At 48.1% G+C, this 71,038-nt stretch overlaps 3 protein-coding genes and 2 pseudogenes across 4 annotated transcripts; 3 read left to right on the top strand and 2 right to left on the bottom strand.

Moving 5' to 3' along the window:
• The first annotated feature begins 14,589 nt into the window (after window positions 1-14,589).
• Window positions 14,590-15,684, top strand: LOC127347764 (pentatricopeptide repeat-containing protein At5g56310-like; annotated as a pseudogene).
• A 5,137-nt stretch (window positions 15,685-20,821) lies between these two features.
• On the top strand, window positions 20,822-21,624 carry LOC127349005 (uncharacterized). Its single transcript, XM_051374838.2, has 2 exons — window positions 20,822-21,002; window positions 21,206-21,624. The coding sequence occupies exons 1-2, from the start codon at window positions 20,961-20,963 to the stop codon at window positions 21,410-21,412; spliced, it is 249 nt and encodes an 82-aa protein (XP_051230798.1). The 5' UTR covers window positions 20,822-20,960; the 3' UTR covers window positions 21,413-21,624.
• Window positions 21,625-36,302: 14,678 nt separating this feature from the next.
• LOC127347762 (serine/threonine-protein phosphatase 7 long form homolog) lies at window positions 36,303-37,969 on the bottom strand. Its single transcript, XM_071818202.1, has 4 exons — window positions 37,602-37,969; window positions 37,185-37,524; window positions 36,680-37,104; window positions 36,303-36,612 (listed from the first exon to the last, which is right to left on the bottom strand). Exons 1-4 carry the CDS (start codon window positions 37,742-37,744, stop codon window positions 36,303-36,305), a joined length of 1,218 nt encoding a protein of 405 aa, XP_071674303.1. The 5' UTR covers window positions 37,745-37,969.
• Window positions 37,970-43,104: 5,135 nt separating this feature from the next.
• LOC127295931 (G-type lectin S-receptor-like serine/threonine-protein kinase SD2-5) lies at window positions 43,105-45,657 on the bottom strand (annotated as a pseudogene).
• A 4,496-nt stretch (window positions 45,658-50,153) lies between these two features.
• On the top strand, window positions 50,154-55,566 carry LOC127295930 (uncharacterized). 2 transcript variants are annotated; one of them, XM_051325964.2, is made up of 10 exons: window positions 50,154-50,388; window positions 50,487-50,582; window positions 53,199-53,283; window positions 53,822-53,943; window positions 54,062-54,086; window positions 54,161-54,244; window positions 54,359-54,388; window positions 54,481-54,586; window positions 54,690-54,754; window positions 55,227-55,566. In XM_051325964.2, exons 1-9 carry the CDS (start codon window positions 50,290-50,292, stop codon window positions 54,751-54,753), a joined length of 711 nt encoding a protein of 236 aa, XP_051181924.1. In that variant the 5' UTR covers window positions 50,154-50,289; the 3' UTR covers window position 54,754; window positions 55,227-55,566. The 2 variants fall into 2 exon arrangements, with proteins under 2 accessions (XP_051181924.1, XP_051181925.1); XM_051325965.2 differs by lacking the exons at window positions 50,154-50,388; window positions 50,487-50,582 and adding an exon at window positions 51,747-51,788.
• The last annotated feature ends 15,472 nt before the right edge of the window (window positions 55,567-71,038 follow it).

Genomic DNA, 71,038 nt, shown 5'->3' with positions numbered 1-71,038 from the left:
TTAGTTTTATTTTTATGAATTTTTTGATATATTATTTGTATTTTTAAAATTTTGAATTGAATTAGTTTTATTTTTCTGAATTTTTTGATATATTATTTGTATTTTTAAATTTTTGAATTGAATTTGTTTTATTTTTATGAATTTTTTGATATATTATTTGTATTTTAAAAATTTTGAATTGAATTAGTTTTATTTTCTGAATTTTTTGATATATTATTTGTATTTTTAAAATTTTGAATTGAATTAGTTTTATTTTTCTGTATTTTTTGATATATTATTTGTATTTTTAAAATTTTGAATTGAATTAGTTTTATTTTTTCTGAATTTTTTGATATATTATTTGTATTTTTAAAATTTTGAATTGAATTAGTTTTATTTTTCTGAATTTTTTGATATATTATTTGTATTTTTAAATTTTTGAATTGAATTGGTTTTATTTTTATGAATTTTTTGATATATTATTTGTATTTTTAAAATTTTGAATTGAATTAGTTTTATTTTTCTGAGTTTTTCTGTATTTTTAACATTTTGAAAAACAAAAAGTAATTCAAAAATACCTTTAGTCGCGGTTGGCCTCGCCAACCGCGACTAAAGGGGGGGCGACTAAAGGTCTGTGCGCGCGAGAACGAAAAACCGGCGAAAAAGCCTTTAGTCGCGGTTGGGTAATAGCCAACCGCGACTAAAGGGTACCCTTTAGTCGCGGCTCTCCTCCCCAACCGCGACTAAAGGGGGGCTATAAATAGTTTTCCGAACCGTCGCCAAACACATCGTCTTCTTCGCTGCTCTGCTCCGTCTCTCTGCCGATCGAGAGCTCGCGCGCATACTGTGCGTCGCCGATCGCCGAGCCTCGCCGTCACCGCGCCTCGCCGTCGCCGAGCCTCGCCGTCGCGGCCCGACGCCGTCACCGCCGCTCTGTGCGTCGCCGCCGCCCTCCGCGTACGTGTACCGCGCGCCCGTGTCGATCCTTACGGTGCGCCGCGCGCGTCGCCGGCCGGCCGCCTCGTCATCACGGCGCGAGAGAAAGAGAGAGAGAGGCGCCAGGCCGCCGCCGCCGCCGCCGCCGCTCTGCTCGCCCCGGGGGCGCTCTGCTCGCCGGCGGCCGCCACGTGTGCGCGCATGAGAGAGAGAGAGGGGAGGAGCGCGCGCAGACGAGAGCCCCGGCCTGCCTTTTTTTTCTTTTTTTTAGTTTTTTTGTTTTTTACTTTGTGTAACTATAAGTTTTTTTAATTAAAAACTAGTAAAAATTGAACTAAAATGGGTACTAAAAAAAGAACTAAAATTTTGACTTAATTAAAAACTTTGACTTAATTAAAAACTTTGTCTAAAAAAAGAACTAAAATTTTGACTTAATAAAAATGAACTAAAATTTTGACTTAATAAAAATTGACTTAATAAAAAATGAACTAAAATTGACGCCGTCAACGCGCCAACGCCGTCAACGCTACCTCTATTCAAACGCCGTCAACGCGCCAACGCCGTCAAGATGCGGAGTGTATTAAATGAGAAAGCTCAAGTGTGGCTTAATAAAAAATGAACTAAAATTTTGACTTAATAAAAAATGAACTAAAATTGTAACGCCATACCGTCGCCAAACGCCGTCAACGCGCCAACGCCGTCAACGCTACCTCTATTCAACGCGCCAACGCCAACGCTACCTCTATTCAACGCGCCAACGCCAACGCCGTCAACGCGCCAACGCCAACGCGCTCGTCCTCGCCTCCCTCTTCCGCGACACCCTCTCCCACCCCTTCCTCGCCCCCTCCTTTTGCCACCGCTATTTCACCACCGCCACCGGTCTCTCGGTCACTTTTAAAATAACTTAACAAAAGTTTGTCACTTTTAAAATAACAAAAATAACTTAACCACCGCACGTATACGGATCGAGAGGGGGCGGCGAGGGTTATGTGTCCTCGGCACCGCCACCGCCCTTTCGCCACCGCCACCGGTCTCTCGGTCACGCGGTCACTGCGTCCCCCCTCTCGCCTCCCGCTCGTCGCCCTCTCTGTTTATATGTAGAAGAGATGTGATAATGCATATACACAATTAATTTGTTTTGACTACATGTTTTCAGGACTGACATATGGCGGACGATAGAGCTGACCCGATTCTGGACAACTATGATCCGGACGCTGAAGACCATATGTTCGGCATCATAAAAGGCGATATTCCATTTGTGCCGACCGGAGAAGAAGAAGATGATATCTCTTCTTATCTGAACCTTGAGTGTGAAGATGAAGGGCGCCGTCAGCAAGCAGATGATGCCGAAGGAACGACGATAAACGACGATCTTCAATTGGAAGTAGCAACCACCTCCGGCGCCGAGGTATATATATATACATATTGAGCTAGCGTCTGGTGATACAAACTAACTGATTTGAATAAACGTGTGTGTACTAACGCGCGCGACTCTCTTTCTTATTTTAGCCCTCGGCCGGATCGTCGAAAAAATCGAGTACGTCGTCAAAGCGTGGCGCAACCAAGACGATGAAACCAGGAGAAACATGCACCATCGATGTTGTCGACGAAGCAACCGGCAGGCCGCTGGAGCCCAGCAAGAACGCCACCAAGTTTGTCAGCCAATGCGGAGCCGTTGTTAGAGACAACGTCTCGATCACCCGCCAGGAGTGGAATGAGCCAAAGAAGGCACGTGTTGGTTTCACTTTTGTCGATAAGAGAGAAAAAAAAGATTGCTTCAACAAGCTTATGGAACATTTCGTTCTACCTCCGGAATACCGCAAATACGATGAGGAGGGTAACAAGATTGCGGAAAACAAGGAGAGGCGCAAGCTAGTCAAACAGTTCGCTCTTTCTAGGATGGCCAACGCATTAGGAAATACAAGCAAAATCTAGCCCATGACTTTGTCAACCAGGGCAAGACTCCGAATTTCAAAGGACAATATGAGAAATTGCAACATGATTGGCCAGAATTTGTGAAGCAAAAGAAATCGGAGCAGTTCCTTGAACTATCGAAAAAAAATAAGGAAAATGCGGCCAAGAAGGAGTACAATCATAAAATGGGGCCAGGAGGGTATCGCTTTTGGCAGCCTAAGTGGGAGAAGATGGAGAACGAGGCTGAGGGCGCGAGGAATCCGTCCAGTACGGAGGGATGGGACCCAAGGGCCAAAAGCTGGTGAGTACGGGCATGGGGGATCGCTGAACCCGGAGACGGGGGAGTGTGTTTACCAGGGCAAAATAATTACACCCACCAAAAAGCTTATTGAGGCAATGAGGGAGGCTCAAGAGGGGAGGATCAGGTTCAACGAGAGAACGACGCCCGACAAAAGCCCTCGGGAATCCCGAACACGGAGGACGTATACGAGGCATGGGGCCCATTCCGTGGAAAGTAGGGTTCCCCGTAACGATGACCCGTACGGTTACGAAGCCGTAGAGAAAGATGGATCGGGATGCAGATGTTGTGGCGAAGTTGGTAACGGAAATGGATGTCTTGAAGGAAACCGTGAGTGTACTAGTCGCCGAAAGAGATGCAGCTCGGGCGCGACATCTTTGAAGATCATCCAATGGATCTCGGAAGCCAGCGGCGGAGAAGAAGCAGCGTGGCTTCCACGGAGGCCTCACCGGGTGGTGCACCGACGATAGAAATTACTGCACCGGAGCCTCTGGTGGTCCAAATTACTGCACCGGAGCCTCCTCGCTACCCCGTGGACGATATAAAGGAGATGAAAGCATGTCATCTGTATTATCCTATCGGGAACATGTCCATGAAGGTAGCCATCGGCGATGCTTTGCCACAGGAGCACTCCACCACAACAACCCCATTCAAGATGGCTATGCTCGTGTCACGGTGGAGGAGATAGTCCAAGGGTTTGAGGACCTGGACATTGACATTGCTACACACGAAGGGGTGAAAAGACTTGGAGATGTCAAGCGCCGAGTTCATTCTATGGCGAAGAAATTTATCAAGTTTCCGGGCGAGGCGCCAACAAGTCCACCCCCGTACGGTGGTGGTGGTGGCGGTGGCGGTGACGGTGGCGGTGGCGGTGGCGGTGACGGTGGCGGTGGCATGACGGTGGCGGTGGTGCTTCACCTAATACACCTCATTCACGTCGGCGACGCCGCCGCCCCCGATCCTCGTCGGCGGGTGATCGGACACCGGTACCGCCCCCAATCCACCTCCGGCGAAGAAGCGAAGCAGTCCTGGGTTATTAACCCGGACCCTTACGTACCTAAGAAAACAAAGGTACCGGAGGTATCACTGAAGCCTCTCCCCGGGAGGTCTTGGGAAAGTAGTGCCGAGGAAGTCGAGGCGGGCGCGGCTGCTGATTTACGAAATGGAAGGCGAGCGTCAAGAAGAAAATAGAGGCGAGCCCAAGCCGGTATATTCGACAAGGAAAAGCGATGGGCTAAGTCATTTTTGAACACACCGTCCCAAGCCGCGAAGAATCTGCACGACGACTATTTACGTGAACTTCGTAGGCAAGCACTCGCGTTCAAGAACGAGGAAAGAGTTGGCGGAGAAGAAAGCCTTGAAGGACGAGGCCGAGTCAAAATTAGAAAGGGGAAAGAAGTTGCCCAGCTCGGGGAACAAAGTAAACAATCGATCGCCCGCTCATAGTGCAAGCCGCCGATCCGGATGCCCCCGATATCATAGCAGCTGCGGCGACATGGATTGGATGTAACGAGTGCCGAGAGAACAAGCGGCCGAGTTAGGTATCACTCTTCGTGCCTTTGCTAGGCCTTGATGAGGCGCCAATGAAGGACGTAGTATTTACATATGTGAAGAATGGCCCTCTCGTCGAGCTGCGCGAGGAAGAGGATCTACCTCGACAAATGCTAGGTCTGCTAAATTGGTACAAGGGTTACATAAAACATAAAAACGCCAAAGAGTATATCTATGCGGAAGTTAGATATGAGCATCACTTCAAACATTCTTGGGTACAAATTCCTCTGAGTGAATTGTTCCGGTTGTTCAATCTGCGCGACCTCGACAAATCTATCATCGGTTGCTACGTTCTGTAAGTGATTTATTAATTTCTACCCCATCTCGTTCATTGCCGGCCTGCACTATATATATATATATATATATATATTTTGTCCTAACTATCTTGTTGTGTACGCTATATATTATGCAGAATGAAGAAGCGGGAAATGCGAATAAGGAACATCCATGATGTTGGGTTCATTGACCCACACATCGTTAATTCATATGTGTTAGAACACCACCCCGCCGACGTGGAGGATGACACGTGGCGGTTTATTAGAAAACAGCAACAGAAAAGTGATATTCTATTTCCTTACCATTTTGGGTGAGTGTTTCTGTCTTGAGCACATTCTCTTTTGTTTATGGTATGTGGCTAATCGATGAGTTATGCATGACTGTGCATGTATCGTGTCCGCAGGTTCCACTGGATTCTTATGGTAATTAAAGTTCAGACCTCCTCAGTTCTCGTCCACGACTCTCTGAATATGGATCCGGCGATTTGGGGCGACATGAGAAAAATGATGCAAAAGTAATTATTTTCATTCATTTGCGCTCTATATCGATCGGCCTATTTCGTTCATCATTTCCTAATATCAAGTAACTAATTAATAACTCTCTTGTTTATTTAATTTTCTTTGCCTCGTAGGGTTTGGAGACGGTTCGTAGATACCAAGGTCGGTGAATTCAAAAAGGAGCTACATTTTAAAATGGCAGTGCGGACGGTAGGGATATTCAGCCACCGGGGACCAATCTATGTGGATACTATGTTTGTGAGAGGATGCGGAGATACTTTGCAATGAGCGGGACCGGACGTGTGAGAACAACATCCCGAGGAATAACCTCGGAAGACGCTTAGTCCAGAAGCTCGCTTCCGACCACTTCAAGAGGAACTAGCTGGATGGTTGGCGAGGGAAGTCATCGATCCTAGAGGAGAACACTATTACGATGACGTAGAACTTTATATGCACCAGAATTTGTAACTAACTTGTTCAAAATTGTATATGATCATCCGATATTGAATATATATTGTATATGGTCATCCGATATTGAATATATATTGTATATTCCTCTTGAATTCTTTTTGGTTCTAATTTCAAATTTGTTTGAAATTGTACATTCATATGCATGTATGTATACGATGCAGTAGAATATGTGAAACTCCTTCAAAATTAAAACCCAAAAGAAATAAAACAATACAAATTAAAAAGAAACCAGATTTAGGGGGAGGGGGGCTAAAACCCTAAACCCTGCGGAGGCCTTTAGTCGCGGTTGGCCAGAAGAACCGCGACTAAAGGTCCTCCGCCCTGGCGCTCCCCTGCGGCCCACGTGGACGGGCCTTTAGTCGCGGTTCGTAAGGAACCGCGACTAAAGGGGGGGGGGGCCTTTAGTCGCGCTGCTTTGGTCGCGGTTGGGCCACCGCGACTAATGGCAGTTGCCAACCGCGACCAAAGCCCTTTTTTCCACCAGTGGTCGGTTCCACACCGACGCCGATCTCCATCGACTACCTACTCCCGCGAGGCATACCCCTTGCGCACCCCGACGAGGCTGCTGGTCGTCAAGAAGTTCTAGCTGAGCAGACCCATGCTACTTCAACTACAACTACACCAACGCCGTCAAGACCGACGAGGCGTGGCGGCGAAGGCGGGCGTGACCGGAGCAAAGGCCACGCTACATGCGGCGCGTGTATCGACGAGGACACGGGCTCTGCCGCCGCCCCCACACACACAACCACCACATCATGCATGGAGAACGCGAAGCGAAGACGACGAAGACGACCACACGGCTTAATCGGAGGTGTCTCGCGGCGTAACCCGCGGGAGTAATTAACCGGGTGCCTTCCGAGGCCCCGGGAACCAGGAGATCGCAATCGCCATAGTCAGGCTGGCCGTGCGAGCAGGCCACGGAGCGCTTTGTATTCGGGAACTTGTACTTTATTTCTCCAAGAGAGATTAACGAAATGCATGCTTCCCTATCTTTTTCTCGTGTACTACGGTACACTGGCACGCCCGCACTTCTTTTATTTTACCCCGGCGCATGAGAAAAACATGCTACAATCCTTCCCCTCAATGTGGCGCATCTGTCGTTCACAGACGTTTTTCTCGTGTCAAACAGAGCTGCGGCGTAGGGGAGGCGACGACGGGGCGGGGCCGTCGAACGCGCCGCCGGGCGGTCAGTAGTCTAGGTTTAGATGAAATCTAGCCGTTTTCATTCAAACTTTGTAATATATAATCAAAATTGAATGAAAACCTTTATTTTCGTGCACAAATATTTATTTGGGGGCGGCGTTTGGGGGACGCGGCTGGGGAGCGACGTCCCCCAAACGCGGCACGAACAAAACACGTCCCCCAAACGCTCGATCCGGCGCGGTTTGGGGGACGGTTTGGGGGACGCGACTGGAGATGCTCTAAGTATGACATATCGATAAAAATGGAGCGGAAATTTTCCATCTTTTTCGCGGAAATACGATTATGGTAATTGAAATTGAATTTTACGGGACGAAAACTAAAACGAAATTATTTTGGCGTAAACGGAAACAAAATGGCGTTTCTAGACGTGGAAACAAAAAAATATCTGTTGTTGAATACAAAATATTCAGTTTTAGAGTTTGGTCTACATAACCCAATCTAGTAGGCTAGTATCTGACCTTGTCGGCCGAACCGTTGATGCGGCTCATCTCAAAATACACGAGAACGTAATCCCTTCCTTAGTTCAAAGAAGCTTCCATTGTTCAACACTTCCCCTATTCCCCGTATATTGAGCTTTCACCCTACGGTCAGGGATATAAGGTTTGTCATTTTTCTTGTGTTACTTGATTATTTTTTTCTTCATGATTCAAACGGTTTCTTGCTTCCGGCAATCGCTCTGTGTCTACCCTTCGGTATACACCTGCTTTCGACAATATATGTTTCCGTGTTAGTTTTCAAAGTTCTGATTTTTATTGCAGCGTTCCTAAAAAAATATGAAAATAAATGTAGCACCACTCCGTTTTTGCTCTTTTTTCATCCATACTTGACGGGAACCTCATCTAAATACACTTGGTAGAAGCAATCAATACATGTTGGATCAAACCTGGCATGTGTTGGCTTGTTACGTTCCACGCGGCTTATGCAAAATACAGAAATCAATAAACGCCATGCCCATTTGAGTCTTAATTTGCGTCCCAGAAGAGAGGTCCCAATGGTGAAAGGTGATAAGTTTTACTTGTAGTTTACTGTAATATTGGAGCCATAAAGTAGGGGAAGAACAGTAGTTTGCCAATCCCCATGTTGTCCGCAATCTTGATGGACTGGACTAGGGCATCCTTCTCCATGTGTAGTGCTAATTGTCTTTGCTCCATGGATAGCACTTTCTGCAACAAAAACTAGATGTCCATCATGGTCTCTACCAATTGCATCCTAACGTCCTTCTCTCGAGCTCCGGTCAAAAACTTCATACCATTCAACATAGTGTCTACCGATGTGAAATCCAATCAGGCGAAGGTACGATTGCCATCTCAAATCTTGTTGTTGTTTTGGGACCTAGATTTCTACCAGAAGAACTCCTCCCATTCGACATAGTGTCTACCGATGTGAAATTGGAATTCATGAACATTCAAGCATCCCCCTCCCATGTTTGGTTTGTTTCTTTCTGTCCACCAACACCACCGCCATTTTTGAGTCATTTTATTTAGTGGGGAAGGAGGCGGGAAAACTCTTACTTAAGTCAGATTGTACATCACTTGTTAAGGCTTTCAGTCACGAGACGCTTACAGATCTGAAGTGGGTCTTTTTGCTAAGTATTTGCGGAGACTAGCCCAACATGAAAAAAAACAAGTGATCTTGACCTATAGCAGCAGGAAGTGACATTTGTCAGTTTTGTCGTAGGGAGTTGTGTTCACGTGTGTTACAAGGTGTTCTTCCGTCCTTCGCGCTGAGATCAACCTTGGGTCATGGTAAGCCAACTGTTTCAGTATATAAGTAACATACAATCCCCTTTCAGAATCGAAGAGAACAGTCCTTTTTTTTAGGGAGAAGGGTATTGAACTAGCGATAAGGGAAATGTAACAAAATGGCGCAAGCCCATTCGCATTGTGCATGTCATGGGCCTATGTTTTCTCACGGCCTATGTAAGAAGCTCTTTTTTAGACCTCATGCCCCACCAACTAGAGGCCCATTTAAACCCGCTCCTATGCTCAGAAGAAAAAAAACTCTGCTCCTCACCTAGTGGCTAGGGATGGCACCCGCAGGGTATGGGTACGGGTAGAGCCATCCCATACCCGTCCACGTCACCTTCAATCTTACCCATCACCCGTACCCATACCCGTCAACGGGTGCAAGTTTTTCCCATACCCGTTACCCGGCAGGGTAAATGGGTACCCGCGGGTAAAAATACCCGTGCTTATAACACATCAAATTGATCAAAAAATATGACATGAAGCGAAACAATCATAAATAGGGGACTAATCCTCACTAACCTACCAGCAATTGTGAGACCGGAAAGTGTGAGGTTCAACCTAGCTATGTAAAGGTGTGATTAGGGGGGAAATTAAGTACTTTAGAATATTACAACGACCTACTTGTCAAATTTAGATGGGTACATGGGTACGTGGGTATGGGTTCTACGATCCCATACCCGTACCCGCCTTACCCTATGGGTATGATATTTTCCCATTTACAAACCCATGGGTAATATTTTGTCCCATACCCGTACTCCTATTGGGTTTTTACCCGGCGGGTACGCGGGTTATGGGTACCCATTGCCATCCCTACTAGTGGCTAGTGTAATCGTGCTTCGCTCGCTCTTTTTTTTTTGAGCCCCATCGCTCGCTCTCTAGTTAAAGTGTTAAACAGACAGTCCATGCTTTTACAACTAAAAAAATATTACTCTTTCCGGCATAAATACTTATCATAGATTTAATTAAAATGTTGACTAAAAGATATCTAGATTTAAGAAACCTTATGACAAATATTTACGAAGAGCGATCCGGTGGCGTGCCTGCTTGATCCACTCGCGCGGATCTGCGGATTCGTGTGCTGTGGTGTTCCCCGACCAGATCCTGAGTGCTGGAGGATCTGGATGTTGATGAATCTGAAGACGGCGGTGGTGTGCTTCGCGACGGCATCGAAGGGCCAGGGCGTTACCCCTCCGGGGGCGGTGAGTTGGGACTTCCTGGTTGCCTCGGGGAGTTCATCGATCCTTGGCGTGTGGACGAACATCGGCAGCGGCGCGTCTCTCTCTCGTGCTGGTCGCCGGCGATGTCGGAGCTTAGAAGGTCCTTCTTGCTTTTTCTTGTGTTTCCTGAGTTCATCTGTAAGATCGTTGTTGCAATGAAATCGCCTTCTTCTCGCAAAAAAAAAAAAAACTAAAAGCACCAACCAAAAGAAAATGAAATCCAGGTTTGAATATAGTGTGCATACCTGACTGGATATTTGAGATGACATGCATGGATTTGAGAGACCGGATGGGTCGAATCGGACAAAAACCCGATCCAGCGCCCCTAAAGCGGATGGCCGCGGCGTTCGGGACGATCCAAAGCCGGCCCAAATCTGGGCCGCGTTTGCGTGGCCGCGGACTCCTACCGCTGGCCGCTCGTGTCCTCCCCTTGTCCTCCCCTAGCCCGCCTGTCTACCTCCCAAAACACAGCCTCCTCGCACACATCTTCCACCGCTCCGCCGCCACCTCAGGATCGAAGATTGGGAGCGCTGTCGACGCCGGCCACCATCGTCGAGACGCCGGCAAGCGGTACGGAAGCATAGAACGTGCCCCGCGCTGCTTTCGCGTCCTCATTGCAGAGTCGGAGGACGCCGTCATCGACGCTGTTGTCCTCTCGCCGTCGCGAGACCTCCCTCCGTCAGCAGCTTCGCAGTTGTCGCCAGAATGGGGCATTTTTTTTTTTGCTTCGGTGAAGTAAAGGTGGGAGTTGAGGCAAACCTTGACATTAAAATCGATCTAACGGTTGAGAACAATTCAATCCGACCGTAGAAAATCTGGAGTTTGGTGGATTTGCAACCTCCGGAGGATTCTCTGCAGATATGCGCGGTCTAAGAGCATCCCCACTCGTTGGCGCTCCCCACGCCCAAATCCGGCGAAATTTTCGTCCGGATTGGAGGAAGATTTGGCCTGGGGAGCGCCGAAGTTCCAGCCGTCCCCCCGGCAGGAAACCCCCAACCTCGACCATTTGACATATTTCAAACAAATTTAACATAAAATTTAACAAGTTCGGCGACCAAGAGTACGAAAATTGCTGAAACAAATTCGGCGATAATCAGTACAATGTTTAACAAGTGCTGAAACAAATGAAGCACACAATTTCACAATTTTACAAACAGATAGACTAGTTGGCGTCGGCGTTGGCGTTGCCTCGGAGCCTCCATATGTGCTCCACCAGATCATCTTGCAGCAGCTGATGCATTGTAGAGTCTCGAATCTCCTGGCGCATAGCAATGAAGGCGGCCCATGATGGAGGCACCTGGTGATTAGGCTGTGCAAGAGGACCCTCTCTCTCATATGGTGCTTCTTGCTCAGCCAGAGGAACCGGATGCTTTCGCTCATTTTCAATAATCATATTGTGTAGGCACACACAGCAGTTCATCACCTCCCACATCTGATCTTTGGACCAAGTCATAGCGGGGAACCGGACGACAACAAATCTCTGCTGGAGGACACCAAATGCACGCTCGACGTCTTTTCGGCAAGCTTCTTATTTCTCGACAAACTCGCAAAGTTTGGGGGTGCTAGGGTTCGAGATAGTCTTCACAAATGTTGCCCACTTTGGATAGATACCGTCTGCAAGGTAGTATCCTTTGTTGTAGTGCCGACCATTGATCACATAGTCCACCGGGGGAGCATGACCCTCAACAAGCTTGGAAAAGACCGGGGAGCAGTTTAGGACGTTGATGTCATTGTTGGATCCAGGCATACCAAAGAAAGAGTGCCAAATCTGCTTCAAGTATCACAGTGCAGCCTTTTTTGTGACCCTTGTACATTCCCTGCCACGCAAACGGACAGTTCTTCCATTGTCAATGCATGCAGTCAATGCTTCCAAGCATCCCTGGAAAACCCCTAGCTTCATTTGTTGCAAGGATCCTCTGAGTGTCTTCGACAGTGGGTGATCTCAAGTAATAGTCCCCGAACACTGCTATAACGGCCCTGCAGAACCGGTAGAAACAATCAAGGGCGGTGGACTCCGCCATCCGAAGATAGTCATCTGCACCATCACCGGGAGCTCCATAAGCCAGCATCCTCATAGCCACTGTGCACTTCTGCAGTGACGAAAATCCAACCAAACCAGTGCAATCCGCCTTGCATCTGAAGTAGGGATCAAAGTCTCGGATGGCATACACAATTTGCAGAAATAGCTTTCTGCTCATCCTGAAACGACGCCGGAAAACACTCTCACCGTGCAATGGATTGTCGGCGAAGTAGTCGGCGTACAACATGCAGTAGCCCTCCATTCGCTGTCTCGGCTTGCACTTCCGGCGACCTGGTGCCGACCCACCACGTCGACCAGTTGCCAGTCCGGCGTACATGCTTGCCAAGCAACCGAGGATCATCATGTGTTCGTCGTCTTGGGCGGCTGCTGCCATCTCTTCTTGCATAAGCTCCACGAACATCTACTCCTCCTCTTCGTCCGAGTCCATGGCCGGCGAGGCAAATGGACGAACACCTGACGGGCGTGGTCGAGGCAACCCGAGCCGCGAGCGACGAGGAGCAGGCCAAAGTCGGAAAACAGGCCGGCGGAAGAGCAGCCAGATAGGCCGTCGTCGAAAGACGGCGGAATATAAGCAGGTGGGAAAGGAGGGGTGATGGAATCTGGGCAACAAGCCGGCGGGGTGGTGCCGGCGGCGAGAGAGATACAAGGGGTGGGGGAGATTTTGAGCGAGGTGGCGGTGGGGTTCGTGTGTCCAGTCACCGACAGATCTGGCCCTTCCCCGCTTTTCACTCGTCCGGAGTCCCCGATAGGTCCCCGGGGGGCCGGGGATGGCGTGGGATCGCCGGATGGATTTAGGCCCAAATCCGGACGAAAACGAGGAACCGGGGGCGCGACTGGGCTGAATTTCGCCGTCCGGATGGGAAAAACGTCGCTCGGGGACCTCATCGGGGGACGAGTGGAGATGCTCTAAATGGATGGTTGTATTGGAGATGCCCTTATCATTAGCAGGTACGTAGACCACCGTCGGTAGCGTACATTCAAGTTCGTCCTTTGCTTAAGGGAAATGATCAGATTCCCCCGGGGGATACGGCGTTTGCAACCTCCACCTTGCCTGTGCGCCACGTGTCCTCGCCACGTCCCGTGGGACCCACCAAGACCGCTTACCTTGCACGCTTTCTTCCTCCTCCGCAGTCCGCACAGTTCCGTTTAATCCCCCTTTTTTTCTCTTTCTCTCTCTCCAACTCTACCTGCCCACCATGATTGGAGATCGAGCGCCGGCGCCAGAGATCCTGCCGTTGTTGGCTGGCTGCCACCGCGCTTCGCGGCCCACGGCGACGCTGCTGCGGGCGTAACCGACGTCGGGGCCGGCTACCGCTGCGCGGCGAGGCGGGCGACCACACCGCCAGGGCCACCTTGATGGGACATCGGGCGCCGAAGATCCTGCCGCCGCGCTTCGCGGGCCACGGTGTCGCTGCTGCGTGCGCTACCAACATCGGGGCCGGCCGCCGTTGCGCATCGCGACCAGCGTCGCCCGCCTCGCCGCCGCCGGTCGGACCTACGATGCGGTCCAGCTTCTCAGTGGCGGCAGCTGCGGCGTCCGGCCGCCGAAGGAGCTCCGTTAGGGCCCACGCCATGGTCATCCGTGCCTCCCGCAATGATTCCTGGTAGACTGCCTTTGCGCCGTCGCGTGGGAGTCTGGCTCCTGGATGTCCCAACCATAGTGCTACTATTGGCCAACTTGTGTGCTACCAACGCCAGCCGGGGAAGCTACACATGTATTGCGCGTTGCTACTGTATGGGGTCCTGATTTGGGGACTTTGCTCCGCTAGCTACATAGATATATACTTTCTGCTATTTTGCTACCTCCAAGTGCTACGAAGCCGCGATGCTACAATAGTGTATTTTTCTGCTACAATTATTATACTGTTTTGCTACTTTTAGTACAAAATTATGCTATGATGTCTCCGACGAGGTTGGGTTTGCTACAATAGCACAACTTTTTTTGCTACTAGGTCTCCGGCGAAATCTTCGGCAAGGTCTCCGGTGAGATATAGGTTGATGTCTCGGGCGAGATTGCTTTTTGCTACAATGTCACAGTTTTTTTTGCTACGCGGTATCCGGCGAGGTCTCCGGCGAAACTCCGGCGAACTCAACTCTTTTCTTTTATTTCATAGGCGAACCGTTTTTTGCTACATGCGATTGCTGCCGGGGTGTTATTTTTGCTACCGGAGGTGTTCTTTTGCTACATGCAAATCTGACCGTACATGATGTCGATCCGACGGCTGGGGACCCGGGGGCTGGGAAATCAGATCCCCCGGAGGACGCCCAGCACTTTCCTTTGCTTAAACGTTTTCCTTAAGCTCCTGCATTTTTGGCACTAATTTCTACACTACTTAAAAAGGAGGAACATGTTCCTTATTCTGCCAATACGTCAATTTTAGTCGTCCTTCCTCGCTCGCCCTGCACGCCGAACTAACTGGGCCAAGCCCAACTAAGCCCCGCGGCTGAAACTCCCCTCATGCCGCCGCCCCTCTGCCCCTGGCGCTCCACCGCGCGTTCTCCCTCCTCACCCGCGCCTTCCTCCTCCCCCGCGCCTTCCTCCTCCCCCGCGGCGGCCACCACGACGCGCGCCTCCTCTCCGCGCACCTCTCTCCGTCTCCTGCTCCGCCCCCACGCCCTCCGTATCCCTCAACGCCGCCGCCCGGATCCCCCATCTACGTGGCAGGTGGCACCCTCGTCCCGCAGCTCCATTCCCTCGTCCTACGCGCACGTCTCCACAAGCCTCATTCAGACCTACTTCTCGTGCGGCAGCATAGCCTCTACACGTAGCGTGTTTGATGAAACGGTCCACAAGGACATCTTCTGCTGGAATGTCACGATCTCGGGGTATGTGAAGTCTGGGAACTTGGCGTGCGCGCGGGCCGCGAACTGTTTGATGCTATGCCGCAGAGGAACGCGGTGTCCTGGACGTTGGGGCGTATGCACAGATGAAGCGGCCAGTGGAGGTGATCGAGGTGTTCCGGAGGATGCAGGGTGGGGGAGGGGATCGAGCCTGATGGGATAGTGTTGCTGTAGGCCTGCGGGGATCTTGGCGCGGTTGATTTGGGCGAATGGGTGCACAGGTCCGTGTTGAAGTGGGGCTTATGCTGGCATATACCGCTGATGAACGCAGTCATCGACACGTACCTCAAATGCGGGTGCGTCGGCGGTGGAGGTGTTTGAGGGCATGGAGAAGAAGAGCGTTGTGAACTGGACAACGGTGATCGCTGGATTCGCGTTGCATGGCCTTGGCTTGAAAGCTGTTGAGATGTTTTGCCGGATGGGGAGGGAGAATGTGGCGCCAAACGATGTCACTTTTCTTGCGATCCTGTCGGCGTGTAGCCACATTGGACTGAATGATTTGGGTCGCTGACATTTCAATATCATGATATCCCAGTAAGGGATTAAGCTGCGAGTCGAGCATTATGGATGCATGGTCGATTTACTTGGCCGTGCTGCTCAAGACTTGGTTAAGGGCATGCCTTTCATGGCAAACGCAGCAATATGGGGAGCTCTTCTTGCTTCCGCTCACACCCATGGTAATGCTGAGCTTGGGGAACAAGCTTTGCATTAAGACATATTTTAAATAAAATAGGTGGTGTTTGTGTGCAGAAGGTCAAAATTGAGATAGCTAATCTTTGATGGACTCCTCGTTGCATGAGAGATTTGTTCTTATGATCCAAACTGTACAAGCCTTTCAGCTTTGGTTACAGGTATGGGAACCATTTCCTGACTAGCGTCAGCTTCTTACTTGATAGTTTTTTTTTTGAGCTGTTCTTACTTGATAGTTACTGATTACTTGTTTCCTCTTTGCTTCTCCTTTTGCAATATACATAGATCAACCTATGTGAATTCTCTGTATAGCTCCAAGAAATATCTGGTTTTGTAAATACTTCAATGGTTGTTTACATGAGCAGGCTATCTGGTTTGTGAAAGCATGTGCTTTTATCTAAAAAATGCATTAAACATGTACTTTATATACTGCTTACATGAGTAAGATATCTGGTTAGTGTGGAAACATGTGTCTTACTACAGAGGTGCATTGCATATTTCAGAACGGTCTCACCTCAATTGAACCGATCTATCTTTAACCTTTTTGGGGATGCTCTTAGTATTATTTTCTTGAAAAAAGGGAGATGTGTGCTTTTGTCTTGTGAAACATGCATCTACAAGCTAGCCCGCTAGATTAACGTAGCGCGCACTCACGCACATACAAGCCAGCTATCTTGGTAGATTGTCTAGATGTGTAGAGGTAGCACTCAGGTGCAGCACCTACAATCACCTTACTAGATTGGCTATATCGATGTAGTGAATATATCAGAACTTGTAAGTTAAGTTTATGAAGCTCTTTTTTGTTTGTTTGTACAATGCAGGTTTCATGGTTCAGAGCGTATACCTTTCCTCCACACGCGCCCCCCTACTCGCCACCAGCGGTCAACGGAAGCTGACGGGGTAGTGTATCACCAGGTACCATTATTCCTCTGATCCTCCTTATCTTCCCAATGTTTGCTTTTCCAGGATGTCAAGATTGATTTGTACATAGATTTTGGACACACACTTTTGTCAATTGCGAAAGCGTAAGAGCCCTTTGTTGCTTGACATAGAATTTTGCCTTTTGATCTTGCTCAGATTAATAGAGTTAGAGACACCAATTTGGGAAAAGAAATGAGTATTGTGGTTTATTTATTTGAACATGGAGTGTATTCGCTCAACGATGATTTGTTTGTTGTTTCATACCTGCAGCTTACTTCCACTTTGTGCTAGGGATAATTTGTATCAGCCATAGGTACTTAAGCTGATATATTCTAAAAGACTAAAAGTTCTACTTAATTTTTTGTTTGTTTGGCCTGAGATCTAAATTGTGTTGGCCCTTTCAATGGACTATTTGATAATTTGGTGTAATCACTGAAGTTGACTGCTCACTACATTAGAATCAAGGATTTTGTCTTCTGAAATTACTGATTCAGCAGCTACAAACTAAAGATTGCTTGCATTCTTTACTTAATATTGGGGTGAGATAAAATTTTACCTTGATATATGGTCCTTGCACATGCTTGTTTACTTTTTTTTATAGTGTTTTTGATTTTACGCTCCATCATATTTATTCATCATCTTCATGTTCAAATCATAGGTCCAGCATCTTCAATACCAATGACAGAATTAGGGCGGTCCTAAGTTTTGTTATGTCTCTGCATGGTGTGCGTACTATTTATTAAGTTGGTTAGTAGCAGGAGTTGCCAGGATTATAGTAGTAGCACATAAATGCAATCATTTTTCTTTGTAAGGTGACAATAGAAAAAATGAGGTGGGACGCTCATATGCGAGCAGGCAAATAATACATAGGTTGATCTTTCTGTTGATATACTCACGTGATGCTGAACCTGAAGTTTCTTGTACATCTATTACCTCTGAGCGAGGGAGTAAACAACACAATATAGCTCCTTTACTGTGCAATTATGAACTTGATAATTCACATGGCACATTTGTTATCTTTAAGCTTGATAAGTAAATAGCTCTTGTTTTAGGGAAATATCATTCAAATGTCAAGTTTTTCTGCAGTTAGCTATAAATTTAGTAAGCATTTCTTCTTCTATATACAGAAATCCATGTAAGTAAGTAGTCCACCATCCGATTTTTGAGCAATCAGTTTGGTTGAGCTCTATATTTGTGGGAATGAAGTCGTTTCCTACTAAGGACCTGGTAGAGTTGGACAAGAATTTGTGGCGAGCAGGCTTCATGACGGCGAACTCTGCTTCAAGCAGCAGTTTCCCGTCCTCTACTTCTGTATTCTCAACGGGACAACATTATTGCTCCTGAAAGCTACATTTCATGAAAAAAATGTAAGGAATTACGATATAATTAACTTTGCAAACTCATACCGAACTCTAATAGTGCACTCATATTGAAATTTCTTAAATCATTTATTGCTATGTGTATCCTCCCGATGATATTTTCTTTTGCATTTTGATATAGATGTAGTCTACACGTCATACAGTGTAGGTTGTGTAATCCACTTATACATATCAACAATTCTAAGTATAAGAGCAAGAATTAGATTTACCTTTCATGCTATGGAATTATCTTGGAATTTGTACAAAATAATCCGACCTATTTTACTTTTTGTATTATACTATTATAATAAAAACATGGAAAGGGCACTTAGAAAACTCAAATACACGATGACGATCTATGATAACAATAATATAATGCTACTTCATGTACACCAATTGAAACAACACTTGTGGTGTCTAGCTTTGCTGTTTGGCTGTGTGAACAGCTTTGGGTTGCAGGTTTTCCAATATATGATTTTGTGTGTATACACTTATTTCCTAATGCAGCCTATTTAAGCAGGTGGAGTCTGTGACCGGGGAAGATGGCTGCAACGAAGAGGAGGTGGGGGAGGGTGGACGGTGGAGGAGAGGATGCGGGAGTCGATGGTGGAGATCGTGCGGCACATCAGGGAGACGCCCTTCCTGGTGCACCTATTCCGCGAGGTATGACCGGAGACGGCCGGCGTTACCGGAGATCTGACACGACATGCGCTGGCGGCTGTGTGGATGGAGCAGCGTCAGCGCAAGGGGATTATCCTGGTCGAGTAGGTGGCCTCGACGGCGGTCAAGGATGGCGAGGTAGGTGTTCGGCATGATTTACAAACCCGTGGGATGGAGTGCCCGGCGTGGTATATCTTAGACACCTGTAGTTTTCTCTACCTGTAGAGATGAAGAGCAGGGTACCTTCATGCAGCCTCCGCTGCTGCTGCCCTTGGGGCGGGTTTAGTTTCTTACGATTGGTACTTATGTCATGTACGTTCGTGTGTACGATGCATATGAATTGCATTAATTTTTGTGCACCAATGTTCATCACTCCTACAAGCGGCTGGACCTGGATTTCACCACCAACGGCTTTCTTGACAAGATCAGTGTTGGACAATGCACTCTCTGTTGACGAACTGAAAACTTGCAAAGAATGACAGATTTTCTGATTCGATGAAATTTCTATGTAGCTTGATTGCTGCATAAACTGACATGTTATTAGCACTCCACGCCAATGTGAGTAGCACACTTGTTCAGTATTGAACTGGAGCCTGTGGGTTTAGGTATTGCATTGGTAAGTTAAATCTTCAGTGTTTTATATGTGCTAACTTTTGGTTGGAGCAGCACGTTTAATTTTTGAGCTGCTGATTTGTAGTAAGATCTAAGTAGATCGGTGCTTTTGTTTATTTATTATCTTTTTTATCTTGTGTATTCAACCTTTTACAGTCATATATGTGAATCCGAGAATTTCTCGTAGATTGTGATAGGTAGATTTGGAAATAAATTTAAATAGAGTATAAAATAATTAAATAAAGCTAATTCAAAAAAATTATGGGAGCAGCTCAAACAAAAACATAACAAAAAATAATGATTAGGATAAAAGGGAAAACTGATGCTAGGATTATGTGAGTTGATTTTTTGAAAAAATTTAGGTCATAAATGATTTTCGTCTAAAAATTAGTTTTTTCCATATGCAACACATTAGTGTGTTCAAAGCAAATATTTTTGTATCGTTCCCGTTGCAACGTACGGGCATTTGTACTAGTCATTCCTATAAGCGCCTGTATAGGCTGTATGAGTGTCGGACGACAGCCGGTATTTCGTCTGTTTCCGCACGCGAGCAGGACTGCGAGATTGCGACAGCACCAGCAGCCGCTCTGAATTGGGACCGGTGGATTTGAACGCGAAATTTCGGGACCGGCGGATTGATCAGTGCAGCCGCGCGGGCAGGCGGCGTGCCGCCGTGCATGCGTGACAACAACGCCGTCATGTCAAGCCGGAAGGCGCCCTGCCGCCGTGCATGCGTGACAACAACGCCGCCATGTCAAGCCGGAAGGCGCTGGGCCGCCGTGCATGCTTGACAGCTGCCCCGCCATGGAAGCCCGGAGCTCCGGCCCTGGCACCACGCAGGCGTCTTGTCCAGCCACCGGGTCCGGCTGGCCCCGTGGTCCTGGCCCCGTCCGCGTGTTGCACACCGGCGAAGGAAAGGGCAGGAGGCACCGTCTGCTCTCGCCTGAATTGAAGCTCGCAATTGACAGGACTCGTGTGTAAGCCTTTGGCGCCCGCTCCTCTCCTCTCCTCTCCTCGTCGTCGTCGTCGTAAAGCATACCATCACATTGAATTGATCGCGCACCAAACCCTGCCGGCTCAAACAGCCAAACGAGGCATCCACAACACCAAAGCACTATTACATTGTCAGCTTCGATGCACCTGAGAATGATCAAAGAAGGCAACAAGACCCACGGGGCACGGGCAGGGAGGAAGCGTGGCCGTGCGCGCCAGCGAGGGGAGAAGAATAGAAAAGTGGTGAAATCCCTAGGTTGGCCGTCGCGACGTGGGCTGGCGGGGCCAGGTGGCACGTGAAGGCACGAGGTGCGTGTCCACCTGGACGCTTCCTATATTGGGATTCGGGATAGAGATTAGATATTTGCCACCTGCATCATCTCCACGACGGGGAAGACATCTCCATCGGCGAATCGCCTCTCCTCCAATCGCCTGCCCGCGCCCACGTGAACGCCCGCGCCCGCCTCGGCGCCGCACGCATCCGCGGACCACGTCCATGCGCCAGCCTTCTCCGATCCACACCAAACGCGAGGGCGGTCCATGCACCTGCTCCATGGAGCCCGAGGAAGGTGGCGGTGTCCTCATCCATGGTGCATGTATAAATAGGATCCTCCCCCGTCGACTCTGCACGCCTTATCATCACACAAACCCATACACACACAGACGCACAGTCAGCTTTGCGATTACGGCCCAAGCCTCCAAGGGACGAAGAGGAGGAAGTGCTCAAATTGAGCCTCTAGTGAGCTGCTTACCCATGGCGCTGGGAGACGACTCGCCGGCCTCCTACATCCGCATGGTATGTACAGTCATCTGAATTCTGATCTTGATCCCCCTCCTCTCCCTCGGTCGATGTCGATCACCTGCATAAGCATGAAACATCGGTTTCTCTAACCTGTGTATGCCTGCCGGCGCGCGCGCTGAGAACGATAATGAATGAATTTCCGGAATGAGTATTTCATTACGCTTGTTTATTAATCGGTGTTATATGTTCTGCTGCAGGTGCACCACCTGATCGAGAAGTGCATGACGTTCGGTATGAGCATGGAGGAGTGCATGGAGGCGCTCTCCAAGCGCGCCGACGTGCAGCCCGTCGTCACCTCCACGGTGTGGAAGGAGCTGGAGAAGGAGAACAGGGACTTCTTCGACAGGTACAAGCAGCTGAGAGCGGAGAGGGACGGCCGAAGCAGCAGCAACAGCAGCTCCTAGTTAGTTAGCTCTACAGTACAGGAGATGCGCGCTGCTCTTCTGCTTAATTAGATGTTAGAGAAGAAATAATAGTGAAGGGACGGAGAGGTCAGCAGCCTATCTGATTCTGATCTATGTATGGTGGTGCATGTACAGAGTCAGGATGGCAGGAACTAGGCCATCTTCTACCATGGGTCCATGGCGTTTATATTCTTCAAATTGATATGTACAAATCAATCTCAGATAGTCTCTCAATCGGGATTCAGATTCCTCGAAGAGACCAAACTACTGCGCCACTGTGCGCCTAAATCGTGCAAGCAGCAGACTATGAACACACCAAATGTTCTGCTCTGTAACGGCATCTCCAACCGCGCGTGGTCGTCCGTTTTGGGCCGTTTGGGTGGTCTAGCGGACAGCGGCTCGGGATCGTCCGTTTTGAGCCGTTTGGGTGGCCTAGCAGACACGCGGACAGCGGCCCGCATCCGCGTGTCTGTTTGGGTCGCACGCTGCGCCCAACGCGCGGACGCAGCGCATAATCGGAGAAATAGCAAAATAAAAGAAAAAATGTAAATTTAAACGAAATTTGATTAAACATATGCCCTATTTTTGGTAAATTTGTACATAGCCCTATTTTGGGCAAATAACTAACAAAAGAAGCCCGTATATGGGCTTTCAAATTTAAACTAAAACCCCTCTATTAGGGTTTGGTCGGCGGCGCGGTCGCCGCCGGTGCGCCGCCTAGCCCCTGTGGGCGTCGGCGTCGTCGTCGTCGTCGTGGACGACGTCCCCGGCGGCGAGGCACTGTTGTGGCTCGACCGCGCCGGGGACTCCGGCCACGGAGACCACGGGGCCTCCTCCCGGGCCGAGTGGGGGTCGGAGTCACCCGAGGTAGCGGCGGCGCACGGAGCAGCGCCTCCTCCCCGAGGCGGCGCTCCCTCTCCTGCCGAGCGCGGAGCTGCCTTCCGCCCGCTCCTCCTCGCGCGGCGCCGAGACTCCCGTCGCCGCAGCTCCTCGCGCCGCTCCTCGTCGGCGCGGCGCACAGCGTCCTCCCGCCGCGCCGCTTCCTCCTCCTCCCGTCGCGCCTGGCGGGCCTGGGCGTACAGCTCCCAGCCCTCGGCTTCCTCCACTGCCTGCCGGGCCGCTTCCTCCATCTCGGAGGTGCGAATGGCCGCATGGAGGTACGGCCATTTCGCGTCCTCCTCCGCCGTCGAGATGAGCAGCGCGGCACGGAGGTCGGGGTCCTCCTCCGAGGACTCGGGCTTGGGCTCGAGCAGCAACGGCGGCGGTTGCGGCAATGCCACGGGCGGCCTCTCCGATGTGGAGGCCGCCTCGGTTTCCTCCGGATGGCCGCAGCGCCGGCGGACGACGGCGGCTGCTGCTCACCTCGTCGTCCGGGCCATGGCGGCGGTTTCGCTGCGGGAGTGGAGTGGGGACTGGAGTGGAGGGCCAGACCCCCTCCAGTTCTCATTTAGTAGCCTCCCGGGCCACCGACAGGTGGCCCCAAGGGAGACGAGGCGACCAGCGCCCGGACGCGAGCGGACGGCGCGTGCCATCTGCGGCCACGCAAACCTAGCCCAGATTTGGGCCGGGTTTGCGTCGTTCCGGACGCCGCGGCAGTCCGCTTTTGCGGTGCATCCCTGCGTTCGGCCGGGATTTTGTCCGGCTCGACCCATCCGGACGCGCTGGCGCGGGATGGGTCGCACGGTTGGAGATGCCCTAACTGAGTTCCCATCCCCCTGGAAACCAACTTAAAGAAAAACCATTCGAGTGCACAAACCAGAAACAGAGGGTGACATGATCACGGTAATATTGCAGGAAATGCTCGACGAGAAGTACATGTGTACTGTACACCAACGTGCTCCGTGACGAGATAAGACGTCTGTCTTGGGCTGGTGGGAGCCGGCATGGAACGACCTTGTTTAGGCGTGTGCAGTGCCGTGGAATCGGTGATGGGATTCTGCACGGGACAAGGACCCCTCACTCCTTTTTTTGAGAAAGATTACTGCATTACCAAACATACAAACCAAGGTGATACAGACGCAGAAATCTCGAGAACGCTCGAGAAGACACAGGAGACCTGGAACAAAAGCAGAAAGACCCCTCAAGAAAGGAGAAATTACAAACAAGGCCCTGCACGATCTTTCTGCCGCCGACAACAAGGCCACGACCAGCCGCCGCCAGAGGACGCCGGAGAAGGCCGCGAGCCGCCAGCAAACCCAACAACTGAGGTCGCACCATTGCCAATAACTGGCTTTGTGAGTCGAAGAAGGTCCCCGCCGCAACCAGCGAGGCACAGCCGCTGTAGCGCGTCGACCGGGGAATACCCCGTGCTAGCTCAGCCACGAAACCAGCCGCCCCCGTCGAGCATGTCGACGGAGCAACGCCGGATCCGCCACCTCGAGCCACAAACCTTGCTCCAAGGCACCATGTCACCCGAGCTCCGGCGCAGGCGAAGCCAACACCGGCGACGAAGCTCCTGCAAAAGCTCCCGGATCCACAAGCAGAGTCGGAGGAAACTCTGCCGCGGCGACGACGGATCCGAAGCACAAAAGCCCAGGGGTTGGCCGACGCCGCCACCTTGCCGGCCAAGCCCGAGCACACCACCACCAGATCCGCGCCCGGCGACGCCAGACAAGGCCTCGCTTGACTCGGATCTGGAGGATCTTTATTCGCCGGCGACGCCAACCTCACCGGAGCACGGCGACGCCCGCCGGAAACCGAAGCTAGAAAGTCTAAACCTAGACTACAGCTATACACGGCCAGGCGCCAGATCCATTGACCCCCCTTCCACCAAAGAGCACGAGGCTCTCGGGGAAGAGGAGTCGCCGGAGCCAGCGCCGGCAAAGCGGTCGCCTCCCTTTTCGCCTCTGCAAGCACTGTAGAGAGAGAAGGGAACGAAAGGACCCCTCACTCCTTGACATGACTTGGATGCTCACAGGCACAGGCAGCAGCTTCGCGACGAGCGAGGACACGTCGGGGAAAAGCAGCTGTCGTCGTCGCGGGTGCTGCAGGGCTCGGAAAGACGGTAGGGATCACTACCGCTATTATAAAAGCGACAAACAAATAACGAAGAACGAAACAAGAACATACGCAGGGGACACAAGATTTAACGTGGAAAAATCCTTCCAACACAGAAGGGGAAAAAACCACGGGCGCCAGCCAGCAAAACTTCACTATATCAGGAGGTGTTTACAAACGCCGTGGGTTATCTTATAATCTGATAAACCCTAGCCGGCGGCTTACAAGATGTATATATAGGCGGTGCCAACGATCCGTACCGTACCGCGGGGGGCTGCCGCCCCCCGCACCCCCCTTCGCAGGCGTCCCTGCAGGGCACGACGTATGGCTACCGCCCCCCGCACCCCCCTTCGGCCCAAGCCTCCCGCGACGGGCCTCGCTCCGCTCGTCAGAAGTTAGCCTCCCTTTAGTATATGATTTTGGATCACAATACAACAAACTCCACCTTGAGACAAATTCCATCTTGTAGCATGAACTTCAACAATCTCCTGAACAACAAAGGAAAAACACTTGCTGGCGCCAACAGCCACTTGGGCTAAACAGTTATACCAACCAAGCTCGAGCAAAGCTCAAACTTGGAAACAGGAACTGGCTTTGTCATCATATCAGCAGGATTATCATGAGTACTTATCTTGCATACCTTCAGTTTACCTTGAGCAACAATGTCGCGAATATAATGGTACTTGATGTCAATGTGCTTTGTCCTCTCATGGAACATTTGATCTTTAGTAAGGTATATTGCACTTTGGTATCGAAAACAAGTTAATGCAAGAATCATCTCCACAAAGCTCAGCATACAAACCTTTCAACCAAACAGACTCTTTGCCAGCTTCATTAATTGCTATATATTCTGCTTCGGTTGTAGATTGGGCAACAACAGATTGTAACGTTGCCTTCCAACTCACAGCACATCCACCAACAGTGAACACATAACCTGTGAGGGATCTTCTCTTATCCAAATCGGCAACAAAATCTAAATCCACATAGCCAACTAGTCCCTCACCGGTCTTGCCAAACTTCAAGCAAGCTTTGGATGTGCCACGAAGGTACCTGAAAATCCACTGAACAGCTCTCCAATGTTCTTTACCAGGATCAACAAGATATCGACTGACCAAACTCATAGCATAGGATAAATCAGGACGAGAACAAACCATGGCATACATCAAGGAACCAACAGCACTAGAATATGGAACTCGAGACATGTACTCAATATCTTCATCAGTACTAGTACATTGCAATGCTGACAATTTGAAGTGAGAAGCAATTGGTGTACTAACAGACTTTGCATCATGCATATTAAAACGATGAAGAACTTTCTGAATGTAATTATGCTGACTAAGAAATAACACACTAGATCTTCTGTCTCTTGTAATTTCCATACCTAGTATTTTCTTAGCAGCACCAAGATCCTTCATCTCAAACTCACTACTTAACTGTGACTTTAAAGTAGTGATCTCTTTCTTGCTCTTGGCAGCAATTAACATATCATCAACATATAACAGTAAGTATATTGGTGATCCATTGACAAACTTGATATAGACACAACTATCATACTTAGATCTCTTAAACTCATGTGCAAGCATAAATGAATCAAACCTTTTGTACCACTGTCTTGGAGACTGTTTCAGACCATAAAGGGACCTCTTCAACTTGCAAACAAGATCCTCCTTACCAGGCACAACAAAACCTTCAGGTTGGTCCATGTATATCTCCTCCTCAAGCTCACCATGCAGAAAAGCAGTCTTTACATCTAGCTGCTCAAGCTCGAGATCACGCATAGCCACAATACCAAAGAATGCACGAATGGAACTATGCTTCACAACCGGAGAGAATACATCATTATAATCAATACCTGGAATTTGGCTGAAACTGGAATTTGCCAACGATCCGTACAACTGAGGCAGAAAGCAAGTCTTTGAGACGCTGGAGCGGACCATGGACCGTACTAGGACTCGGCTCTCCGCTGGCCTTGGGAGGAGTGGGTTCGATGGATTCTGGATCGAACGTCAGCAAGCTCGAGAGATCACAACCCTGATAGGGCAAACAAAGTGAGTTAGCATGCAATGAAGAAATTGATGGAGCCAAGGAGGAGGGGCATACCTCTCCCATTGTAGGAGGAACAGCCGATGACGTAACGATCGGCTTTTCTATGGATTGAGATGGGTCAGCCACTTGGGCAGCCGCGATCGCCGAGGTGGCTAGGTCCAGGGTGGCGGACGGCATCGGTATCTCCTCAACGTCTCCGCTAGAAGTTTCTTCGGCCTGCAAGGGGAAGTGATTAGCCGATCCACCCATGACGACGGGAAAGCATGAAGTATGACCGGGGAGATAATTACGTTTGAGACCTCCTGGCTTGATGGAGAGGCTCGTGGATTCTTACGAGCCCTTTTGACGCAGCGGCGCTTCGTGCGTGACCCCGATCTGGTCGGGGCTTGGGGAGCAGGAGGTTCAGTGATCGACCTTTTCTTGGAAGCCGGCACTGGTGAAGCCGTCTGGCTCTGGGTGGTGGACCTCTCAGAATTGCCCGAGCTCGAGTCCCCCTGACTGGAATCTTCGGCCCTCTTTGAAGTTTCTTCGGTGGAAGTCTGTAGAAAAGGAATACGAGCGATTGTAAAAAGTCTTTGAAGGTGGATAAATATGGACGGGGTCTGAGCCAACTTACACGTGGGCTTTCTTGGGCAGGAGCCTTACGCTTCAGGGTTTTCCTGACAGCCACCTTCCTCACTGCCGTCCTCGCCTGAATCGAGGCTCGGGGGGCAACTGGCCCCGAAGATGCTTTACTCTTGGGAGCCGATTTCGGTGAAATCGGCTGACTCTGCATCATGACTTTCTTCAGGGGTGGCGAACTCTGGCAGAAGAGAACCACTGGTGCCGGAGGAAGGAATACGAAAGGGGAACCGTCGGCTTGTGTGGGAGCCGGACCATCTTGTTGCTGCCAGGAGAAAGAGTCAGGTCACAGACGATCACCATGGTGCGGTTACAAGAAATGCTTAAGTGATGGTACACAGTCTGCAGGGATGTCATATTCGGCGTCAAGCTCTCTCAGCAGCGGTCCTAGAGCCCTCCTGAAGACGTGGGTCTTCCACATAGACCACCAAGTTTCAAAACCATCGGTAGTGAAGGAGAAACGGAGGTTGTGGGGAATTGGGATGGCCAAAGCATCAAAGAAGGTATAACACCTTTGGGCAGTAAGGATGTCAGGCAGTTCAGCTCTGCTACTTGGCGTCAGGTGGTGTAAGAAGAAGTGTGGAGGCACCTGTCCGAGACCAAGCTGTCGGGCTGCTACTACTGGTTGATAACACTCATAACCGGGCTTGATGATCCGGTTCGAGGTACTCATGCCAACAGGGAGGAAGCAAGGACGAATCATGAGGGAGTACAAATGTTGTGTGCTGGCGTCATCGGCAAAGTCATCCAATCGGAAAGAGGCGGGTTTTCAAAATTTGCCGATTCGGTATAAGGGTGGAACAGGGGTTGTCCAAACCTTGGAAGAAAATCTTAAACCACCTGCTTTGCTTCCTTGGGGATCACTGCTGCCCGGGAGACCATGCGGGGGCTTGGCCGTAGCTGGTGCATCGAATTTCCTTTCCATTTACATCCGGAAAGGTGCAGGTGGTCAGCGATGGGAAGTCTGGGATTTGGTTTTGGAAGTATAGTTGGGCCCTGGCTTGAATGAACCACCGGGGGCCGCCGCTTTTAAGCGTCTTTCGAGAGAAAACGGTTTGTGAGACATCGATTGAAGGGATCGATAAATCTCTCCAAGAAATAGTTTGCCTAGGCCGAGTTGGGTGCCTTTAGCAAGTTCATAGGCCAGGAGAGGTAATTCTTGGTGGGAGCAAGTGATGGGCCGCAGAATATGAAGTGCTCCAGCCAGAAATTCAGGAAGGCTGTGTGCTCCCTCTCTGTCACGGGGCCTTTGGTTTTCATATAACGATTGAGATAGGCGCCCCAGCTAGTACACTCTTTTTTAGAGGAAAGAGTGAAAGGGACTTTTGGCGAGTTTGAATGCGAAGGGGTGGGGGATGCAATGTCTAGCCACCGTGATCATGGCCACATCCAGCAGGTCGGAGTCATAGGGCCATGACCAAACATGAAGCGATTCAATGCATCGGACCGAAGTAGCCGATGGTTTTCAGGATGTTCTCATTCTTCTCAAGAGGAGATAATGATAATGACAGGGCATCGGCTATCCCTATGGTTTCCCTGTGGCATAGTGGGTTTTTGATACTCTATTGTACCATGTCACCCAACCCTCGGGAGGATTAGGCCAGGCTCGCAAGCGGTCGGCCCGGGAAGTCGAATCTAGGTTACGGCTCACAAAGGGGATTCTGTTAGCTTCGCACGAAATTAACAGGGCAGGACTCTCAGAAGAACGAGGACCGAGGCACATCGAATTTGCGAGAGAAGGATGTGGCAGAAGAATGTCTGAAACCTAAATTAGTAGCGGAGCGAGACGTTAATTCAGGTGTTTGCCATTAATCCCATGTCAAGTCGAACGGCGAGAGGAGGTTGAGGATTACCTTCAGTCCGGAAGCCGTGGTATCGGTATTGGATGATTCCGCCATGGGATGCGTTGAAGGAGCTGGGGGCGGCGCGGTCGAGATCTGTGTAGGTGGTTGTGGGTTGGAACTGCTCAGGCGGCGATTTGGGGATCTGAGTTTGCCTTTTCAGATGGAGGTCGCAGGTTACCGTTTGGAGGGCGGCTAGGTCGACGTTACTCGTGTTTTTATGATAGAGACCGATGCGATGCCATCGGCTCTTTTTGGGGATTGTGTGACTTTGACTATCGGCAAAACAATTGACTGGAAATGCTTCTTCATTAACAAAGGAGGGTTTTTTATAATGAAGAGCCGATTGCTCAAAGAGGAACAAAAGAAGAGCCGATTGCTCGCATACTACTGATGCTATGTCACTAATCCTCGCTGCCCTCGTCGTCGGCATCGTAGCTGTCACCGGCGCTGCTTCCGGATAACTCCTCGTCACTGCTGCTCCAGCCCTCGACCGGAGCTTCTTCCTCTGCGTCGTCATCGTCATCTTCACTATCTGCCCAAACACGGAGGCGCTTCGCTGGCGGGTATCCAGTGGAGGAGGAGGAATCATCCTCCTCCTTTTCTTCCTCCGCATCCTCGTCTTCCTCTTCCTTATCATGGGAAGTGGGATCCCTCCAGGAGGAGAGGTCATCCTTGTTTTCGCTCTCCACTTCCCCTTCGATGAGGAGGTGGAGGTCGCCCTCCTCATCGGTCAGGGGCATGTCGCCGTCTGACATGAGATAGAAGTCCCACTCGGGTTCCGACATTGGCTCGCTTGGGGAAGAAGATTGGAAAGAAAGGCCGGAGGAGACGGAGGGAGAAGAAGACATTGCTACAGGGAAGGAGGGTTTTTTTAGTGCCGATAGCGAAAACAGAGGAAAGGGATGAAGGAGGCTAGTCAATCGGCACAGTTTAATAAGGAGGAGCCTAATGGGGGATTTAAAGCCATTGCGGTTTCCAAGGAAATGGTGCTAAAGTTATCTAGTTTTGCAAGAAGTTGAGGAGACAAGACATCATGATAAAGGATACTGCAACGGTTCTGCCATGACATGACCCGACGAAGAAGAAAAAAACGGAGTGATTTTGGAATTGATAATTCCAAAACCAGGGGGGCATGTGTTATCACCAGAATTTGACCAAGTCAGAGGTGGGCCACGATCAAGATGGGCTTGAAGATTATATACGGAGAAAATATGTAGATCGGCCTTATATGCAAAGTTGGGCTAGATTGCCCATATATCTGTAATGTAATAGATCGTATCTTAGATAGAATTTTACCCGTGCACGGTTAGGTGCATGCCTAAATTAGAAAGTCCGCTGGACTATAAATATGTATCTAGGGTTTATGGAATAAACAACAACCAACGTTCAACCAACCAATCAATCTCGGCGCATCGCCAACTCCTTCGTCTCGAGGGTTTCTACCGGTAAGCGACATGCTGCCTAGATCGCATCTTGCGATCTAGGTAGCACAAACTCCACGTTGTTCATGCGTTGCTCGTACTGAAGCCTTGTTGATGGCGAGCAGCGTAGTTATCATAGATGTGTTAGGGTTAGCATAGTTCTTCGCATAACATGCTATCGTAGTGCAACCCTTGCATGTCTAGCCGCCCTCACACCTATCTTAGGTGTGGGGGCGGCACCCCGCTTGATCATTATTTAGTAGATCTGATCCGTTACGATTGCTCCTTATTCTACAAGGATTAGTTTAATATCTGCAATAGTTAGGCCTTACAAAGGGGTGGAGGATCCAGCGGCACGTAGGGTGTCGTTCGCTGGCCCTAAACAGGATGTTCCGGGGATCAACCTCGTGTTGGTTTTTAGGCCTTGTTTAGGATCGGCTTACGATCACCGTGCGTGGCCGCGAGGCCCAACCGTGAGTAGGATGATCCGATTATGCGGTGAAAACCCTAAATCGTCGTAGATCTCATTAGCTTTATCTTGATCAAGCAGGACCACCATATATTCGTGCACCTCGTACGAATCATGGGTGGATCGGCTCCCTGAGCCGATTCACAGGATAACCTGAGAGCCGATCGAGGCTCGTATTTAATGTTTACGTGTATGCCATGCAGGAAACTAAGCGAGGCATCTCCTTCACCTTCCTGACCAGGTATAGGTCAGGTGGCACGCCCTTGCATCAGCATCGGACGTGTGACCAGAAGGCTTTGCGGGCCGTCGCTCGGAGGGACCTCAGCCAGCCGCAGCTCTAGGTTGTTCCCGGCTCTACGGTGTTGCCCGTCGCTGCCCGCCGGTGGGTTTCTGACGACAACACGTCCACTCTCACCGCCCGATTTCAAACCCTCCATTTTCCCCTAATTTCAAGCTCAATCTTTGGTCCTAGAGCAGGTAAGCGGCGCACCAAACTCTGGTCGTCGAAGGCGACGGTGACGACAGCAAGGATCAAACAAAGTCGATACATGAATCAACTAACAAAAAACCATAAGCAAGAAAATCTATCCATCCTTCAAGCTGAAGATACGAGAGAAGTAAGGACAGTTGCATTAAGTAGCCATAATTTCAAGCTGATCCTGCGAGAGAAGAAAAGACCAAAAATGTATCCAATGAAAATCCATATGAATAATTTACAAGAAATTGAACATACCGCTTTGTTAAAAAAAATATTATTCCTACACCTTCATATAGATCAACATAAGGCTGACACTCCTATGGAAATCCTAGCCTTGGTCTTTTGTCAATCCTATTTAGCCAATTGCCGAACATGTTCGTAATATCAGTAATATCACTAGATGGAGGAATATTGTAAGTCATACACAATATGACATACAATACAAGCAAACGGGAAAGAAAGAAAGAAATACTCAATGGGCTCATAAGAATAAGAGAAGCAACATTTCTTACATCCATGCCAATATCTTTTTGATAAACCGTCTCTTGTTCGCAAAACCTTTTGAGTTAGAAACCACATAAAATATATCTCTAATAGTACATTCAATTTCCATAAGTATTTGCAGAAAAATCTAGTGCGACCACTCATAAGGCTTTCATAGATAGATTTCACCGAAAAAACCCTCGAGGGTGTTAGCTTCCAAAAAAAAAATCGGGCTTATTAGATAGTTGAATCGTCATTAAACATTGATATAGGTGCAGCCACACTAACCATTTATTTCGAGTCAAAGTTCTTTTAAAACCAATGTTTATAGGAGATTGAGACAATACAACATGGACAGAAACATCTTTCCGTTGAACTATCGTCAATAATAACAGATATTGGTGAGCAAGCGACATCTGTCCTAGCCGAATATCTTCCCAAAACCTAGTAATCCTAACATCCCTATTTTAAAAGAGGCCTAGCTTAAGAACTCATCTATAACTCCGGTTAGACCTTTTCAGAGCGAATAATCAGTTGGTTTAGTTACACTTGCAAATATCCTAGGTGTGCTTATTATGTATGAAGAGACCCGCAAGACCCTAGGAAGGCACTCAGAGCCAAGAAAAGAAAAAGAGGGAATAAGAAGCAACTTTAGACCGTCAGACTTTCCGGTCTAAATACCTACTTTGTACTAAATCAGCGGGACTTAATATGGATCGGAGACACGTACTATTTTCAATTCTTATTACTTTAATGTTCTTTGTACTATGCTATGGATGATATTAAAAGATTGGTTGTTTTTTTCGAGAAAAATGAATGAATTGCAAACTTGATATTTGTTCAATTAGTTTGATTTAGCAGAATCAATTGCAAATACTTTTTTTAATTTTTTTTGATAAAGTTAGTACCATTCTGTTTGGCCGATTCCACCAGTGCAACATTCATAAGTGTTATCCGGCGTGCCTGAATGGAAAGCAGGTTTTGTTGACAATCTTGGTGTAGTAGCGCGAAATTTTTTTAAATAATACATTTTTTAATATTAATTCCAGGAATAATAGCCGTTTTTAGCAAATTTCAGAAATAATACACCGTCGGGGTGGTTGAACCCGAAATTGGAAAATCGGGTTAGACGAACCCGAAGTTGCAATATCGGGGTTGAGAAACCCGATAAGAACATTCTTCTGCGCCGTGAAGAAAAAAGAAAAACAACAAATAAGTAATCGGGGCGGGTGAACCCGATTTCTAAAAATCGGGCAAGTTGAACCCGACTTTGCTAAATCGGGTTTGTTGAACCCGATTTTTTGCAGCAAGAATTTTTCCCGCCTTTTCGCGTTCGCACCGCCGTGTTTCCCTCCCGCCTTTGCCGCCACCCTTCCCGCCACTTCTTCCCGCCAGTCCTTCCCGCCATCATCTCCCGCCACTATCTCCCGCTATATTTTCCCGCCACACTGTCGAATTTTTGCCTATAAAAGCAGGCATCGCTACTCTGGATTGCACAAGTTCTTGTATCTCTATTTTATCCCGTTTGCTCACCCTTAGCCATCATGAGTGTGCCTTGCTCTGACCAGGACTTTAGGCCGGCGAAGGCGAAGGCTGCAAGTTTGCCCCCGGGTGTGACTGCGGAGCGTTGTTGGTGCGGCCGTGTTGCTAAGGTTAAGCAGGTGGAGGATTTCTCCGACTGGTTCGGCATGAAATTTTTCATGTGTGCGAGCTATGAGCATGATCCACCCCGTAGTTCAGCTTCGTCGTCCACCAGGCCGCCGGTATGTTTGGACATAATTTTATGTTGGCTTAAATTTGTTTGTGAATTTGATTTAATCTTACTGTTTGTGTTGTAGTCTCCCCGCCCCTATGCAAATGGTTTCACTTTGGATAGACACGGAGCAGCCGGATTGGCGCGCGAGGAGGTCGAGGACAAACAGCGCCGTGCGTGGGCAACGTTCTTTGAGGAGGAGCGTTGGGAAAAGGTTCGTGCTAATGAGAAAGCAGAGCGAGAGAGGCAGATACAGAAACTAAGGGCGGAACAAGCTCGTAATCGCGAGGTGAATCAGAAGAGGATGGATGATGAGGCTGCACGTAGGTTTGCAGAGGAAGAGGTGCGCAGGGAGGCTCGTGAAGCGGAGAGAAAGAGACTAAGGGAAAGAGCTGCTGAGGCGCAAGCGGCAGAAGAACGCGGCGACAAGTCTGGAAAATGGCCACGGTGGACGCAGGGAAAGTAGAGTTATGTGTCGTACTGGCAATGTATCTTAAATTCAGTTTTAGTTTGTCGTTGTATCTTAAATTCCGTTGTAGTGCTAAGCCGTATTTTAATTTCAGCTGCAATGTATCTTAATTTCAGTTGTAGTATTAATGTGAAATGAATTTGCCCCGAAAATGTTGTGTCAGAAATTTGGGCTCAATTGTTTGCCGCCACTTTTTCCCGCCCAATTTGTCCCGCTCAATGTTCCCGCCATTTATTCCCGCCCAAATCTGCCGCCAATCTTTCGCGCCCATTTTTTCCCGCTCACATCTTCCCGCCGAAAGTCATCCCTTGTAGCCTATAAATACCCCCACCGTTTTCTTGTCTTTCAGTGTAGCCTCTCAACAAGATGGATCCCCCTTATAAGAATCCCCCCCATCTTTTCAATGAATTCATGGCCGAATATCTTCTAGATAGTGCTCGCTATGTGATGAGGGAGAGTAAGATAGAGACATTCGAGGAGTTCATCAGTAGCGACGCCTTGCTCCGTAAGGTCGGTAGGAAATTTGAGACTTGGTCTTATGGATATCCAGTGAAGAAGATGCTCGTCGTAGCCCACGGGAAATAAGGTGTGAGCTTATCAGGTTGAATGAGAAGTGGAAGTCACTAACATGGAAGAATGAAGAAGATAGGGAAAGGGATTTAAAATATCCCGAACGATGGGCGGCTGAGAGTGAAGCCGACGATGATATCTTCGAGCCTAGCACCAAGGGAAAGAAAGCTGCATCGTCGAAGGGCAAGAGTGGCAAGTCCTCAAAGGGCAAGAGTGCTGCACCGCCAGTCGTCGATTCAGACGACGACTTCGAGCCTACCACCAAGGCCATGAAAGCTGCATCGTCGAAGGGCAAGGGAAAGGGTGTGCTGCGTTCTTAGTGTTTTAGTTATCGAGTAATCATGGATCTTGTAGTATGTTGTAGCGATGGTGTACCATTTAATATGTTAGCAGAGAGTTATGTTGTAGTAGTAAGTTGTATCTTAATTATCGCTTGAAGTTCAATATGAAATGTTTGTTAAATAGAAATAGTAGTCATACATGGCGCATACAAATAGTAGTCATACATGGTGCATACAAATAGTACTCATACATGGTGCATACAAATAGTACTCATCTCACTGACCACGGCCCCTCGCTCCACCTCGCCTCGGTGGCGGTCGAGCCTGAAAAGGTGACGGCGAGTACATACGAACAGGTGGCTGGCGATGTCGGGGAGGAAGCATGTACCCCTGCTCGTCTTGGTATGCTGCGTGGGATCCGGAGGTGGAGTTTGCTTTGTTGACTTGAAATCCGGTCTTGATAGCTCTGCATGTTTCGTCTGATCGTGAGCACTGGACCAGAAGGATCGTGATCCGGACCCCGTCGACATATGTCCCTCACCTTTGATTAGATAAAAAAACCGTTAGTCGATCATGAGGAAATTCACACATGGTGCACAATTAATATGGATAGTGATGAATTGCGTACCCTCTGGCTCATCCATACGGGGACGCCACCCGAAGTTAGGCATGGGAAATTGCTGCTCCATGCCGAAACCGGCATGCTGCCAATACTCGTAAGTAGGCTCCTGCTGCTGCTGGTTTTGCCACCCAGAACCTCCTGCCTGGTTAGGAGATGGTGGCCTCGGGCTCGGCGGTACCTCCATACGTGGGCGCGGGCGTGCCGCGGTGATGCACCTGCAAAGAGGGGCGAGGTGGCCGCTGTGCTGCTCGGTACTCGACAACATCCGAAGATCGGGTGCATGTGATAGTCGCGTAGATACGACGTAGTTTCTCCCGAAGACGCCGTGCAAAGGAGGCGTGGTGCTCATACCGTCCAAGAAGTGGGCCGGCGGAGAGCGACCGTTCATGCGGGCGGCGTCATCTTGCAGCTCCGCCGTCAACACGGCCTACAATTGTGAGCTCAAATTAGTAAAGTGTTGGCAAAATGTAGAAAAAATATAGTTGACTTACTGCGTGATGCCGAGTGCCTGAAGTGGAGTGGCGAGGGTAGGTGTCCCACTGTGTCGAGGGAGCCATCTCAACTGGGTCACACGCTGCCCGGCTCGACGAAGTCGTGTCCTAGGCATGTACGCTCGCAAGTACTTGCTGAAATTCCCGAAGATCAAACGGCTCCCTAGTGGCCCATGACACGGCCGGCGCATTGGCCCAACCAGCGATGTATGGACCCAGGAGCTGTACCCATCCGACAAGCAGTCTTGTTCGCTCCTTTTTCTGTTGTACCTGAAAATTAAATTGTACCCATCCGTCAATGAATGTCCAATTGATGTAATAACTGATGGTAAAATTAAATTGTACTCACGCGTGGACGCGTGGTGGTAGTGGAACTGTGGGAGGTGGTGGCTCGATCAACTGACGCATTCCAAACTGTCTCATGACCCTCTGCTGCGACATCTCCTCCACGAAGATATCGAAGATGATCTTCGCCTTCGTCATCCAGTAGGCCCAATCTCTGGTACACATCAACGATATACCACCTGGGTATGTCTCGTCGCGGTGGTCCTCACTGTATGGCTCCCAACTAACATCGCTCTCCAGTAGTAGGTCAAACTGCTTTCGTGAATGCTTTGGGTAGCAATTCCGCATGATGATTATGCCCAAAATGTCTCTGCATAACATAACATAAGTATGTTAGTGTTGCATTTTATATAACAATATAAACAAGGTGTGTATACCTTCCGCGATGTCCATATAGAACCAAACGTCGGCATGTCGATGCGATCCGCGTCATACAACTCGTCTGGCGGCCAAGACCCAGCACCAATATCGTGGCGGCGACGGAAACCTCGTCCCGGGACCAGAGCTGCAATAGGAGGGGGCAACCAACGATTCCAGAACCATGCGAGGTGAGCTGGCAACCCTTACACATACCTCGGTACGTAGCGGCTAAGACCGCAGAACCCCAGCTCCTCTGTGTGATGTCCTCTGCTTCTGTGGCCTCAGCTATCTCCTGAGCTATAGGGATGTACCGCGCACTGATCGTGTTCCCGTGATTGTCCGTGAACATCGTCTTCCCGAGTAGCCACATGAGGTACGCCTCCAAGCTGCGAGTGATCTGGGCCGCAGTCATCGGTGCATCGGGGTATCCGAACTGCTCGATCTGTCAAGAAATATTCAATGTTAGGACTACATATTACGCGGTAATTAAGGCTTGATAAAATAAATGAAACTGTTACGAACCTGGAACTCGTGTAGCCACGCCTGACGAGGGCCGTGAGCCTCAAAAGAGATAGGCCCAACGCCCTCGCGAACACCAACGAAACGTGCATCCATGCTGTGCATCCATCCCACGGGTTCCTCCAATGGGCCGATGGGCTCACCAGCCAACGGAAGGCCCAGCAACATAGACACGTCCTCTAGAGTAGGAGCCATCTCACCCCAGCGAAAGTGGAAGGTGTGGGTCTCGGGCCTCCATCGATCCACTAAGCAGGTGATCAAAGTAGCATCGTAGTTCAGACGCGAAACGTTCTCTCGGGCCTCCACTAATCGAGCGAAAGGTAGTAGTCCAGCCCACTTCAACCTGCAAAACAAATGATGAAAAAGGTAAAGCAAGGTCCAATTCGAAGGTAAATTTCAAATTAAAGCTAAAACACCTACCTGTCTTCCCACTGAGGGTGTATCATCCAGTTCTTCTTTGGAGTACGGGTCTGCAGTGGGTCGATGCTCTGCGGGTCGGACTCCAAGTGCGATGCACGATGTTTCTCATCAATCCCTGGATCGAGCAACGGGCGGGCCGCCATATCTGCAGAAAGATATCAAAAATTGTTGCATTGTTCAAAGATGATACAAATTAAACCATTGATCACAAAGTTTACAAATTAAAGCATAGTTCATACAAAATTCAAATTAAAACATAGTTCAGAAATATTACAAATTGTACCATTGTTCAGACTAATATGGTTCACACGTACTACAACTTAAGCATAGTTTATAAATATTACAAATTTTCTACTGTCTCCCTCTAGTTCTTCCCCTCCCACGCCTTCCTCGGTTGCCTCGCCTTCCTCGGTTTGCCGCCGCCGCTGCAGCTGCTGGGTAGAAAGTGGGACATAGGGGGTCCCTGTGTCCAAATTGGTTGCAGAGAAAACATTGCCTAGTTGGACCACCCGCTTCTGCTTCATCCATATCATTTCTAATGCGCCTTGTCTCCCGTCGACCTCTGTTTGTACGCAATAACCTTGGGTCAGGGATGTACCGCCTTTCATTTGGTATCACCGTAGTAAAATTTCCCACAACTCTGTATCCGACCATCTCGCCGGTCCAGGTGTGCAGCACAGCCTCTTTCGCGTAATATGGAGAGACGAAAGAGATTGAGTCCAGCCCTAGTTGTCCTGGTAGCTGCCAAAGACATGGGAGCATGGAAGGTGAAGCAAGCTCGGTTTGTTGCATGTGCAGGCACACGATGGCCATTCTTCATTTCCAATTCTGACCTCATGTGTTCTCACCGCATTCACACAACCAAACTTGTCGGTTGGTAAGCGCACCTCAAACCTCCTTTCCTGATTACCGATGGCCGAGAACGTGTGTGACATACCCTTCTCCATCTTGACATCCATATATTCCATAATGGCCTTACAGTAAGGAGTGTTTGGATTCTCAAGCATATGCTTCAAAGCCAACTCCCGCCTCTCTTTGAAATAATTCATAGTGCCATATAAAATACCCTCCACAAGGGCTGTCAGCGGCAATGCCCTATTTCCCCTAAGCACGAAGTTGTATGACTCAGCTAGGTTGGTAGTCATCACACCATACCTAGCTCCATGTGTGTCATGCAGCAAAGACCACCTTTCTAATGGCTCGTGCTCTATCCACTCGCAAAAATTTTAATCCGTCGTCCAGGCCTCCTTCTAGTATTGGGTGGGTCAAATCCAGGCAGGTCACATAGCCCAATAGGATCTGGCTCAGGGCCTCTTGGAACACCTGTGTACTGTGCCCACAGCTGCATGAGCTGCTACTAATGCAGCTCGGGCGGCTAACATCCCGCACATGGTCCTTAGTGAACTCATCCAGCTTGCCGCGGAGAAAAGTGTACTTGCATTCTTGATTCTCGCTTGCACAACTTCTTGAACAGATTCATAAGACCCTTGCTCCTAAAGCTGCGAGAAGAAATTGGCCCCGGGTGGCGCATGCACCACCTACTCTCGCATATCCTGCCATGGCGTCTCTTCATCAGTCCGGCTTCTACCAGAGTCTTGATAGCCGCAAGTATACTGCATGCTCGTCATGTAGCACGCACACATTTTCGCGATCTTTCACTATCGATTTTTTTAATCGCCTCGAAGAACCATAACCAGCTAGCGGTGTTCTCGCTCTCAACAAATGCAAATGCGAGAGGCACACATCGATTGTTGCCATCCACTCCAATTGCTGTCAGAATCATCCCTTGTACCTCCCGAGTTAGAAAAGTTCCATCTACACACATCACCGGACGACAGGTGCATGAAAGCCTCGATGCATATGCTGAATGCGAAAAACACCACATGCGAGAACCACGACATTAGGGAACTCGGGTATCACAAAGTCTTGTATGTCCACATGGGTGCCCGGATTCCGGTCCTTCAATGTCTGCAGGAGACGGACGACACCGTCATAAGCATCATAGAAGGTCCCGAATCTGTTCTCCAGTCTGCCGTCTGTTTAGCCCTCCATGCCTTGCCATATTCAATTACATACTTATATTGAAGGTGAACTCTTCTCTGGATGGCTTTAACCCCCATTGCTTTGTATTCTCTACAATCTCCTTGTAGAACAAAGTAGCAATAAGAGTGGATGTAAGGTTTCGGTGATCCTTCAACATACTCTTAAGGACACATGTGTGCGGCACGAAATCGCTCACCACCCATGTTGTGTCATACTTGGACAGTACCCATGCACCCTTGATGGACATCTAGCATCGGCTGAGACCACTTGTCAAGAATTTCGACTTGAAACGGTGGTTCTGAATACCCTTTGCGTGTTCATTGCCCACCGAGTGATTGCTTCTACGCAGATGTCTCTTGTCGGCATATCTAGCACCAACCGAGATGGTGTTCATGCTGTACTCCCGAGCGTAATCGTGCCGATCATCGACTATCATTGCCTCCGACAAATCATGGTTCCAAGAAGAGGGGATCGGATCCGCCTCTTCGTTATCATCTGAAATGCTCGGATCCACCGGATTCAGCGGAGTCAACCTCATAGTCCACTCCATCCTCGTCTTCCTCGTCCATCATGTTCTGCATCTCTTCTTCTTCTTCGTCCACGCTTTCAAGCTCAACGATATCGTCATGACCACTGTTGCATGGCTACTCTGCCGGATTGGAAACGCTGCCGCCCGGATCGAACTTTGATCGCTCGGCCTGGATGGAACGCACCCTCGCCTTCTTGGAAATTCACCACCTTCGCCTCGGGAAGCATTAAGGCGATGGGGTGAGTTCCCCTGCGCTCGCACGCTTCCAACCAGTGCACCCACTGAGAGGTCCGCTCAATCGGCTTCAACCGCCAGAAAATCTGGGTACTGGAGCTGCTCCACAAAGCATGCACACCAACAGTGTATGCTTCGGGATTAAGCCCGAAATTCACGGTCAACCACTCCTTCAACTGACTAACTCGCCATGTTTTTGGGTTTGTCAGATGCAACTCCTAAATCTTTGAAACTCGCTCGCATCAGCTCCCATCGGAGTTGTTCGGACCGTGCCATGACCGAAGTAAACAACGAATTTTAATCTATCTGACATATCTGCTCACCTATAAAAATTACATACTCGTCAAAAAAATCTAGCACCTACACTCTAAAATAAATAAAAATCTAGCACCTGCACTCCTAAATAAATACTTGCTACCTGAAGCTAACGAACGTAACATGCATTATGATTACACCATCTAATATCAGGGATTAGGGTTTACCCTTGAAGCGTGCCAAACACCTCCGTAAGCAGCTCAGCTCCTCCACCCCATAGCAATTTGCACCACCACGCAGCAATAGCAGCACCACCTCCACCAGCTCCACCACCACCAACAGCTCCACCAACACCAACAACACCTCCACCAAAACGCCTCAAAAACTAACCCATCTATAGATCAGCTAATTCTACAGCATTTGGTGGTGAAACTACAACGAATGGCTGGATAAATCGCTCACAAACGAGGAAAAATGGTGCTGGACTGAGAGCTAACGAGAGAGAGAGAGAGACAGAGAGCAGCAAGCTGGAGGAGGAAGAAGATGGTCGAGCAGCGCTGCGTGCGAATTTCATCTGCTGCGCTTCGGGGTCAGTGCGCCCGAACCGCGCGACTCGGGGTCGCCCCACCCGAAATTGCCGCATCGGGATTCCTCTCCCCGACACAGTCTGCCCCTGGCCAGGGGACAGGCCGACACGGCCCTTCGGTGGCCGACAGCCACGCTTCGGGGACGAGCAACCCGAATTTGGCCTGACACGGCAGATTCGCCTCGTCTCGGGCTAGCCGACCCCGATTTTGTAAATTCGGGTTAGCGGACCCCGACGGTGTATTATTTCTGTAATAAGCCAAAAACGAATATTATTTCTGGAATTAATATTAAAAAGTGTATTATTTAAAAAAAATTCTTGGCTGTTGACTGGGTTCGACCTCTGAAGAATGGCGTATTGGCGTTCAACTTCTTGAGTTCTATCGGATTGTTGTATAGGTCCGAAGAACTTGGGAGTTTCAAGTCCGGCTGCTGGATCAAAATAGAGAAGCGGCTGCGGGAAAGCATAATATAAAGCATTGCAGAAATGCTGATTCCAAATTTCCAACCATATGATGCAAGCGGCTGCTTGTCTCCAGTTCTCCTTGGGCTTGCACGCGGAGGCGAGGTAAGCGACGAGGCGGCCGGCGGAGGAACAGAGTCATCCAGGTCGAGGCTCCACATCTTTGTTCTCTGAACCCAATGTGGACGCCGGAGCGACGGGGTGGTGGAACGGCAGCACGGCTAGAGCACAGAGGACGCTGGTTCAGTTCAGTTTCTACAGGGGAAGGAGAAGCAATCGGGGCGCTGCCCATTTTTGTCGCAGCCCTCGTCCCCCGTTTGACGGGTCCTTCCCGCTCTCGCGCCAGCGCCACCCGTACCCAATAGTCTCTGATTGCCCACCTCTCGCCGCTACTCCGACATGGTTTCCTCGTGGTTCGACCTCCTATCGCAGCGGTTCTACACGGGCGCGCCCCTCCGGCGAACTAGCAGCGTGCAGCGCTAGCCGCCTCCAGGACACAGATCTACTCCACGGAACCTTTGCTTCTCCAGGTTCTGCCTCCCCCAAAGGCCAAAGCCACCTCTGCCTCAGCTGTACTCTCTCGAGCTCGGTTCAGTATTTCGCATTCTTAATTAGAGTTCTGATTTACATCACAATTCCGAAGGACATCCAAAGTCCAAACAGGATTTTTGTTTGGGATTGTAAAGGATTGGAATTCAGATTCAGAATCTATAGAGTTGTATATTTGGACTCACAGTGAAGGCATCAGATTCAACGGATGGGAACCAGACAGGGTGTATTCTCACTACCTTGGAGAACAATTGCGAGTTGCAGCTTACACAGAGCATCAAGAAAATACAGCACATGGAACTGGTGGCTTTTCAACCTCAAAGGTATGAAATATTTTACTCCATCAATCAAGCGTACCTACCTGCAACTCCTGTAAATCATTTTTCCAATAATAGTTTAGTTCCTGGGCAGTGTTGATCTGCTCTCCTGTAAATCTATCCTAATGTTCTATTTCCACCACTACATGGAAGTTAAACACTGAAGCTTCAACTAGATATGCCTTAACTGAATATTAACACATTGCGAGCTGCAACTTACAGACGGCATCAAGAAAACCATCGCTTAGCATCTTCTAGCATACACCACATGCGAGTTCTGGCATTTCTGCTTTATTAAGGTAGGAAATACTAATCCACCAACAATCCGACATAATATTTGCTGGAAATTATTCTCTTGATGCCATGCCAAACACACTAAGCAGAAAATGCACAAATAGGAGAGGATACAAAAGTTAAATTTCTTCTGCTCATTAGTCTTCACCTTGGACCAGATAAGATGGGTGCTTGAAATGGATCTGAATATGCGGATGACAGTACTGGCTTTTCAGATTTAAAGGTACGAAATACTACTCCACGAACAATCTGACATATATATTTGCTGGGTTTTATTTTTTGGTGCCATTCCAAACACACTCCCAAAACACAAATATGATAGGATACAAAAGCAAAAATGTACATGGTAAATTTCTTCTGCACATTAGCCTTCACCTCGGGCCAGACAAGATGGATGCATGATACGGATCTGAGTATGTGGATGGGTTATCTTGAACAAACATGATTGAATTTGCATCAAAAGTTTCTATGTGCGTTGCACCTTCCAATACCTTGATCACTGTTGACATGGAGGGCCTTCGAGTGCAATCATTTTGCAGGCACCACACTGCAAGCTTCATCATTCGAATTACTTCCTCATGGCGTGAGACCATATCTTCGCTATGCTTGTCGATCAGATCAATCAACTGATTGGTTTGCTCTTTTTCTCGTAACATATTTATGAGATGAACATCCTCCTCGGGCTGCGAGCTGTCAATGTTTTTTCTTCCACTTATCATTTCCATTATAACAACTCCAAAGCTGTAGACATCCACTTTTTCAGTGATCGCAGACGTCAACCATTCATTCAGGTGCCAGATACCCAGGTGTTCCTCTCATCATAGTCACTACCTTGCTTTGATCCCTATTTATTAACTTACATAGTCCAAAATCTGCCACTTTGGCATTAAAGTTATTGTCCAAGAGAATATTTTGTGGCTTGATGTCCAAATGAGCAATTTTTCGCTTGCACTCCTCGTGAAGATAGCATAGGCCCTTAGCAATATCCATAATGATCCTACATCGGGTGCACCAATCAAGGGGGGCATTGTTATGGCGATAATAGATCCACCTATCAAGCGACCCTCCTGACATATATTCATATACAAGAAGCCTCTCGGACTTCTCTACACAAAAGCCAATCAGCCCAACAAGATTGATGTGTTCAATGCTGCCAATGGTCTGGACTTCTGCCAAGAATTCTTTCTTTCCTTGTCTAGCACCTTCCAGACGTTTCACTGCAACTCTGTTTTCACCTAATCTCCCTTTAAAAACCGACCCAAACCCACCTTCTCCGAGCTTCCTACTGAACCCTTCAGTGCATTCGCTCAACTTCTGGAAAGAATACCTCGTCGGCATTCTAGCCAATTGATCAAAATCAAATTCTTCATCTTTCTCTTCATACTTTATCCTCCTTTGTAGAAAAAGAGTGACAACAATGACAATCAATACAAGGGTAGTAATAGTTCCAAGTGTAGCACCTAACATCAACTTCTTTTTGTTTTCATTAGAGGGGCTAAGTTGCACCTTGAGGTAAATCGAGGAGTAGTAGCCACTAGTTCCAGGTGGTATTGCCTTCAAAGATAAGACCTCGGTCAGCCACACACATTCTCCATGGGAAACGCTCTGTCCATATCTGAACAAAACAGCCATGCAGTAGCAGTTGTTCAAGCAGGCTTGCTTGCATTCATCGACGTCTGTGGCATTCACAACCTGGTGGTTGTAGTCAAAGTAGGAAAGGCTGGGAATGGTCAACAGCTGATGATGTTGTATTTCTTGACAAGATATTGGAGTTAACGGTGTGCAGCCAAGATTTGGTTTCCGTTTGTCCACCGGTTTGAAGTAGCTTGAACTTGAATTATCCTCAAGCGGACATGTGCACTGCCCAGCGGTGCATACACCGTACTCTCCACAAACTGTCGGGTAATCACAATCACCAAGTTGCATTACATCATACGCCATAATCCAACGGGCAGCAGACAAAGCATACTCATACAGCCTTAGATGTCCATCTGACTCTAATCTCATGTACTGACTGGAGTTAGACTCTGGTAGTGGGATAGAGTCATCCCCCCCAGAGATTGTGAGTTCTCCATTCATCAATGTGACCCTTGTTGGAGCATTTCCTGTCATTTTTTGGCTCGTAGCATATGAAAAGTAGAGTTGTGATTCAACGGACGCATATAATCCATCCGGACGTACAGTGATATAAAATTGATTCCCAGTATTTGTTGCAGAAGTAGTTGTTGTGAGATTCATACCTTCAACAAGTGACTGCCCAGGGACCATTGTGTCAGTAGGATGATAAAATGACTGCCACACAGTTGCATTCCTGTGATCAAACAACACCAGATTGCCGATGTCGGTGATCTTCATGCCATGTACAGATTGTCCCGAGCTGTTGCTTGACCAGACGTGGCTACCATCGACATCACGGAGGACTAAGTTTCCATCTCTGGTAAGCTCAAGGGTGGCATTCTCTCTAACAGGGCGATCCCGGTTGGCAGACCAAACCGCTGGTGGCTGAGTGTCGACCACACCGACTTCGCCATCGCCAGTACCAACAATGGATACCGCAAAGAGGAAATCGTCGTTGCACGTGGACAGGGAGGAGGGTGAGACACAAAAGAACCCTGCGGCAAAGGAAGTTTGTGACTGTACTGAACTGCTGACGATGTAGCGCATGTAGACGGGGCCGTCGAAGAAAATGTCATTGTTGATCCAAACCGTCGAGGTTTTGTTCTGCGCCGCCAAGAGCAGCGGTGCTGCTGCCGCAAGCACAAGGAAGAAGAGAAGGGCAGGGCCCATGGTACTTGCTTCAACGGAACCTGCAATTAAACAAGAAGAATCAGTTAGCACGAGGAGAAAGGCAGCAAGAAACTGGAGACGAGATTGCAGAGAAGAAACAAGATGACACGGTCATCGCACCTGACCGGCGACGGGGCAGACGTGATCGCCGGAGATATGGCTAGACTTGGAGTGTCTCTGGATTTTTGGAGGTGGGCTGGTGGTCTGACTCGTCCAAGGCGCCATTGACTGGCTGGCTATGCGATTGTACCGGTCCAACGCGGGGCCACGCAGTCTACGTCTACAAGTCTCCGTGGGCTGGGCGTGTGGTCTACTGATCTTCCCTGGTAGGCAGGGGAGCATGATGTGCTGCATTCAACAAAAATATTTAGCAAGTATGACGGTGACGTTAACTCCATGCTTGACAAGTCTCAACCTTTGTTTAGCATAATAAAAAAGCAAGTCTGTTGGATGCAGCTTGCTAAATGCTCACAGCTTCAGATGTCTCAGCCGTGGGCATCTCAGAACTCCTTCCTCCTACAATAGCTAACTCTGGACCAATCCGATTTCTCATTTCTCCATGGACTTGCAGGGCCTGGTTCTATGCTTGACTTTGGATTGGGTAACATTCATTCCATTTATGTTTGATTGAAAGCTTTAAGATTTTTTTTCCTATGTCGCTTGTTTGATCCATATGTTTAAATCCGTAGAAACTGTCAGATCTCTTTGGAAAGACTTTTTTCCTATGATGGAATAGGAAAACCCCAAAACTATAAAGCTTGAGTATGCATGGTATTGTAATTTTGAATTTTCATGTTCCCGTGTCTTTAAGATCTTGCAAAGCAGAGGGACCTTAGATATTTGCTTGGCTATGTGGTATTGTGATGGATAACCAATTTTTTTTGTTATATGTATGTTTGATGAATGTTTGAACTGTTCTACATGGACTACATTACATGGAGGGAGCTGTATTTCATTTCCATTTTTTGTTTGAAGAAAGAAACACTAGTGGAGGCTAAGGCTTGGGTGCAAGAGTCAGATATGTGCATGTCGTGCCGATGGTCGCAAGAAAGGTGTAGTTGCAAGGAGGTGCAGTGGCAAGTAGGGGTGTAAACGGATAGAATAATTTCCGCACTGAAACCACCGCCGGATCCATTTTAAAGTATCCATATCCGATTTTAAAGAATCCGGCGGATAAGTGTTATCTGATTCCGAAGTGATGCTCCGGATACGGTATAGGATATGGTCTAGCAAATAGCATACGGATATTGATTATCCGAAACTTAATTAGGATAATCCAAAGGTTTTAGACCGGATAATCTGATTTTTTAGGCAAAAGCCAAGGTCAATCTTGCAAGGTTAGGAGCTATTAAGTTACTAAATTGATTTGGCAAGCATGTTCAGCTGTATTTTTCTATCAATGCTTGAATTTTAGCGCAGTGTTTTTTTTTTCTTAACTACACAAGACTGAAAGTTTAAGTCTCTCGCAAGATTCGGAAGAACTATAACTATGTAGCGATAAGAGCATATATCCGACTACATTTGTTTCCGGTCCGAGTTTGCCTCATTTCCGATTCAATCCGCAGTTCGGTATATCCGCATTCGATTCTGAAACTGATCAATATCCGCTCCGATCTAAACCCAAAAAAATATATGGTATGAGCAAAATGTGATTCGATCCGATCTGTTTACACCACTACTGGCAAGCTGCATCCCTTTTGGGGAGAAGAGTGTCCTGCCTGTCTAAAACTCATGTGGCATGTGCCAACATATTATTCCTCTCAACGCGAAGACAAACCTCGAAGCATTTGCAACCCGGAGAAAAAGCACTAGGCAGATACTACGTTGATGCGTAGTAGTACTAGTAGCACGAGAAGTAATTACCACCGACCACGGAATTCAGTGCTTTTGCGCGGAAGCAACACGATTTGGTCGAACCACGGCAAAAGATAGAGCGGTTCACCGCGTCCACCTGCCACTTGCTGATCTCTCGGATCTTCAAGAAATGTAAGGGGATCTCTTGTACATCGCACTGCATTCTCTACGCAATATAGACCTATGGTCCATGTATAACTGAACAACTCCACCGTATGGATGTAGAGGAGAGAAGCCGTTCCATGGTATCACTTGTGTCTGCCCTATTCAGTCGAGGGGCCATAATGTTGACAGGACGATCTAACCGATTCCATGATTCGCCAATCCTGACATGGAACCCCTCGGGCAGTGACCGATCACCAGGAGGAGAAATCAGTTCAGCCACTCCCGGACCACGGTTGGCTGCAGCAGTGTTCGGTTACTCGTCAGTTTCCAGACTTGCAGTTTCGGAAGAGATGTCGCGGAAAGGAACCGCAGGCAAGAAGAAAGGTCCGACCACGGTTGCTACCGAGTGAGTCACGTCCGGCGACCCAGTCATACCCGAGTCGTCTCGTCCAGCTCAGAGCATCTCCACTCGTGCCCCCGTCGAGGCCCCCGGCGAGCGTTTTTTCCATCCGGACGGCGTAATTCGGCCCAGTCGCGCCCCCGGTTCCTCGTTTTCGTCCGGATTTGGCCCTTCATCCATCCGGCGAGCCCACGCCACCCCCGGTCCCCCGGGGAGCGCTCGGGGACTCCGGACGAAACGAAAGCGCGCGAAACGTTCCTGCGCGTCTGGTGGCCCCAACTTGTCGGCGAGAGACACCGATCGTCGTCCTCATCGCATCGTCTTCCGCGCGCTGTAAAAGCCTGCCGCCGGTCAGCATTCGCCGGACGCGTAGCTTCCACGCGGCGAGTTAATGTCGTCGCCTCGGTTTCATACGCGCCTACCGCTATTTATCGCCGAACTACCCCGGCTGCCCCGCATTCACCTCCTCGCTCGTCTTCCCCCAAATCATCCCCGAACTCGAAGGAACCAGCAATGGCGAACGACGGTGCGGCCAACAACGGCTTCGGCCGCCGCTCTCTCCACCAATGGGAGGGGCGACTCTTGCACGCGGCGGGCTACCCTGCGCCGCCGGACTTCCGCGCGCCGGGAGGCTGGAGGCTGAGCGCAGGCGGCGTGCCGATCCCGCCGCCGCCAACGGGTGGCGGCGCACTCGAAACGGCGATCGAGGAGGTGCTCCCACTCTCGATGACGAGCGGCGCGCGGATCCGCGCTTCTTCCCCGACAACCACGAAGCGTGGATCGCGTTCTTCCGCGAAGGTACGAACGCGAACTCGCCGCTACGACGGCCCTCCTCCTCCTCCGGCAAGGAACAACGCCGCCGGCCGCCGCCGATGGTGGAGCGCGCCCAACCGCACCCTCGAGAATGTGCTCGCGCACATCGAGGACGGGAACTCCCCGTCCTGGGGATGCCGCCGCCGGTGGCGGCGCTACCGTGTCGCGCCGGCACGGTAGTTCCCGGATACCGAGGAGGATGGCGCCGTCCTCCTCGTCGTCGGGATCGAGATCGGCGTCTAGGTCCGGCGGGTCGACGCCGGCCACCGTCAAGAAGGAGTGGCCGTCTCCGGCCACCGTGAAGAAGGAGCCGGCGTCTCCACCGCCGACCGTAGAGGCGCAGCGGCGCGCTCATCATCCGCGACCAGCCCTCCTCGCCGCAACGCGGGCGGAAGAGGAAGACGACGAAGAATCGAGCCGCGCGGCCGCCGCCAACCGGCTCGCCGAGGAGGAGGCGAAGCGCGCGGAGGACGCCCGCGTGGCGGAGGCGATCGCCGTGTCGCCGAAGGACCTGGTGCCCGCCGACAACACCCTCCCCATCGACGCCGCGGCCCGGAGTGGTCCGTGCGCGATCGGGAGCGCAGGAGGAGGTGCGCAGCCGGCGGATGTTGGATCTCGCCGCCGCGCGACAACTCGCCGCCCGCGCCGCCGCACCGTCGTGCCTCGCGAACGCCGCGCCTGTGGAGGTGATCAAGCTCGAGGTGAGCGGCGGCGACGACATCTACGGCGTCGCCTCCACGCGCGGCGACGCGGCCAGTGGCACGAGAGCCGCTGGTACGAGGCGCCGCCGCCCCAGGACGACGCCGGCTCCAGCGACGACGACGACGGCGGCGACTACACGACCTTCTACCGCCATTTCGGCATGTAGGAGGCCGAATTCAAATATATGTACGAATTCGGCCTATTTATGTACGAACTCGCCTCTATATGTTAAATATCATTAAATTTCGCTTATGTTTGAACGAATTCGCCTATTTTGTCTGAATTCGTCGTATTGCGTTGCATCCATCCTGGGCTCGCGGCTGGGAAAATGGGCCTCCCCACGCCAAATCTTCCTCCAATCCGGACGAAAATTTCGCCGGATTTGGGCGTGGGGAGCCCAAACGAGTGGGGATGCTCTCATCACCACCAATTCAAGCTCTGGAGTTTTGGATTAACCGGAGTACTAATTTATGTAGCCACACACAATTATTGCCTGCGCCACCACACAAAACCCAGTAATCCTTCCATCACCCCATTCGCCGGAGACCAGCAACCACGCCCAGCTGTACCAACCAAAACACGCTCGGCCCAAAACGCGCAAACACGCCGCGGCCGACCGACCCGGCCCTCTCTCTCGGTGACTGTGCCCGCACGCGCACGTTTCATTTCACCCAGTTCGAACCAGCAGTCGCCAGTTTCCCCGTGTGCTCCCCTGTTCTGTTCCCCTCCGGCGTCGGCCACCGCAGATCTCATCTGCCATGGTGCTCAACATCAACTGGGAGCTGCAGGGCTGCTGCCGCCACAACCAGGTCGTCTTCATCGCCGCCGTCGGGGTCTCCACCGTCGTCATCCTCGCCGTGAGTCCCTCTAACCCCTCGCCGCCTCTGTATCTGATTAGCCCAAGTGGTGTGGGCGCTTCCTGATTTCGGGCGTTTCCTGGCCTCCTTCCTTGAAGCTGTGGAGGACGTTCCTGCTCACGCCCTTCAAGCTCATCACCGTCTTCCTCCACGAGACCAGCCACGCGCTCGCCTGCAAGCTCACCTGCGGAGATGTAAGCCCCCCTCCCACGCCTTCCTTCCCAGTCCGCTTCTACTACTATCTCGCTCCCGATTTAGGATTTACGCACTGTATTAATTTCGTGCGGGCGGACCGACGCTTTAAGCCTTGCATTGCAATCTGGGAAGCAAATCCATCCGATTAGGCTTCAAGTGGGCACAGACTTTCTCCCACCATCTCCTGCTGATAAATTTGTACTTGCAGGGCCTCTAGTTTCAACCAAAAGTTGCCAGGTAGGTAGGTGAGGCAACCAACGCACCGGTAGGGATCATGGATGGATTCCGTCTAGCGTTATGCGATAGCGCCTTTCTACTGTTTGCTTTGGTGTCATGAAAGTAGTAGGGGATATTCCCATTCTTTTTTTAAAAGAGGGGATTCCATCAAACACCTAAGACAGCTACCCCTTTTCCCTCTCTAAAAAGAATATTTCTCTTGGTGGCTCAACGATAGCAGGCGTGCAGCATGTGAAGTATGAACATGCATCTGCAGGTGCAGAGGCAGCTAAGGAGAGAACTGCATGATTAGGGGTAAAATGAGGGGGCATGAGCGTCTCTGTTTATTCTATTTAAATGCCAGCATGTGCAGAATTGGGTTTTCTGACCAGTGGTCATCAGAGTTGTATCACCATTGGGCTAACGAAGAATGGTCTATGTTTATGGTTACTATCGCAAAACTTGTACAGTGCAACATTCCATGTTAAACACTTCACTTAGTTTAGTGACTTTTGTTGTTGGAGACCGTTGATTCTTTGCAGTGGGATTCTTTGTGTGGATAACCCTGGAGTTATGATAAGAATGATGATCGATGTTGTTACAACAATTAGAAGACGTTTTCTGGCGCTCCTTATCTAGGCTCTATCCTTCAGTTTTGAAATTCAAGAATTTTAGTGTTTGCTTTGCTCACAAAGTAATACATACACCCTAGGTGCCATTTTAATCAACGCAGAGTGGTGCCTACACGAGCATATGCGTACGTGGGGGCTGGCGTCGATTAAACCGGAACCGAGGTAGTACCGATAATTAGCTCGTATATAGCAGGTGTTGAATCCGTCTTTCCTTGGATTGCTGTCGCAGGATGTGAAATATCACATGCATCTGCTTTCCGTAGGCGCATCTTGAGAGACAACTGCAGGGCTACGTGTAAATTTTTGGTGCGTGGAAACTCCTGTTTAGTGTATTTTGATGCTGGCATGGGCAGAATCGTAAGTCTGATCAGCGGTCATCGGAGTTGAATCGCCATTGGGATTGAATACCGTGAATTATTGCATGATCTGTAACATGCCACATATTTGTCTGTCTTCATTTCTTTCCTCCTTTTCCCATGTTAACCACTTACTTGACCTAAGCAGAGAACTGCATGATTAGGGGTAAAATGAGGGGGCATGAGAATCTCTGTTAATTGTATCTAAATGTTGGCATGTGCAAAATTGGATTTTCTGATCAGTGGTCATCAGAGGTGTATCGCCATTGGGTTAACAAAGAATGGTCTATTTTTATATGGTTATTATTGCAGAATTTGTACAGTGCAAGATATTTGTTCGTGTTTGTTTTTTCCTCCTTCATTCCATGTTAAACACTTCACTTGGTTAAGTGATTTTTGTTGTTGGAGAGCGTTTCTTCTATGTGTGGAAAACACCAGATTTGTGATACGAATGATGATCATTGATGTTGGAACAGTTAGAAGCTTCTTTCTGTTCCTTCAGTTTTGAAAGTTAGGTCTTCCTTCTGAAATTTAAGAATTTTAGTGTTTGCTTTGGTCAGACAGTAGTACATACTATGGAAGTATCAATCCTTGTATTCTTTCTAAAAATAGGACTTCATTTCATAAAAGACCTAAGGCCGCTGACCCTTTTCTCTCCCCCTTTGAACGCAAGACCCATTTTGCAAGTGAGGAGGGGTTCTGGTGAAAGGTTCTAATTTTTCAAGAATGTATGCTCTCTTGGGCATTTTCTTGTGCCACATTGCTGAAATGGATTGGTCATTCAGATTATCGGCTCGTATATAGCTGGTGTTGAATACGTCTTCCCTTGGATTGTTGTCGCATTATGTGAAGTATCTCATGCATCTGCTTTCCGCACATGCCGCTTGAGAGATAACTGCAGGATTACGTGTAAAATATAGCCACGTGGAAACTCCTGTTTAGTGTCTTTTGATGCCGGCATGGGCAAAATCGTAAGTTCTGATCAGTGGTTATCGGAGTTGAATCGCCATTGGGATAGAGCAAACGATGGCTTATTTCTGGTTATTATTGCATGATTTGTAACGTGCCACGTATTTGTTTGTCTTTGTTTCTTTCCTCTTTTTCTCATGTTAAACAATTGGTTGACCTAACATTTATTTATTGTCGGGGAGTGTTGATTCTTTTTTTTGTACAACCCCATAGTTAAGATACAAATGATGATTACTGATTTTAGAACATTTAAAAGGCATCTTCTGAGGCCCTTATAGGTATGTCCTATAATTATGAAATTCAGGCCTGCCTTTTAGAAATACCTACTCTCTTGCAATATTGGATTGGGATAATTTTATTGCTTAGCCACGCGGCCTCAAATTTTTGTTTGTGAACGGAATTCATATGTTGATACTATATCTTAATGTGATTTGCTTTGCAGGTTGAGGGTATGCAGGTCCATGCTAATGAGGGTGGCGTTACACAAACTCGTGGTGGCATTTATTGGATAATCTTGCCTGCCGGATGTAAAGCATTTTTCCGTCCCCCTCCCCTGCCTTATACAAGTCTCAGCATGAACACACACAAAAAGAGAAAATTACGGGTTCCTTAGCTTAGTTTGTGGCTGCTGAACTTACTTTATACTATATTGTAGGAAAATAGCGAAAAGCTGGCTAGCCAAATTATAAAATAGAAAACGCTGGTTGCAAAAGCCAAATTACTATCCACCGCATTGGCAAGCACATCCTTTGTCACTGAAACTCCTCCCTGATTGACACATGAGATCCAAGAGGCTTATTTTGTTGAACCTTTTAGAGGACATAAATGATTAAATCTCTCTTGTGGAACTTATGCGCAATTTTACTAAAAAGATCTAGGTTCTTATGACATTTGAATACTTCAATAATTTATTATAGTCAAATTCATCTTTCTTCCAGGGTCAAAAAAATTCATCTTTCTTTTGAGTTCTAGACTTCCGTGTCAAGATTTGTTGGCCATGTCCCACTTGTGTATGTTGTTACAATTTGGTATAATGTTAATGCCACTGTTTTCTTCCAATTGCAGATCTGGGTTCCTCATTTTGGGGAATGGTGTTCATACTCTCATCCACAAACCTCCTTGCTACAAGAATTGCATCAGGCTGCTTCATACTTGCATTAGTTATTGTTCTTTTTGTTGCCAAAAATGTAAGTTTGCTAATTTATTGTTGCAACTTTTGATTCTTCGTTTGTTTTTTGCTGATTGTTTCACTCTGTAACTGTCATAATTTTCTAAAGTATTGACATCTCTTGTGTAATTATGCAGTGGTTTCTACGCTGGCTTTGCATTGGTATGCACAAATATGACACCAACTTCATCCAGAACTTTACTCTCCTGCATACTACTTACATTATAACGTTCCAGGTTTCATCATATTCATTGCTGTTGTTTGGGTTATACAAGAGTTTACAACTGTCCATGCTCTGAAGTATGTGATTCTGTTCATAGGTGAGAGCTTAGACCCCCACTGGATATATCCTTCTTGTTTCTTTTGCACCCTGAGTTTCTGGGACATAAAATTATTGTTGTAAATACATTCTGATGCTTGGTTATATGTCACAGGTGTTATGAATAGCTTATTTTCAGTTTACGGTAAAGAATGGAAACCTTTTCCTTAAAATTACATGTTACAATAATTAATAAGTTGCATGCTATATTTATATGTTAAATATTCAATTATGTAGATATTTATGATGACACAATATCCCGAAGAGTTAATTCAAGTGATGCTGAGAAATTCGCTGAAATCTGCCCTTGCCCTTGCAATGGTGTTGGATGGGGTGTTATATGGTATATGCTCTACATTTCAACCTTTTCCTTATTTGGATGATGTGTATGAAGTTAATACAGACTCTTGACAGTTTTTGTTAACAATTGATATTCTTGGTTTCAGGGGCTTCATCTCATTTATTTTCCTCTGCGCGTCGATATATCTTGGACTGGTCATATTGTCTTGAGGTGACCTACTTTTCTCTGTTTCAATATTCTATGTGATGCTCATTACATGAATAGTAGCATGGCATACATGATTACAGGAGACGTTGGCGCTACTATTAGAAAAACAAAATATTAATGTAGCGGTGCATGACTAACACATGGTAGACATTTAGTTTACTGTGTGAACTATGGCATTGCAAAATATCCTTTTACCTTGGGAATTAGATGGAGGCATTGGTACAGAAAACAGGGCAGAAAATCCTATTGCCATGTTATGCACGTAGTATTTCATTTTAATGTAGCTACCAGTTTACCCATAAGGTATCGAGAATCAATGTATATAAGTTCAGTCTTTCCTGTCCATTTTCGGCCTTTGGTGTGAAGATTGATAATGCTTCATTCTTCAGGCAAAATGCTGTGTTGCTCATTCTTCTTATGACATGACATAAGCCCATTCAGATTTGATTTACATCTTGATTTCTCCTTGGCCCAGGACTTGCGCCTCCTCTGGGCCGTAATACCATTTCGATCTGAGAACTGAAGGCGGTGCTTCTTATCCGTTTCATTGCTCGGGCGATGGGTTCAAGGATCTAAGGGGAACAGGTTGTACAAAGTTCATACAGAGGGGAGGTGCTGCCCATAGGGTTGATTGGATAGGGGGTTATTCATGCGATTCTTCCATTAACTGCTCATGTAGATGATGGCATTTTTGCTTTACCATTTGTATTTATATATATATTAGCTGATTCTGCTCTCAGTGTTAGTATATTATTCCATCATCTCGGGATGGTATTCATTGACCAACCAAATCTATTTAACAGTACAGTCTTATAGACTATTTAGTGTCCTAGCATATCATTCTATCTCAGTTTTTTTGTTGTTGTCAAAAAACGGTTGATGAGCTGATGGCCACCTGGAGTTGAGTTGCGCATGTGCCTGGGATACCTGATCATGGCACTCTCAGCAGCTCTACTCCAATCTCTTTTGGCCGATGGAACTGGGCAGTGTGAGTGCACTGTCGGTTCTTTGCCCAGTCTTGGCATGGTCTGCTTTTCTTCTTCGCGGTTGGCGCACTGTTGGGAAATACTCGAAAAAGACCTGGCTGCACAGTAAAGTGAGCGTGGATTTTGTTGCGTTGCCTCGCGGGAAAGGCGCTTTGCCTCTCGGGTGTCTATCTCGGGTGCATCTGTGCAGCTGAATGGTCGCTGTCCAGGATCATTGCATTGCTGTGCATATGCTCGAAAGGGTGGCACGACAAGCTTGTTCGATAGTTTACTCTATTTCTAGTCCAGCCGGTGAAGAAAGGCCATCGCAAAAGGGAGATATAATTTGTACGATCGAGCAGTATTTTCATGTGCCATACCCAGCTAAATTAGCTTTAGCCTTGTAGTTGGGTACCCACCCGGCTACTCGAGTGTCGAGTCCCCTACTACAACTACAACTGTACTGTTTTTTTGTTTCTTCTTTTTGAGATCAACTGTATTGTTGGTCGCGCGGTTGTGGCAGAGCCGGGCCCTTGGAGAAGACGAGCGATTAAAGAGGGAGCAACAACTGCAGCGAAGTGTCATTGGATTGCAAATTTTGTCTTACCCCTACAGACTATGATCACACTGGGTAGTGGGTAGGACAGTACACCTCCCGAGTCGTCACTAGTCAGGGTACTCGAGGTGGCCGGACGTAAACGGCTTAAAGGTGCACGTATTGGTTCGCGCTGAGGAGAAATAAGGCCATCCCACCGGCGTCCTCTAAATCCCAAAATGTCCGCGGACGTCCGTTTGCGTCGCCTGGCGGACACGGAAATGGTCGCTTGTCCGTTTGCGTCTGGGGCTGGCTCCAGCGGCGCGACGCAAATTCGGCGCAGGCGAGAATTCAAAAATTGGTGTCCAAATTGAGAGCTGAAACTACTTTGCATGAAATTTTACAGCCGCAAACTGAGGGCTGAAACAAGTTCATCACACTTTGCACATATCACGGCGCAAAGTGGAGTCCAAAAGGGGCACAACAAGGCCTGAACAGTAATAAAAATGTCCAAAAAGAGGCCAAGGTGTTGGTCGCATGGCGCCGGCGATCAGTCGTCTCGCGCGCGGATTTCGGCGCGCCTCTTGATGAACCAGGCCCTGGTGTCGTCGTCGACGTTGCTCAAGTCGGCTAGCATGATCCTAGTGTCCTCTGCAAGGATCTTGGCCTTTGCGTCCATCCTCCTAGCCTCGGCGTCAAGCAATTTGGCATCAGAGTCTGCCTTCTGCACCTCAATTACCTCTTTCGCGAGGTTGTGGAAGATGGCAGCTGCGGCCTCTTTTTCTAGACGCCTCTTCTCGTCCCTAGCAGCCAAGGCGGCACGATTGTCGGCCATTATCTTCTCCATGCTCTGCGTGAACGCAATGGCATGCGCCTCCCGGACAAGATCGGCCTTGGCAGCCTTATGGCCTCGTGGACGAGGTGGAAGGACTGGACGGCCTTGATTGTCGTCTTCGCCGTCGAGGGTGACCGCTGTCCCATTCTTCACAGCTTCTTGGTAGGCCGCAAAGCTTATCATCCACTTGTTGTTGTCTTTGAGCACCTCCCAACAATGGACCATATGGAAGCCCTTCTTATGCGTCGCCCTGAACTTCTCCAAGGAGCGGGATACCTGCAATCATAGCCGCCAATGATGTACATACAATGATGCAGATTGTGTAGAATGATGATGGTTGTATCGTGTTTACCATTGTCATGACGCTAGTGCCGCTTACGGGGTTGTTAATAGCATGTTCGACCGCCGAGCAGAACTTGCTTGTCTCTTGCTTGATGTAGTTCCATCTTTTCCGGAGGGACTCTTCCGTCCGAGGGCCTGTGATATGGTAGGGCGGGTGCATCCTGGTCTCGTTGTACTGCTGCAAGACCTTGGCCCAATAGACCTTGCCCTTTTGCTGGGCGCCATTAATACAATCTTGGGTCGTTGCCAGCCATGCTTCACATAAACACTTGCCCTCGTCGTCGACGAAGCCTTGTGTCATGCGGCTCTCCCCTTTCTTCTTGGTGGCAATGTCCGTGGGGATAGGCTGTGTTGGCGCGTCGTCGAAGTCGTCCACGCACATGGGTGTTGGCTGCGTCTGCTGGGTGGCGAACAGCCGTGCGGTCTCGATGTTCTCCGCATCTTGCGTTGGTGGCCAGTCATCATGCGCGCCTGTCCCGGCCCGATCATCGCGAACGAAGCCGCCGCCGTAGATAATTTCCTGGATGTCTGAATCATGGCGGTCCTTCCAATAGTCCTACGAACGACCGGACATCAGACGCATGATACACGGCACTCGCACACATTGAAAGAGCTCACGTACCGGGTCGTCCATCGTCGGGGCAGGCGGCGCCATTTCGTCGAACAGGATGCGGGGCTGCGGCATGCTCTCCTCCGGCACCTGGCGCGCCTTCTGTGTCGCGCCCGGGCAGGAGTCACCGCTTCTAGGCGTCCGGTTGAGGTCGGGAACCGCCGCCCCAGTCAACTTCACCGGCGGCAGGCCGGAGGTGAACCACGACGCCGCGTGGCCCTGCAAGGGAGCGGGAGTTCCAGGGCGCAGCTGGGAACTTACCGAGCTGACCGACGAGGCCGGAGGAGCGACGCCGGCGATCCCCTCTCTCTTGACGAGCATGTAGCCCTCCGCTAAGGTCGGATGGAGGGCTACTTTCGCGACGCCGGCTTTGATCTACATCTGCCAGGCCTGCTGGTTGGCGGCCGTGGCAGTCTTGATCTTCTGGTTCTTGCGCCGCCCGCGGCGCTTCGCGGCCTCCACGATTTTCTCCTCCGGGGAGAGCGCCTTCTTTGCCGCCTTCGGCTTTGCCTCCCGGCCGCCGCCGGTGGCGGCCCGCTTTGCTTCCGCCGGAGCTGCAGCCTCCATTCTGGCTATGGTCGTGGCTACGGGGGAGTGTGGGGCGGCGGCGGGTGCGAGGGTTTGCTCCGCATCCATGGCGGTAGCTGCGGCGGCGAGGACGTCCATCGCTTCTGGACTGCTCGCGCCGGTCTAGTTTGCAATTTTGCGCGGGGGAATGGCCAGTGGCGGGAATAATATTGGCCTCCAGCCACTGACGCGCGGGTCCTACGTCTTTTTCGGCGGACACTCGACGCAACCGCCGAGCGTCCGCGGAGACGCAAACCTGGCGCATATTTAGGCCAGGTTTGCGTTTCCGCGGACGGCCCGGTCACTTTGCGTCGCCCCGCTGGAGCAGGGCCCAGACGCATTTCCGGTCACGGCGGACAAAAACGGTCGCTCAACGACCGTTTGCGTCGCGCCGCTGGAGATGCCCTAAGAGCATCTCCAGTCGCGTCCCCCAAAGCGTCCCCCAAAACGCGCCGGATTGAGCGTTTGGGGGACGTGTTTCGTTCGTGCCGCGTTTGGGGGACGTCGCTTCCCAGCCGCGTCCCCCAAACGACGCCCCAAACATTAAAAATACTTTTTTTGGCATTTTTATTTCAATTTCCACAAACTAATACATAACTGGGAATGTGGTTTACACGAAGACATAGTTTGGAACATGGTTTTCCACAAACTAATACATAGTTTGAACCATGGTTGACACACATATAAAATATTGCAAAAAAACTAAACCTAACTAGGCCGTGCATCGATGGTTTCCTATGTTCGCTGCTAAGAAAGAACACTCGAGGGCACACCAAGTCACCCAAACTGGAAAATCCAGCGGGAGGATGGTGCCCTTGTTGGTTCTACCGATGAGTCGAACATCCAGAAACTTCCGTGCACGTATTCGCTGCGAAGAAACAACACTCTTCACCATCAGTCGTCCTCCTCGTCGGTGCTGTCACCGTGGTAGTCCCGGCGGCAGCGCGTGTCGTCGAAGACCTTGACGCTCATGTCCCTGTCGCCGAAGTAGGAGAACAGGAGAATGAAGCTGGCTTCGAGGCTGTGGTGGCACGCAAACTTCTCCCAGCCGATGTTGAGGTCGACCACGACCACGACCACGGCCGCGAGCTCGGGCTCCGCCTCTACCAGACATCGCGTCGACTCTTGTTGAGATGGTGGCGGCTAGGGTTAGGGAGAGAGGCGCTAGGGTTTGTGTGTGAGAGGGACGATGAGAGGCAACCCTTTTTATAGGCCGGAGGGAGGCGGGGGAGCGGTGGCGCTCATTAACGCCGGCACGCAGAGCTAGGCGCGACGAGACGCGTCGCTGCGCCTCTGCGGGAACTGCACCGTCGCTGCGCGCCAATTACTTCCGTCGCGAGGTAGGCGACGGTTAGGTTAAAATTAATTGTACCGCTGACGGGTCGGCCCCGCCACTCCCCGCCTCGCTTTTCGGTGTGTCCGGCGTCCCCGGTGCGTCCCCTGTGGGGCGGGGACGGGCTCGGGGCGCCGGACACCGTATCGGGGCGCGCCGGACAAAATTGAGCTTTGGGGGACGCGGCTGGTGACAAGGTATTAACTTGTCAATGCCTACGGATTGTACACTAGGGTTTAGTTGGATGTAGAGGGCAAGTAGATCTCGAAGGTTTCAGCCGAAAAGTACTCGACGAATATGAAAACTAGGGTTTGAGAAACGATGATTCGATGCCTTCTGTGTCCCTCGACTCCCCCTTATATAGGAGGCGGAGCCGAGGGATTCGTATTGTACAAGTTACAGAGTCCGGGAAGGTTTCTAACTCCTCCCGCAAGATTACAAATAATGCTTCCTATTACAACTCTAGCTTTCCTTAACAATATCTTGGGCTTCCGAGTCTTCTTAATCTTCGGGTAGTGGGCCTTCAGTAAACCCCGGGTACTATCATCGGCAGGCCCATTGGGGATGCCTATGTCAGTAGCCCCCGAGATTTTGCTTGAATCGTAGAGTCAGGGAAAATCTCCACTGTTTATTTTTACTCGGCAACTTAAAACCTCTCTATATTTCTTCACATAAATTTCTATATTTTGCAGGGATAATGGTATTTGGGGCTAGTTCATCTGACGGATCAGGTACTAGTTAACTGCTCTAGTGGCAATCCGCAAAAACCTACTTCAAAATCACGTCCCTGGACATGATCTCGGGATACTGGTGTAAACTTCGACAGGTGCCGCTTAAGGTCTTACCATTCTGTCGAGTCCCAGTTATATTTATCGGGTACCTAACGCGTCCGCTAGGATTTTTCTTCGTATCTGTTGATACGGATAAAAGTAGCAAACCGACGTCAGAGACGGCGCCACGCCTCACAGAACGGATCTGGGGTCTTACCTTCGCAAAGTTTTGCGGCATTCAGAAATTAATCGCAACTTTGGCGTTCTGAGAATATATTGTCGAGTGCTTATTCGGCTGTTGGAATGGCACATTTTATTGCGTCAAAAATGACTTATATTGCTTTCCCGATGGGAGTATATGCAGAGTTATTTATAACTCGAAATATACTCTTTTGCTCTTCTATCTTTCTTCTTTTCATTCTTAGTCTTCTTTTTTTTATAGTTTCATCGGGTACGCGAACAGCGTTCCCGATGGGAGTAGCCCCCGAGGCTACAGCCAAGGACTTGTTCTTGGTTGTAGGCTTGATACGTCTCCGACGTATCGATAATTTCTTATGTTCCATGCCACATTATTGATGTTATCTACATGTTTTATGCACACTTTATGTCATATTCGTGCATTTTTTGGAACTAACCTATTAACAAGATGCCGAAGTGCCGATTCTTTGTTTTCTGCTGTTTTTGGTTTCAGAAATCCTAGTAACGAAATATTCTCGGAATTGGACGAAATCAACGCCCAGGGTCCTATTTTGCCACGAAGCTTCCAGAAGTCCGAAGAAGAGACGAAGAGGGGCCACGAGGGGGCCACACCCTAGGGCGGCGCGGCCCCCCCCTTGGCCGCGCGGCCCTGTGGTGTGGGGCCCTCGTGCCGCCTCTTGACCTGCCCTTCCGCCTACTTAAAGCCTCCGTTGCGAAACCCCCAGTACCGAGAGCCACGATACAGAAAACCTTCTAGAGACGCCGCCGCCGCCGATCCCATCTCGGGGGATCCAGGAGATCGCCTCCGGCACCCTGCCGGAGAGGGGAATCATCTCCCGGAGGACTCTACGCCGCCATGGTCGCCTCCGGAGTGATGTGTGAGTAGTCTACCCCTGGACTATGGGTCCATAGCAGTAGCTAGATGGTTGTCTTCTCCCCATTGTGCTATCATTGTCGGATCTTGTGAGCTGCCTAACATGATCAAGATCATCTATCTGTAATTCTATATGTTGCGTTTGTTGGGATCTGATGAATAGAGAATACTTGCTATGTTGATTATCAAAGTTATATCTATGTGTTGTTTATGATCTTGCATGCTCTCCGTTACTAGTAGATGCTCTGGCCAAGTAGATGCTTGTAACTCCAAGAGGGAGTATTTATGCTCGATAGTGGGTTCATGCCTGCATTGACACAGGACGATGTGACAGAAAGTTCTAAGGTTGTGTTGTGCTGTTGCCACTAGGGATAAAACATTGATGCTATGTCTAAGGATGTAGTTGTTGATTACATTACGCACCATACTTAATGCAATTGTCTGTTGCTTTGCAACTTAATACTGGAGGGGGTTCGGATGATAACCTGAAGGTGGACTTTTTAGGCATAGATGCAGTTGGATGGCGGTCTATGTACTTTGTCGTAATGCCCAATTAAATCTCACTATACTCATCATGATATGTATGTGCATGGTCATGCCCTCTTTATTTGTCAATTGCCCAACTGTAATTTGTTCACCCAACATGCTGCTTGTTTTATGGGAGAGACACCTCTAGTGAACTGTGGACCCCGGTCCAATTCTCTTTACTGAAATACAATCTACTGCAATACTTGTTCTACTGTTTTCTGCAAACAATCATCTTCCACACAATACGGTTAATCCTTTGTTACAGCAAGCCGGTGAGATTGACAACCTCACTGTTTCGTTGGGGCAAAGTACTTTGGTTGTGTTGTGCAGGTTCCACGTTGGCGCCGGAATCTCTGGTGTTGCGCCGCACTACATCCCGCCGCCATCAACCTTCAACGTGCTTCTTGACTCCTACTGGTTCGATTAAACCTTGGTTTCTTACTGAGGGAAACTTGCCGCTGTGCGCATCACACCTTCCTCTTGGGGTTCCCAACGGACGTGTCAACCACACGCATCAAGCAAATTTCTGGCGCCGTTGCCGGGGAACTGAAGAAAAGTTACACCACAGAGATCTCTAACTCCCACGTCAACTTTGCGCCAACAGCAAATTTCTGGCGCCGTTGCCGGGGAGATCAAGACACGCTGCAAGGGGAGTCTCCACTTCCCAATCTCTTTACTTTGTTTTTGTCTTGCTTTGTTTTATTTACTACTTTGTTTGCTGCACTAAATCAAAATACAAAAAAATTAGTTGCTAGTTTTACTTTATTTGCTATCTTGGTTGCTATATCAAAAACACAAAAAAATTAGTTACTTGCATTACTTTATCTAGTTTGCTTTATTTACTGTTGCTAAAATGGCCAACCCTGAAAATACTAAGTTGTGTGACTTCACAACCACAAATAATAATGATTTCTTATGCACACCTATTGCTCCACCTGCTACTACAGCAGAATTCTTTGAAATTAAACCTGCTTTACTGAATCTTGTTATGCGAGAGCAATTTTCTGGTGTTAGTTCTGATGATGCTGCTGCCCATCTTAATAATTTTGTTGAACTATGTGAAATGCAAAAATATAAAGATGTAGATGGTGACATTATAAAATTAAAATTGTTCCCTTTCTCATTAAGAGGAAGAGCTAAAGATTGGTTGCTATCTCTGCCTAAGAATAGTATTGATTCATGGACTAAATGCAAGGATGCTTTTATTGGTAGATATTATCCCCTGCTAAAATTATATCTTTGAGGAGTAGCATAATGAATTTTAAACAATTAGATACTGAACATGTTGCTCAAGCTTGGGAAAGAATGAAATCTCTGGTTAAAAATTGCCCAACCCATGGACTGACTACTTGGATGATCATCCAAACCTTCTATGCAGGACTAAATTTTTCTTCGCGGAATTTATTGGATTCAGCTGCTGGAGGTACCTTTATGTCCATCACTCTTGGTGAAGCAACAAAGCTTCTTGATAATATGATGATCAACTACTCTGAATGGCACACGGAAAGAGCTCCACAAGGTAAGAAGGTAAATTCTGTCGAAGAAACCTCTTCCTTGAGTGATAAGATTGATGCTATTATGTCTATGCTTGTGAATGATAGGACTAATATTGATCCTAATAATGTTCCATTAGCTTCATTGGTTGCACAAGAAGAACATGTTGATGTAAACTTCATTAAAAATAATAATTTCAACAACAATGCTTACCGGAACAATTCTAGTAATAACTATAGGCCATATCCTTATAATAATGGCAACGGCTATGGTAATTCTTATGGGAATTCTTACAATAATAATAGGAACACACCCCCTGGACTTGAAGCCATGCTTAAAGAATTTATTAGTACACAAACTGCTTTTAACAAATTTGTTGAAGAAAAGCTTGGGAAAATTGATATACTTGCTTCTAAAGTCGATAGTCTTGCTGCTGATGTTGATCTTTTGAAATCGAAAGTTATGCCTAATGAAAATCATCATAATAAAATTGTTACTACAGCAAATGCCATCCAAGTTAGAATTAATGAGAATATAAGATTAATGGCTGAACTGCGTGCTAGGTGGGATAGAGAAGAAAATGAAAAACTAGCTAAAGAGAAGAATGTAGCTAAAGTTTGGACTATTACCACCACTAGTAATGCTAATGCTACACATGTTGCTGCACCTCCTACTAATAATAATAAAAGAATTGGTGTTAGCAATGTTTCCACTTCTAATGCAAAGCGCGAGAAACTGCTCGAAATCTGCTAAAATCACTGAAATCGCTCGTGATAAAGCTGCTGAAATTTTTTCCAACATTGGGGATGATGATCCCATTGCTTTAGATTATAATGGTTTGAATTTTGATGATTGCCACATCTCTAAAGTTATAAAGTTCTTGCAAAAACTTGCTAAAAGTCCTAATGCTAGTGCTATAAATTTGGCTTTCACGCAACATATTACAAATGCTCTCATAAAAGCTAGAGAAGAGAAACTAGAGCGCGAAGCCTCTATTCCTAAAAAGCTAGAGGATGGTTGGGAGCCTATCATTAAGATGAAGGTTAAAGATTTTGATTATAATGCTTTATGTGATCTTGGTGCAAGTATTTCTGTTATGCCTAAGAAAATTTATAATATGCTTGACTTGCCACAGCTGAAAAATTGTTATTTGGATGTTAATCTTGCTGATCATTCTACAAAGAAACCTTTGGGGAAAGTTGATAATGTTCGCATTACCGTTAACAATAACCTTGTCCCCGTTGATTTTGTTGTCTTGGATATTGAATGCAATGCATCTTGTCCCATTATATTGGGAAGACCTTTTCTTCGAACTGTTGGTGCTATCATTGATATGAAGGAAGGTAATATAAAATATCAATTTTCTCTCAAGAAAGGTATGGAACACTTCCCTAGAAAGAGAATGAAGTTACCTTTTGATTCTATTATGAGAACAAATTATGATGTTGACACTTCGTCTCTTGATAATACTTGATACACACTTTCTGCGCCTAGCTGAAAGGCGTTAAAGAAAAGCGCTTATGGGAGACAACCCATGTTTTTACCTACAGTACTTTGTTTTTATTTTGAGTCTTGGAAGTTGTTTACTACTGTAGCAACCTCTCCTTATCTTAGTTTAGTGTTTTGTTGTGCCAAGTAAAGCCGTTGATAGAAAAGTTCATACTAGATTTGGATTACTGCGCAGTTCCAGATTTCTTTGCTGTCACGAATCTGGGTTGTTTTCCCCTCTAGGTAACTCAGAAAATTATGCCAATTTACGTGAGTGATCCTCAGATATGTACGCAACTTTCATTCAATTTGAGCATTTTCATTTGAGCAAGTCTGGTGCCTCGATAAAATTCGTCAATACGAACTGTTCTGTTTTGACAGATTCTGCCTTTTATTTCGCATTGCCTCTTTTGCTATGTTGGATGAATTTCTTTGATCCATTAATGTCCAGTAGCTTTATGCAATATCCAGAAGTGTTAAGAATGATTGTGTCACCTCTGAATATGTTAATTTTTATTGTCACTAACCCTCTAATGAGTTGTTCTAAGTTTGGTGTGGAGAAAGTTTTCAAGGATCAAGAGAGGAGTATGATGCAACATGATCAAGGAGAGTGAAAGCTCTAAGCTTGGGGATGCCCCGGTGGTTCACCCCTGCATATATCAAGAAGACTCAAGCGTCTAAGCTTGGGGATGCCCAAGGCATCCCCTTCTTCATCGACAACATTATCAGGTTCCTCCCCTGAAACTATATTTTTATTCCATCACATCTTATGTGCTTTTCTTGGAGCGTCGGTTTGTTTTTGTTTTTTGTTTTGTTTGAATAAAATGGATCCTAGCATTCACTTTATGGGAGAGAGACACGCTCCGCTGTAGCATATGGACAAGTATGTCCTTAGTTTCTACTCATAGTATTCATGGCGAAGTTTCTCGTTCGTTAAATTGTTATATGGTTGGAATTGGAAAATGATACATGTAGTAATTGCTATTAATGTCTTGGGTAATGTGATACTTGGCAATTGTTGTGCTCATGATTAAGCTCTTGCATCATATGCTTTGCACCCATTAATGAAGAAATACATAGAGCATGCTAAAATTTGGTTTGCATATTTTGTTTCTCTAAGGTCTAGATAATTTCTAGTATTGAGTTTGAACAACAAGGAAGACGGTGTAGAGTCTTATAATGTTTTCAATATGTCTTTTATGTGAGTTTTGCTGCACCGGTTCATCCTTGTGTTTGTTTCAAATAAGCCTTGCTAGCCTAAACCCTGTATCGAGAGGGAATACTTCTCATGCATCCAAAATACTTGAGCCAACCACTATGCCATTTGTGTCCACCATACCTACCTACTACATGGTATTTTCCGCCATTCCAAAGTAAATTGCTTGAGTGCTACCTTTAAAATTCCATCATTCACCTTTGCAATATATAGCTCATGGGACAAATAGCTTAAAAACTATTGTGGTATTGAATATGTAATTATGCACTTTATCTCTTATTAAGTTGCTTGTTGTGCGATAACCATGTTTACTGGGGACGCCATCAACTACTCTTTGTTGAATTTCATGTGAGTTGCTATGCATGTCCGTCTTGTCTGAAGTAAGAGAGATCTACCACCTTATGGTTAAGCATGCATATTGTTAGAGAAGAGCATTGGGCCGCTAACTAAAGCCATGATCCATGGTGGAAGTTTCAGTTTTGGACATATATCCTCAATCTCAAATGAGAAAATTATTAATTGTTGTTACATGCTTATGCATAAAAGAGGAGTCCATTATCTGTTGTCTATGTTGTCCCGGTATGGATGTCTAAGTTGAGAATAATCAATAGCGAGAAATCCAATGCGAGCTTTCTCCTTAGACCTTTGTACAGGCGGCATAGAGGTACCCCTTTGTGACACTTGGTTAAAACATGTGCATTGTGATGATCCGGTAGTCGAAGCTAATTAGGACAAGGTGCGGGCACTATTAGTACACTATGCATGAGGCTTGCAACTTGTAAGATATAATTTACATGATACAAATGCTTTATTACTACCGTTGACAAAATTGTTTCATGTTTTCAAAATCAAAGCTCTAGCACAAATATAGCAATCGATGCTTTTCCTCTATGGAGGACCATTCTTTTACTTTCAATGTTGAGTTAGTTCACCTATTTCTCTCCACCTCAAGAAGCAAACACTTGTGTGAACTGTGCATTGATTCCTACATATTTGCTTATTGCACTTATTATATTACTCTATGTTGACAATATCCATGAGATATACATGTTACAAGTTGAAAGCAACCGCTGAAACTTAATCTTCCTTTGTGTTGCTTCAATGCGTTTACTTTAAATTATTGCTTTATGAGTTAACTCTTATGCAAGACTTATTGATGCTTGTCTTGAAGTGCTATTCATGAAAAGTCTTTGCTATATGATTCACTTGTTTACTCATGTCATATACATTGTTTTGATCGCTGCATTCACTACATATGCTTTACAAATAGTATGATCAAGGTTATGATGGCATGTCACTCCAGAAATTATCTGTGTTATCGTTTTACCTGCTCGGGACGAGCAGAACTAAGCTTGGGGATGCTGATACGTCTCCGACGTATCGATAATTTCTTATGTTCCATGCCATATTATTGATGTTATCTACATGTTTTATGCACACTTTATGTCATATTCGTGCATTTTCTGGAACTAACCTATTAACAAGATGCCGAAGTGCCAGTTGCTGTTTTCTGCTGTTTTTGGTTTCAGAAATCCTAGTAACGAAATATTCTCGGAATTGGACGAAATCAACGCCCAGGGTCCTATTTTGCCACGAAGCTTCCAGAAGTCCGAAGAAGAGACGAAGAGGGGCCACGAGGGGGCCACACCCTAGGGCGGCGCGGCCCCTCCCTTGGCCGCGCGGCCCTGTGGTGTGGGGCCCTCGTGCCGCCTCTTGACCTGCCCTTCCGCCTACTTAAAGCCTCCGTTGCGAAACCCCCAGTACTGAGAGCCACGATATGGAAAACCTTCCAGAGACGCCGCCGCCGCCGATCCCATCTCGGGGGATCCAGGAGATCGCCTCCGGCACCCTGCCGGAGAGGGGAATCATCTCCCGGAGGACTCTACGCCGCCATGGTCGCCTCCGGAGTGATGTGTGAGTAGTCTACCCCTGGACTATGGGTCCATAGCAGTAGCTAGATGGTTGTCTTCTCCCCATTGTGCTATCATTGTCGGATCTTGTGAGCTGCCTAACATGATCAAGATCATCTATCTGTAATTCTATATGTTGCGTTTGTTGGGATCCGATGAATAGAGAATACTTGTTATGTTGATTATCAAAGTTATATCTATGTGTTGTTTATGATCTTGCATGCTCTCCGTTACTAGTAGATGCTCTGGCCAAGTAGATGCTTGTAACTCCAAGAGGGAGTATTTATGCTCGATAGTAGGTTCATGCCTGCATTGACACCTGGGACAGTGACAGAAAGTTCTAAGGTTGTGTTGTGCTGTTGCCACTAGGGATAAAACATTGATGCTATGTCTAAGGATGTAGTTGTTGATTACATTACGCACCATACTTAATGCAATTGTCTGTTGCTTTGCAACTTAATACTGGAGGGGGTTCAGATGATAACCTGAAGGTGGACTTTTTAGGCATAGATGCAGTTGGATGGCGGTCTATGTACTTTGTCGTAATGCCCAATTAAATCTCACTATACTCATCAAGATATGTATGTGCATGGTCATGCCCTCTTTATTTGTCAATTGCCCAACTGTAATTTGTTCACCCAACATGCTGCTTGTTTTATGGGAGAGACACCTCTAGTGAACTGTGGACCCCGGTCCAATTCTCTTTACTGAAATACAATCTACTGCAATACTTGTTCTACTGTTTTCTGCAAACAGTCATCTTCCACACAATACGGTTAATCCTTTGTTACAGCAAGCCGGTGAGATTGACAACCTCACTGTTTCGTTGGGGCAAAGTACTTTGGTTGTGTTGTGCAGGTTCCACGTTGGCGCCGGAATCTCTGGTGTTGCGCCGCACTACATTCCGCCGCCATCAACCTTCAACGTGCTTCTTGACTCCTACTGGTTCGATTAAACCTTGGTTTCTTACTGAGAGAAACTTGCCGCTGTGCGCATCACACCTTCCTCTTGGCATTCCCAACGGACGTGTCAACCACACGCATCAAGCAAATTTCTGGCGCCGTTGCCGGGGAACTGAAGAAAAGTTACACCACAGAGATCTCTAACTCCCACATCAACTTTGCGCCAGCAAGGCTCCACGCCTTATGCCGCTATATTTTCTTTCTCTCCCGAAGTTTTATAATTTCTCGGGTGCGCGAACAGCGCTCCCGATGGGAGTAGTCCCCGAGGCTATGAACAAATATTTGTATTTGATCATAGGCTCATGCCGTCTCTATTTTGTCTTTCTTGATCTTTTCATTTTTTCAAAGTAGCCCCCGAGCATTTGATCAAAAACTTGTATTTGATCAAAGGCTCTCCGATATTTTTCCATGTCGCCTTGTTATGCCGCTGTTGAGTCGAATTTTTGTCTCTGACAAGGTGACGTTATTGCTGACGATAGCCACGATTGCGAATCCGAAAATGGCGAGAAGTTTTCTCCCACTGCCTTGCGGGCCCAGATTATCCATTATTTTGACACGTCGTGTAGGTGGGGGACACACGTCCTCCACTTTTCCTGGCGCACGTACCGTAACTTCTTCAGTGTTAAAATACTTTTTTACCCTTGTTTCCACATGGTTATCATCTGTCACACATTTTTTCCATCCAACGGTCCGCCGCTTCGCCGCACCTCTATATAAGATCTCCTTCTTCTTCCTCGAGCACTTCCGCTCGCGCCGCTCTCCTGCTCTTCTTTGCAAAACCTCCGCCTGCGCCCCACAACTTCCTAAGCTCATCTTCTCCAAGCTGCATTCCTGCGCCATTGTTGATGCCACCGCGTCGGTTGATCAAGCGCAACACGCCTGAATCGTCAATGGCTGCCGTAGATCTGGGAAGCGCGGAGTGGGAAAGGTCCAAAATTTCCTCTCAGGACATCAATCTCTTGAAGAAGCTAGGGATTAGCAAGAAGCCCAAAGCGCTGTGCTTCCCTAGTGAAGAAAGCTACCCAACCCCTCCAATGGGGTATCGGGTAAGTTTCGTCGACCATCTCATCCGCGGTCTTTCCGCCCCATTCATCCTTTTCTCCGTGGATTGCTTTTTGTTTATGGTCTTCAACTTCACCACCTCACGCCCAACTCAATCCTTCATATCTCCATTTTCATCACCCTCTGTGAGGCCTTCCTTGGCGTCCAGCCTAACTGGGCGCTATGGAAGCGCATTTTTTTTTGTCGCCGCAATGGCTCCCCCAATGTCGCCTATAATATAGGCAGCGTTGTTATTTCTGTTCGCCCCACAGTCGATTACTTCGACGTCAAACTCCCTGACTCAGTTCAAGGGTGGCGCAAGAAGTGGTTGTACATCCAGGAAGAGAACCATGGATGCGCTGAAGACAACATCCCTCCTTTCGATGGTGCCGAGAAAATCCTTCGCCGCCGCTCCTGGGATGCAGAGGCTACCGAGGAAGAAAAAACATCGACAGAGGCCATGATGACTCGCATCCATGAGTTGCAAAATACTCGCGGCAAAGAATTGTCAGGTATCCAAATTACAGCGTATTTTCTTCGAACCAGAGTGCAGCCTCTTCAGGCTCGCAAATACCCTCTCTGGAAGTATGCTGGCGACGAGGACGTAGATCGGTTGTCA

This window comes from Lolium perenne, chromosome 4 (genome assembly GCF_019359855.2).
Source record: "Lolium perenne isolate Kyuss_39 chromosome 4, Kyuss_2.0, whole genome shotgun sequence".
Classification (NCBI taxonomy): domain Eukaryota; kingdom Viridiplantae; phylum Streptophyta; class Magnoliopsida; order Poales; family Poaceae; genus Lolium; species Lolium perenne.
The sequence above is the reverse complement of the archived record's forward strand: the minus strand, read 5'-3'. Positions and strand labels throughout refer to the sequence as shown.

Coding starts and splice junctions, on each gene's coding strand:
- LOC127295930 (XM_051325964.2), top strand. CDS start 50,290: ATGGTGCTCAACATCAACTGGGAGCTGCAGGGCTGCTGCCGCCACAAC. Junction 54,087..54,160: donor TCTACGCTGGCTTTGCATTG/GTATGCACAAAT, acceptor ATAACGTTCCAG/GTTTCATCATATTCATTGCT. Junction 54,245..54,358: donor GTATGTGATTCTGTTCATAG/GTGAGAGCTTAG, acceptor TATATGTCACAG/GTGTTATGAATAGCTTATTT.
- LOC127349005 (XM_051374838.2), top strand. CDS start 20,961: ATGGCGCTGGGAGACGACTCGCCGGCCTCCTACATCCGCATG. Junction 21,003..21,205: donor CGGCCTCCTACATCCGCATG/GTATGTACAGTC, acceptor GTTCTGCTGCAG/GTGCACCACCTGATCGAGAA.
- LOC127347762 (XM_071818202.1), bottom strand. CDS start 37,744: ATGGCGGCCCGCCCGTTGCTCGATCCAGGGATTGATGAGAAACATCGT. Junction 37,525..37,601: donor CACCCTCAGTGGGAAGACAG/GTAGGTGTTTTA, acceptor TTTGTTTTGCAG/GTTGAAGTGGGCTGGACTAC. Junction 36,613..36,679: donor CTATATGGACATCGCGGAAG/GTATACACACCT, acceptor TATGTTATGCAG/AGACATTTTGGGCATAATCA.